Below are 72,089 nucleotides of genomic sequence, written 5' to 3' on the forward strand. Positions count from 1 at the left end.
ACTTAATATCTAATGTAACTAGGATATGTTTTTGAGGGTCAAAGTCCAGATTGTCAAACATTTGAATTGTATGCATTGTGTCTCTGATATAGGATTCTGTTGTGATGCTGATAGGTTTGAGAAAAAAGTCTACAAATTTACATAATGGTTCCAGAATCGAACCACAGCCCGACACAATAGGTCTTCCGGGTGGGTTGGTGGGATTCTTGTGGATCTTGGGCAGTGCGTACAGGGAAGGAGTTCTACCGCCTGTGCTCACGAGAAAGTCGGATTCTTTTTCTGAGATCCAGTCTTTTTCGAGAGCGAAGGACACCATGGAGGCAATTTCATTTGTAAGTTCCTTAGTGGGATCTTTCTTTAGAAGCTTATAGCTTTGCTTATCATTAAGCAAGTCCATTACCATATGATGGTACTGGGCGGAGTTCATTATAACAATCCCCCCGCCCTTGTCGGCAGGTTTGATCACTATCTCGGAGTTACTTGCCAGTTCAGTTAAGGCTTCTCTTTCTGCCCGAGAGATATTCTGTTCTCTGTTAATATACTAATTTTTACTCAAAATTCTGAGATCTCGGAGGACGCATTTTTCAAAAGTTACAAGGTCAGCAGATATTTGGTTTTCAGAGGGAGTAAAGGAGGATTTAGGATGTAGTCCTGTATCATTTGGATCTTCTCTGTCTTCATGAGCATTAAAGCAGGCACGCAGTTTGGTCGTTCGTAAAAATCTGCGTACCTCCATTTCGGTAGTGTACCAATCTGTATTTTCAGATTGCACAAAGGACAAACCTTTGGATAGGATCGAGATTTGTGGCGTAGTGAGTTGGACGTTAGCTAAATTAAAGATTGGGAGAGCCTGGTTGTCCACTACATCTATCTCCTCCGTCGCCTGGGGCGTCTGTATTGCCCTTGGAACCCTGGGTTCTAGGGTGGTGGGCCCCATCCTCCTCCTCCTCGTCCTAAAAAATGTTGCTGGAACGGTGGTGGGGGATAATTATACGGAAATGGTTGGCCAAATTGATTGGATGGTATGGATGGTAATTTGAGTTGGAATTTCCGCTGGATGAGCTACTGCTTGATCCAGAGAAAGATACTCCTCTTCTTTTTGCTTTCTGACTCCCCGGTTGTGTGCCCCCTGACTGGTTGGATTTTTTACAGTAATCTTCTGTCGTGTAGGGGTAGATTAGCTCAGTCTTGAATTCCTGAATGTCCTTCTGTAGTTTATTGTTTTTTTTTCGTCAGAGTGTTAGTTTTAAAAGTGGCAAATTGTTTGTTAATAGCCTCTATTTGGTTTTTGGCGTCAGTTCTAAGTGAGTTGTTAGTAAACTTCCTCTCTTCGTCTTCTAATAGCTTTTGTAAGTCTAAGCTGATTCTCTGTGCTGTAGTGATGGTGAGGACCATCAGGTCCCTACTGCACTTTGTAGCAATGTAGCTAAAATTCGTTGTGTATTCCTTGTCTTCAAGGAACAAACAGGGTTTGTTTCTAACGACTAGCCCTGTGGGGATGATGCTTGCTCGTAAGTATTCCTTCAAGAAATGCCCATGAAGTTCTGTTCGGAATACCTTCTTTTTCAATTTCAGGAGGTCATCTCCTGTGCTCGTCGGTGGTCCCGGTGTGTTGGATCCCGGCGGGTCAAAGAAGGATGGCCCTGCTATTAGATCTGATATCTCTTCCTCTGTGTAGCTCAGAGTGGCACTTTCTGCATTTATACGTGGTTAGCTTGCTGAATGGTCAACCTGTGGAGGATGCCAGCCTTCACTTGAAAAGAGATTCTATGAATAAATAGATAAACTGCAGATGGTGTGCCCAAAAATGTGTGCACTAGCATGGAATGTATCCAGATGCCGTGCTTGAGAGGGTGCTGGCCGGATTGAGTTGATTAGACCGGCCCCCAGACAATCAGTACTCTCATGCAGTCACATAACCGAAGGAAACAACCCAGGTTGTCTAAATAATAATGTGAACAAAAAAGCTTCGGTATGCCCTTCGTGACGCGTAGCAGACTCGGGCAGAAGAGATACATGAACTTTGAAAAGTTAGTACTGCTACTGACCAGGTGTGTCCCCAAATGTTGTCAATAAATGCAACAAATATATCATAATGATGGGAATCCTGGTATTGGTGGTACTCTTGGGAAAACCTCTAAATTACTACTCCATGGGGATGTCCAGAAAGAAAGTAAGGATTAAGCAAAGAAGATCACATACAACCATGATGGTGAATAAATGTGGTTTGTATTAAAATGCAACACATTCAATTAAAATAAAAAACATTCAGACATGGACAGGAAAACATTTCTAAATAATTTGTGTGTGGAAAACTTAAATAATCAAACCATAAATGGATAAAGAAATCACAGTTTAGCTTTCATACAAAAATCAGTGCTAAGTCATTGATCATGTAGCACACTTATGAAGTCATAAAGGCTATGCTTCAGTGCAAAAGGTGGGTGTAGGGTGCTACCCGTACACCGTATTGAACACAACATCTAAATTTTTCGATGTTGTTGCTTGCAGGTGCCGTATTAAACACAATATCTAAATTTTTCGATGATATTACAGGTGCCAACGTGGCAGGGGGACCGTAGTCTTGGTTTCAAATATAGGTCTGGTAATAAATAGTCCATAGACCCAAAAACATCCTTATTGATACGAATGACACCCTTGCGTATGGTACACGTTTCGGCGGCGGAAATGTCCAGCTCCAATTGCATCTGCCGGAACAGTATTACTTTGAATGAACCGCCTTCATCAGGGCAAATAAGAGGCCCCTGTGGTAAAAAATCAAAACACAAAAAAACAGTAATAAATAGGGTGTTCCTGTGTGTGAGCTCCTTAGTTCTTTCTGGACATCACTGGGATTGGTAGTACCCATAATTGAATTAAGTAAAAGTGGGAACCGTGTGGGTGGTTCTATTGGAAACATTAAATGCAAGAATAAAGGGCAAGGGAATTGCAGTAGCAAGGAAATCAACACGTGGTGATAGAGTTGGTAAGTGGTGGTGGGAAAGAAAGAACCTAATGCAAGGAATATCAGCATTTATTTTACTTGCATCAAAGTTGATCAGAAATAGACCGTCAAGTGTACATAAGCATGATAGTGCTACGTAGCTCATGCTTTCTTTAAAGACTGTGTTACCAATGTCCATCATTGCTTTGTCTAGGGTAAGACCTTGTGATTTATGAATGGTGACTGTGTATGCAAGAGTTAGAGAAAATTGTTCTCTGCGTACATACATGTCTTTGAAGAGAAGGAATTGAGCTGTTGAGCGTCCTATCCTTTTTACTTCTGAAAGTTTGTCAAATAGTATATTGACAAACTGAATTTTGTTGTCATGTGGGTATGTTTGAAAGCCAACAACTGCACCCAGTGCTCCATTAATTAGTCCTTGGTCCACGTCAAGGTTACGTTTAAGCATTACTCTGCAATTTAAGGATAATTTTAATATCTTTTCTAAGCCTGCTGTGTTTGAGATTGATTTTTCTAAACTATTTAGGGGCCGATTCATGGATCAAACGTGCGCCGAAAATCCATGCGCAAGCAGGCGCAAGGTAGCGCAAGCGCGAGAAACGCAGCGCACGCACACGTGTGCGATTCAAGGAAGACGCTGCACGTGTTTCCCGCTGTCCGTGCGCCCAATCCAGCCATGGCGCACGCAGGCATACACGGCGTGCGCTACGCGCACAGCAAAAGCGCACATAGCGCGGCACACACAACCAAAGTGGGCGGAACAGTGGGCGTAACACGCGGAATGGGGAATAACGCGTGAAAAAAAAAGGCGTAACTGGGGAAGTACTGCAGGGAACTACACGGAATGCCCACACGCACACGAACAACCCGTATTCATGGATCCGAATACGGGAAACCCGCGCACGGCAAAAGACGCACACAGGCGTCAACGCGTCTGCCACACGAAGGCAGGCGGAAGCGTCCCCGCGCACAGTATAAAAGTGCGCGCAAACAACAAACACATATATACAGCTACGATGAATGCCCCATTTGTCGCAGCACTGATCGTGGGACACCGCAGGAGGAGGAGAATAGCCAGGGCACGCATTTTCGCACCACGGACAAGCCTTTTTGGGATGCCTGACGACCAGGTCTATGGCAGGTATAGGTTTCCACCCCACATCATCCTAGACCTGGTCAGGGAGTGGGAAGATGACCTTACATCCCCCACCCTTTGCTCCCAAGCATTGAGCCCCTTGGAGAAGCTGCTCAATGTCCTGCATTTTTTGGCCACTAGGTCATTTCAGCGGACTACTGCCATAGTGGGGGGGTCTCACAGGCCACGCAGTCACGCTGCCTACACCAGGTACTGGCAATCATGACAGCGCGCCCCTCAGTCCGCAGGCACATATACATGCCCAGAACACCCGCAGAAAGGCAGGCCGTTGTCCTGGATTTTTTCAGGGTGGCACACTTCCCCAAAGTGCTCGGTGCCATAGATTGCGCCCATGTGGCCCTACATCTACCTAAGGCCACTGAGCACATCTACCGAAACCGCAAGCACTGGCATTCCATCAATGTACAGGTGGTATGCGATGCAAAGGGAATCATCACCTCTGTCTATGCAAACTACCCTGGCTCCACCCATGACAGTTTCATATACAGAATGTCCGCCCTGAGCCGGGCCCTGGAAGCTGGGCAGCATGGCGACACATGGCTCCTAGGTGAGTACAAATGCCCTTGCACATGCATGCATGTCACACACACACACACAAATAAACAAACCACAATAATCACAACCATTTACACCTCCCCAGGGGACAGTGCCTACCCTCTGAGCAACCACATGATGACGCCAATCCGGAACCCCACCACACCACCCCAGGTAAGATACAACGCCGCCCATATTGCAACCAGGGCCATAGTGGAGCGCACATTCGGAGTGCTCAAGTCACGTTTCCGCTCCCTTGACCGCTCTGGCGGGCAGCTACTCTATGCACCACCAGTAGTGTGCAGGATCATTGTGGCAACATGTGTCCTGTACAATGTTGCAACACGGCAGGGCGTCCCGGTGGACATGGTGGTGCCCCCACATCCCCAACCACAGGCACAAGCGCTGCCCATGGGAGGGGACAGGGCATGTGGCGAGGAAGCCCGGACCCAGCTTGTGGCCACATTTTTCACCTAAACTCCCACCCCTGCGGAGTGCACACAGGCCTGGCACATACCAGGTGACAATCGATGATGACAAAGAGACAGTCAACTGTCACAACCCTACCACCCTGAGATAGTTGCCATGGAAGTGCCACATCGTCTGCATCCCTAGCTACTTAAACACAAGCTCTCCTGTGTGACCAAAAGGCACACATATGACATGACATGATATGGCCTATACACAAGTATTTCAAGGTGCGATGAGGCAGGGAGGGGGGAACAAGGGAAGACAGACAACGGTACTACTAGGCCAGGTGTCATTGAGATTGTGCAAGTGCAGGGGTAGGGGGAAGGGAAAAGTGCAAGGGGAAGGGGAGGGGGGGGAGTGCAGTACAGGGGAAGTAGACCAAAAAACAAATACATAGGCCAGCTGGTGGCAACTGCAAAGAAGGGGGGGGCTGTAGGGATAGAGAGACAGTACCGCAGTGCAGGGGTTGCCAGGGAGGCAGTGCAAGTGGAGAGTGGCTGGGCCAGGGACCGAGGTCGGTGAGAGTGGCCCAGTTGCAGATCCAGTGCAGTTCCAGTGAAGAATTTTGCAAAGGAGAGGCAGAGAGAAAGCAGAAGTAAAGAGGAAGGTCTTGAGGTGCTTCCCGAACCCGAGATGGTTCCCCTCAAGTTCCAGTGAGGCAGGAAGGCTGTTCCAGAGGGAGGGCCCTGCCGTGGAGAGAGATCTACCCCCAGCTAGTTGCTCTGAGAAGCGGATGACCCTGACATGCAAGGTGTGCATCACACACACCTGCAAAACAGGCCATGGCCATCACTGTTATGTCACTCAAACCCTCCCAAACCACAACATGACATGGCAAGCAATACCCATACACCAACACAGTAACAATAAAGTACACATTGCCATGTCCAAAATGTACAGTGGCATCAGAAAATGATGCCTGACCTGGAATCAGATGAAATGACAGACCAACAACCTCCCACCCAAAATAAGTCATTTCCAAATGCATTACAAGAGTTGTAGACGTAACATAACAATGAATGCCTGTCTACATGCACATTGTGCATTGCAAAATCAACACTGCAGCTTCTGTGTGCTGTGTCCTACTCCTGCAACACACTGCTCAGCGCACAGCACAGTGAACAGCCATTGCGTGTGATGCACACCCTGAGCATCACATCTAAGCGACAGACCACATCAAAAAGCAAATTAGGCATGTACAGGATCCATAATTGGTCACAGAACATGTGCTGCAGGGTCACAGTGGGCACCAGAAGGAAACAGTACACGTAGATATGCAAGGGTGGGAGTACATGTAGTGCATCAGAGTGCAAGTGTGTGGGTCAGCAAGGACATGCACTCAACATATGCATGTGCAATCAAGTGACCATCAGTATTCTCTACACATCACATGTGAACATTCACCATGTGTACACCCCAGCATGTCAAACCATAACTATCCCCTCGCACCTGAAAGGTTAACACAACACATGAACAGGCATTGATTAGCAGAACACAACATGTACATAGGATACCACCATTACAATGTCAGGGTTCCCATCACACTGCAGGGCAAGGCAACTATCAACAACAACCCCCCCCCGCCCTCCCTCACAAATGACCATTGACCCACTGAACAACTGCACCTGGGTCATGGAGCCTTCAACCCTCAATTCCACCTGGCCACAGGATCACCTTTACCCTTCGTCACCATCTCCCACCTTGTGTGTAAAAAGGTGCCTGCACCCTCAGAATCCACACTCATTTCCAAAATCACAAAATCCAAGCCATAAAAACGAACCAGAACACCCTCCAGTAGAAGACTTGACTTAGCAGTACCTCACAAAGGCCAAGTACTACCACAATGATGCAACAACCAAGGTAGCACAGTAAAACAATGTCACAACAGGATGTGAACCATGTGTGGTACATAACATAGGATGATGCACCATGAACGGATGTGTACTGTCACAGGTCCCGTGTACAGGCGCGGGAGTGTCACGAAACAACCACCCCACTGTGTCCCGGGTGCCTGCAAGGTCAAACTCACCCAGGCCCCTGAGACCCTGGTGGGGAAGGAGGTGCAGGGATATGCAGTTGGGACAGGTGTTGGCACACTGGATAACTGGAATGAGTGGCAGGAGAGGGGAGGAGGAATGACACATGAAAGTAGGGAATGCACGAAAATGTACTACCTGCATGAACACATACACAATCCAAACAAACTTGGACATCATTGTCATGGCCTTCTGTAGTCCAGGCTTAGGAGTGGTACGAACCAACCACCCCCTCTAGGGTTTTGGCGCCTGCAAGTTCGGGGCTTACACAGGCATCCGCAACCCCAGCGGGGAAAGAGGGTTAGGGAACGTTGCTTGGATAGGTACGGGAAGCAGGAACACCGGGTAGAGGGTACAGGGTTCAAAATTGCATAGGATTCCGGGTGATTAGGGGGAAAAAAACATACCAAATTGAATCACACATACATCCATGCATTAGTGCACCCCCCAGCAAGCCTATGCAGAGCAGTTTGAAAGAAAAACAACAAGACACTTAGCTCTGGTTTTGAGTGCTGGCCTCCTGCCTGCGCACTCTCAGGTCTGGTTACAGGAGCACTGCAATGCTGCAAAGAGAGCCACAGTCAACAACCTGTACGTGCCAATTACACAAAAACACACAACCAAACATGCCCCATAGCAACAAACTACTCTACAAACAGACAATCTGGTGTAGATGCTTCGTACCCATATATAACATTCCCCTGTGACGGGTCATACACAGTCAATGCAGTAAGTCAGCCGCCGGTGGGTGCGTGGCAAATGGAACACCAATGTGTCACAATTCACACAGCATGCAATGTTCCCTGGGTAAGCAGACAGACCCATATAGCAAGCCATGACTTCAGAGCAAGTTGCGTACCACCATGACCGAAACAAAGTTGGCAGTGCATTCATCATAAAGTACATGGAAATTAAATGCACTGCACCCGAGTATGTCCCTTGCTGTATGTCCCTGTGAGCTGCCCCTTTCCATGTCTCTGAAGGCTACATGGTTGATACAAGTGCCTCGATGGACCTTGGTGTACCGGAGGGTATGTGCCACTGCCCCTGCTGGTGTCCCACACAACCTCACAATCAACAGCCATCAGTCCACCAACACATCTGAGCTGCATTGTGTGCTTGAACACCAATATTCGTCCAAGCTCACCCTCAGTGCTGTGACTAAGCCTGCATGTGCAACTCGCCTGGTGCAAGCTTTGCTGTGCTGTGGCCCCCCCTGTGCTGCTCACCTTGCCTGGAGTTCCTTGGAACACGTCAGCAGTTCTAGGATGTAGGTCTGCAATCCCTGTGCCTCTGCTTGTGCACACATGTGCATGTGGGCACCAACAAACGTGTCCAGAATTCCGTCGTACAATGGGCCATGTCTGCTGGCAAAGGTGCTCTGGAGGCTCATCCCCCTGCAGAAAGGGCATGAAACACATGATTAATGCTTCAAAGTCATCTGTGTGTGTCTCTTCAGGCATCTCATTACTTGACCATGTCAGAGAGTCACATCATAAATCACACCATCAGTCCGTCTTTCACATCCAAAGTGTGGAACACTATCTACAGCATGAATTGCAACAAGCACGTGTACAGTAAAGATAAGAAACATACTACACAATGCATAGCAATTAATGTACACATTAATCATGAAACACCCCATCTAGCAAAAGCTGAACAGTGGACAATAACACCAAAATCATCCCCACTAGGGGTGTAAACACAAGTCACACAGCACCAGACATGCCACAGATATGACAGTCCAAAGCCCTTGTGTAAAAGTTTGTGACACCGAACCATCCTTGCGAGCCCATGGATAAGGGAGGCAGGAGTGGCATATGTGAGTCAAGGACCCCAAGCTGCAAACACATACACAAGACAAGCCTGAAGGGCCCAGCTGGAACAGACAGTGGATGCCTTCAAAAGCCACAAAGCACCGCACTGTCACATGAAAGCACAATAGACAAGCAATTTTAAACTATATTAACTAATTACACTAACTATGGAAAACCTACATTACCTAATTAAACTAACTATCAAACAGAAACTTAACTAACTAAACTAAAAGAAAAATCAAAAATGGCCACATACGACCCGGGGGGGAGGGGAGGCACCCAGGAGGGGGGAGGTACAGTGTGCTGCTCAACATCCACATGCGATGATGCTGAGCCAAAAAAAAAAACCTCCATGGGCTCAACGCCTGCACAGCCCGACCTATGTGGGAGATAGATGGTCGTCCGAGTCTGGCTCATCCAGTAAAGGAGGACGTGGCACAGTAGCCTGGCCACGCCTAGCCGCAGCTTGCCCCTCGTCGGCAGCAAGTCTGCCGGACGGGTGAGCCTGGTTCTGTGTGGCGATGTGACGTAGGTCTGCATACAGAACCTCACGTGATACACGTGCTTCCTCTTGCAAGGTAGCACGTGTAACACGGAGTTCCTCCTGCAAGGCCTGGCTGGACAACCGCTGCACCTCCCGGCAAGCCTGTAGCTCAGCCGAGATGGTACGCTCAAGCTGTGCAAACCTCTCCTCTGCCTGCTGCCTCTGGGACATCATAAGGACACCCAGAGTGGATCTGAGGGAAGCATACTCCTCCCTCAGGGGATCCATGTGCGCCTCTGCGTGAGCAGCAATTGCTTGACGCATAGACGACATTTCAGCCTGGCGTGCCCTGTCTGAGGCCGCCATGCCCAGCCTGAGCGAGCGGGCCATGGACTGTGCCACCTGCTGCTGGAGAAGCACCTGCCTAGCAGGGGGGAGCACAGATCGGGCCACACGCTCCATGCTCTCAGCGATGTTCTCCATTGCTGCCCCCTGCCGTTCTGAATTGGCAGTCATGTCTTACTCCCACTCAGTATACTGTGGTTGCGCGCAGCGACCGCGTTGCTGGGCTTGACCCCTGCGGGACCCAAGGACCGGGGGTCCTTGCTGTGTTGGCACCGCCCGCGGCTGCACGACTACATGACCCCGTCGACGTGATGTCCCAGGCACATCAGTGACTGGTGTGGAGGGTGACCCTGCGTCCCGATCCACCACAGGCGGAGGAGCCAAGACTGTCTGATCCCTCAGTGCAGGGGTCGCAGACAGAGGAGTGTCCACATCAGAATCACTCCCCCCTGACACATGGACTTGATGCTCATCCAACTCAACATGGACGTCAGAGTCGTCATCAAGGCTGGACTCATAGGCAGCCAGAGACAAGATGGACTGTAGCACTTGGGGGTTTTCGTGGCCTACCACCCCACGACCCCCACTAGTGCCGGGTTGATGTAGTGGTAACAAACCTGTGTCTGGCATGACAACACCATCCTCCGCCTCCATTGCATCATCACCTGAAAAATAGAGAGAAAAAAGGTCACTACACATGTCAGAAGCACACAACACACACACACACCGATAGCAAACGCATCAGGCAGACATGTGACACACAACATATAACCTGGCATGCATGCTGGGTCAACTTTGAATTGCTTCTGTGATCAGACCTGTTGAAAGGTGGCAGTTTACATGGAAGTGGGTCTATGCAGTGCAGAAAATGTGTACGCCACTCACTACCTACATGTACAAGGACTCCATGGTGTGTGCCAGGAAATGTGAAGGCAGTGCAATGTCAAATTCAGACATCACGTGCATTGTGCATTCAATGTGTACCATATCTAGAGGCCAAGCACCCCTCCACCCCAGTACCAAAGCAGGGATGCCTAGCATGGTATCAAAAGGCTGACCATACACCTGTGTATTGACAGGCAGTGTTGACTGGCATCAACAGCTTAATGTGATTCAAGTGACAACACTGCAAATGATGCTGGGACAGTAAGCAGGACACATGATGAAAACTCTGGATTCCGCCCATGTGTGAAGAAGACACAACAACAGTTGGACAGAGTCATTGGCCATTGAACAGGCTGAGGCCTGTGAGCCACACAGATTGTCAGACCCTAAACATGTGTGCAACGCAGGACTGAGCCACAGTTGACATGGGAAGGCTGATGAGATGGCAGGCAATGTATGTAACCAAGGACTTGTATTACAGTGATCATCCAGTCAAGGACACATAGGGGCATGCGTGCAAAGCACATGGAGCATGAATGGGCACTCATGTCCCTGCAGGACATCTGACCTATGCACAGTACAAGTGAGATACCCTGCATTAAGTACTAAGGCTGTACCACACGGCATATGTTTGGCAGATTCTACGCTGGAAGTTAGCATCTACACAGGACGCATGAACAAGAAAGTACACATTGGCAAGATTGAAGAACACCAGTGCAAAGGTGGAACTGGGGTGCAGAGTGGCGGAGGAGGGGCAAGGGAGCATGCCTACATGGAGTCCCCGCATGCAGGCAGAGGAGACATGCATGACGGAAGCATTGCATTACTTACACATCAGAACCATGTACACGTCACATGTAGCGGCAATCATGCACAACACATCCCACAAGTGAAACACACACGTCCTCAACAAACACGCATCAACACTCACTGGACTGGGCATCAAAGTCCAGCATCTCTCCCACTCCGACCAATTCAGGTGGTATGAACTCCGCAACGAGTGCCTCATGCGGAGTGAGCTCTTCCTCCTCTGGTGCAGGCCCACCGCCAGTCACCAGAGTCAAGTTGTAATTAGAGGCACGCTTAGTCTTAGTGCTGCGTTTGATGTCATTCCAACGCTTTTTGCACTCTTGCGCCGTGCGCACCTCATGGCCGAATGAACTGACATGTTCCGCAACATGCTTCCAGTGGGTGTCACGTTGGGCAGCCGTAGTATGACTATTGGCACCCACTAGCATGTCACGGCTGTGGCCCCGCACGTAGTCCACGAGGAAGTCCAGTTCCTGCTTACAGAAAGGCTTCTTCCTCGACGTTCAGGAGGTCGTGGCTGTGTATGGGGTCCCAGCCTGTGCTGCAGGTGCAACCTTCCTCCTCTTGGACTGTGGCGCAGACCCTGGCTGGCTAATGCCGCCCTGACCAGTATGGCCAGTGGGTTCGGTGGATTGAGCCAAGGGAGTGGCAGTTGGAGGGATGACCAAAGGCCTGACTTGTGTCAGTGGCAGCTGGGTGCCCACTAATGGACCCTGCGCAGCAACCGCAATGGTCCTGGTTGGCAGACTCACAACCGGGGTGCTGTTGGGTGCATCTGCCCCTGCACTTGCCAACACCCGGCTGTTCGGTGCAGCAGATGACATGACTGCCCCAGGGACACGTGTCTTGGTCTGAGCAGCCCGGCCTGCCCCTATGGTTTACCTCCTGGCCTGTTGGAGATCTACCAAGGGCTCCTCAAGTGCCAACGCAGCCTGCGCTGGCAGACCCCGAGCCTGGGTGGCGGTGTCCACAGCTGCACCTGCAGCTACCACTACCCTTGGGCCCGTGGCAGTCGATGGAACGGACTGCCGGGTCACACGGGCGCCAGTGCCAGATGCAGAAGCTGCATCCCCCGGAACCACAGGGGCTGGTGGCATGAGTGCACCGACACATCGTTTGATGCAGTGTAAAACTGCTTTCATCCGCCGGTAGGCGGAACCGCCGGTGGCCAGCACGAAGGCCACACAAAGGCCTGTTCCTGCGCCTGTTACGCGCATGGGAGCGCGGCGTGGCCACCCCCCCTGCTCAATTTAAACTTCCCCGACCGCCTTCCGCAAAGTCCGAGGCAAGCTATCGGAACCAAGTATCCTAATATCTCCATTCATACAAGGAGAACCTACTGTAAGTACTTTGCCCCTGTCCTTGTTCCAATTACTGACATTGCAATGTTACGACTCCCCCTCAGTCGGCCTATTTCGGTACTCCTTTTACTACGTGGACCGTCATTTCAAGGAGTATAATCACGCATGCCAGTACCGGGGATACTACTGTAGCCATGTACTCTGAGCCACTACTATCTGAACGTGTTTCCGGCCACCCTTGAAACTCTCGAACTATAGCATATCATAAGTATTTTGTGCCTCTTGGTCACTAGTAGACCACCTTATAACTGTATTGTGCCTTAAGGTCTCTTACAGACCATTTCAATTGTGTTGTGCCTTAAGGTCTCTTACAGACCATTTCAATTGTGTTGTGCCTTAAGGTCGCTTACAGACCATTTCAATTGTGTTGTGCCTTAAGGTCTCTTACAGACCACTTCAATTGTGTAGTGCCTTAAGGTCGCTTACAGACCATTTCAATTGTGTTGTGCCTTAAGGTCTCTTACAGACCACTTCAATTGTGTAGTGCCTTAAGGTCTCTTACAGACCATTTCAATTGTGTTGTGCCTTAGGTCTCTTACAGACCATTTCAATTGTGTTGTGCCTTAAGGTCTCTTACAGACCATTTCAATTGTGTTGTGCCTTAAGGTCGCTTACAGACCATTTCAATTGTGTTGTGCCTTAAGGTCTCTTACAGACCACTTCAATTGTGTAGTGCCTTAAGGTCGCTTGCAGACCATTTCAATTGTGTTGTGCCTTAAGGTCTCTTACAGACCACTTCAATTGTGTAGTGCCTTTAGGTCGCTTACAGACCATTTCAATTGTGTTGTGCCTCATGGTCGCCTACAGACCATTTCAATTGTGTAGTGCCTTAAGGTCTCTTACAGACCATTTCAATTGTGTTGTGCCTTAAGGGCGCTTCAAATTATATTGTACCGTGCCTGACTTAGGTCACGTCTAATCTAGGCTTACCACTGTCCTGGCCAACAGCCTGTGATTACACTAATCTAGGGCTGCCCTGACCTTTGCCCTGACCTTTGCATTCCAGCCATTGGGTTATCCCTATCTAGGTGCCCAGGCTTCCAGCCATACCATAGCATCCTCACTCCCTTCCATTATCTCACCAGTCCCACTCAAGGAGACCCTATCCTGTCCCTGTCAACTAGCTCATAGGGAACCCATTCTGGCAGCCAGCACCACCATCATGCACATCAGCGTGCGCCTTCTATTGCACTACCTCCTAACCACACATCTTGCCCTATTCACTCAACCACCCAAGTCAACCACTCCTACCTTTGAGGTTAATAACCTGGCCTGCCCGTACCCACTTGACCCAGCGTCACCCACCATGACTTTGACACCCTCAACGAGTCCTTCAGCAACTACCGTTGACGCTCACCACCCCTGCAACCAGATTAACCAATACCTTAATGACCCAGCTCTCTGGCTCAAACACTTTGCCACAAAACCTACTCCTAACCAACCCTGCCCCCTCACTCTCAGGAACAAGAGACTAGGCACCAGATTCCGCATTCATCCTTCCTGCACCAACACCACTAAGCAAGCCCCACGCACACCACCCAGCCCGCCTTCGCCCACCGCCACTTGCAAAACTAAGACCACAGGGGTTAAATTGCCTGTGTTCAAGGGTGCCCTCATCAATGCTAGATCTCTCACAGCACACGCTCTTGACATAGCCGACCTTATCACCACTGCCGACCTTGACTTCATTGCCATATCTGAAACCTGGCTACATGCCGCCTCTGGCCCTTCTCTATCCTTGGCCTTACCGCCTGACTATGGCATCACACGCTGTGACCGCTCCTCTGCCCATACTAGAGGTGGCGGCGTGGCATTCATCCACAAAAACTCCCTTGACCTAAGAGTGGTATCCGAATCCAAACTTGAATCAGCTGAACTGCTGACAATCAAATTACTACTAACACCTAACCAAACGGCCACCCTTCACCTTATCTACAGGCCACCAGGGCCGGCACCCACCTTTGTCAGTGAAATTTCCACTCTTCTTCTTGACAAAACAAAAAACAACTCCCAAACAATAATCTTAGGTGACTTCAATCTTGGTCGCGGCGACCCTAAGGATCCTGTAGCAACTGATCTGGAGTATGCTCTTACTGACCTTGGCCTCACCTTGTACATACAAGAACCGACCCATATCAAAGGCAGGACCATCGATTGGTTAGCCGGTTCCAACTGCAACATCCAGGTCCTCAATAACTCCCCATGCTTATGGTCTGACCATCACATCATAACATTTAACATTGAAGCTACCCCGCGAGCCCTAACACCCATAGCCCCAGCCCTACCCACCCGCAATAAAAAAAATATAACAAGAGAACAACTCCTCCCACTGTTACTCCCATCTCTTAATGCGGCGACCAACGCCTGCTCTGATCCCACCTCCCTAGCAGACATCTACAACCAAACGATGCTCACGGCTATTGACACCATAGCACCAATTAAAACCAGGAAGGCTAAACCACGAGCACATCTCAACTCATGGTTCACTCCACAGCTAAGAATCCTCCGCAAAGCCAAACGCTGTGCGGAAAACCGTTGGAAAAGCCACCCTTCTGATGAGCATAAAGACGGCTTCCTTCTCGCCTCCCTCACTTATAAAGACGCCATCATCATTGCTAAAAAAGAATCGCTTAATAATCGTATCATGCAAGCCGACTCTAATTCCAAGGAACTCTTCAGAGTCCTAAAAGAGCTCGAAACCCCAGTCTCCCCGCCAGACACCCTGCACGAAAGACAGCAAATGGCGTGCTAACATTCAAGCAGCCCTCCTAAACAAAATCTCTATGCTCCAATCTAAAATAAATGAAAAGCAGGACTGCCTGAGGCGGGACAACCGCTCATTCTCCCCTACTAGGCCCACCTTCTCCAACTCTGCCAACATCAAACCTTTCACCTTCGCACCGCTCGCTGTCACCGAAGTAGAAAACATCATCCTCAGGATGAAACCATCCAACTGCCAAGGTGACCCGTGCCCAGCTCCCATCATTAAGGACTCCGCCCATGACCTAGCCCCATTCATTACAACCTTCATTAACTCATCCTTTGAAACAGGTATTGTCCCGGACAACCTTAAAGACGCCTGGGTGATCCCGCTACTAAAAAAACCTTCCCTTGACCCAAGCATACTCACGAACTTCCGACCTATTACTACAGTACCATTTCTGCTGAAGATACTGGACCGGGCACCTTACCTGCAGATCCAATACTACCTTGAATCAAACAATCTGTTAGGTCTACGACAATCCGGATTTCGGCCCAGACATGGGACCGAAACGGCTCTATTAGACCTAAAAACCCAGATCGAAGTCCTGAAGGACAAGGGCAAATTAGCAATGCTATTACTCCTCGACCTCTCCGCCGCATTTGATTTGGTTAACCACCAGATCCTTTGCAGGCACCTCCACTCTGCTGCCAACTTCTCTCCCTCCGCAGCGGCCTGGATCAAATCCTTCCTGAGCAACAGATCTATGAGGGTCTTTGCACCTTCCGCTGCCGCAGCTCCCTCTCCTATTCATTGCGGTGTTCCTCAGGGTTCTTGCGTGTCACCTACTCTTTACAATATCTTTACGAAACCACTCTTTGATGTGCTTGATTATCTGGGTGTCTCCTACACCAACTATGCGGACGACACCCAGATACTCATTCCCATTTCTGGTGATTATCTTGCTGACACTAAGGCCCTCAATGACGTCTACTTGGTCATCCAAGCCTGGATGGCCCAGCACCAGCTATGTCTGAACGACGATAAGACGGAGCTACTTATCCTGGGTACTTCACAACGCCTGAGCAAACTTGAGCCATCCTATCAGTCATTCATCATAGACGGCAACTCCATACAAGTCTCGAAAGACACCAAAACACTAGGCTTTTACCTAGATTCCACCTTATCCTTGTCAAGACAAACTAATGCAGTCAGGTCCACCTCCGCCTACACGTGCAAACTCATTTCAGCCTGCAGACCATTCCTCACCACCCACAATAGCGTCACACTAGCGAGAACACTTATCATGGCAAAAATAGATTACTGCAGTGCTCTATATTTAGGCACCAGCCAATAAAACCTATCCAAACTCCAAACCACCCAGAACAATGCAATTCGAGCGGCCCTGAACATCCCTCGTAACCACCACATCTCAGAAGCCAGAACTAGCCTTAAGTGGTTACCCGTGAAGCAGAGAATTTCCCTAAAAACGCTTGCCCTCACGCACAAATGCCTAGCCAACAAGGCTCCGATCTATCTCTGCAGTCGGCTTTCGCGCCACTCCACTGCCCGTCCACTAAGAATTGCTCAGACTCACTGCCTTACTATCCCCAGGTTTAAGCTCCAAAAAGCGGGAGGCACTAGCTTCCCTGTCCTAGCCTCCAAACTTTGGAATACCCTCCCCGCTGCCATCAGAGCTGAAGACTCCTTCAACACCTTCAAGAATAAAACCAAATCTTGGCTCTTTGACCAGCAATAGTTGTGTTAGACATCTGTCCTACTTACCCAGCCCGCCTGTTCCCTTACATGATTTCCGGTCTGCTACCCTCCCAACTACCTCAGGGATACTCCCTCTGCGGAGCCTAGGGATACTGTACCCTGTGTAATATTTGTAATTATCAAGATTGTATTATGCTGTATTGGTATACTTTTATTGTAATTTATTTCCCTGTATGTTCTTTTCTTGCAACCTTGTACAAATTGCGCCCTGATGCCCCCGGGCCTGATGGTCTGCGCGTTATAAATAAACAAATACAAATACAAATACAAATACATGGCACAACATTGTGCTCAAGTGGCGCACCCCTGCCTCTTTCCCCTCTGTGGCCGCACTGGACACCCTGGAGTCCCCCTACTCCCTGGTCACCACGGCCACGTCCCCGACCATGCCCGCCACGAGGAGGGAGGAGGATGCCCAGCTGAGGCGCCCCTCACCTTTGGTGGCCTCCCAACCAAGGCACAGATGTAGTAGTGCCGGCACAGATGGAGTGGTGCCAATGGGAGGTGTACACCACAATTGACCTGGGCAATTGGGGTGAAGGGGGTGGGAAGCAAGATGTTAACAGCCCCCCTGCACCTGCAAGGCTGTATGTGACCCCGGTGATGTAGTGACGGGTCACGCAATGCTCAGGCACCCCAAAACTGCAGTAAAACCGTGCACGCAACCCTGCAGCCTACGTGCGTGGATTCAACCTCCCGCAGTACGCGGTGGCACCCAGTAACACGAATAACACGTACGCGTGGGACACGTAGGCTACTATGACATCGAAAATGGGTGCGATACACAGGGGCACCCGCAGTGGGAAAAAGAGCGTGTGCGACTCACCGCGCAAAACAACAGGAAGCAGCAACACACGTCGGTCTCCACGAAAGGCACGTACAGCGAACTGCTGGGCCCACTCACCTTTAACCCGTGCTGAGGGTAACGCACGCGCGCGTCACGTCACTTACGCGCATGGGCCCTTTCCTCGTATTACACGCGGACGTGCAGTTTTTCACGCGCGCTGAAATGCCCATGCACGCCTGTGCGCGTCACGTCACAGGGGCGCTTGCGCTTGAGGGGTCTTCTGTCCAATGAAATTGCGTATGCGTGCAGACGTGCTTACGCGCTAAGGGCCTTTCCTCGAATTACACGCTGACGTGCAGAATTTTCACGTGCCAAATCACTCCGTATCAAGCTGGCCACGCGTAAGCACACGGAAGACCATGCTCCTGCCCAGAAGGCCGAATTACTGCCCCCCAGAGCCCCGAGCACGCTCCCACCTGCCATCTGCTGCTGCCTGACTGCCTGCTGCCCACGTGCCCTGCCATTTGCTGCCTGCACATCAGCCAGGGGTGCTGTTGCTGTGACCACCCCTGCTGGAACCGAAGACTCCCGACTGGGATTCCATCGCTCCACAGCCCAGCCCCAGGACCCAGTTGCCCACCCACTCCTGCCTCTGGGGTTGTCATGTCGGGCACTGCAACATCTGGCACCACTGACAACCCCCGGCCAGAGAGGCAGAGGGGCACCAGCTTCAGTGCCAGGGAAGTTGGTGTCCTGGTGGAGCAAGTCCTGGGGCAGTATGATGCCCTCTTCGGAAGTTCCCGCGCCGACAAGGAAGGACGGACTCGGATCTGGACTGACATCGTGACTGCCATCAACGCAGAGGGGGTGGCAGTCCGCGACTTACAACATGTCAAGAAGCGCTGGGAGGACTTCAGGTCCAGGACCCTGAACAAGGTCCGGCGCCTCTTGAAGGCAGCGGATGCTAAGGGGCGCCGGGGCCACTTGTCAGAAGATCAGATGAGGGTCCTGGAACGCATATCCCCAGCGCTCCACGTCCAGGTCCTTGAGAGGCAGACCCGTCTGGAGTCGAGCGGTAAGTGTACATGCATCATGATTGTGAGCTGTGCGTGTGGTGATGTTTCAGTAGTGTGCAGGTTGCACATCTGTTTGTATGGGGTCGAGTATGGGTGGGGGTGTACAGGGCCGTGAGGCTAACACATGCGAGGGCTGTAATGTGTGAGACATGGATGGTGCTTGTGTGTGTAGGCTTGCATGCCAAATGCAGTTGTGTGGGCACACATGATTGGATGAATGTGTATGTAAGTAGACATGTTCGTGATGTCACGCATGTATGTTGTTTTCAGCTGCATGTATCAGCACTGTGTACATGTGCATTTTTGTGTATTTGACAAGGGTGCAACAGTGATGCAACATGGATGCATGTGACAGCGGGATGTGGAAGCCTGATTGGCAGATGTGACATGGATGCCCATCTGAACACTGCGACACTTGGCAGAGGTGTACACATGCATGCAAGTGTGGTGGTGTGTGTACATGAGTAGTGTACTTCCTGTGTTGCATGTGATGTCTGGCTCAGCTTTGCCTGCTCATGCTGTTGTATGTGTATGGATGGTGCTGGCAGTTGCGATATGGCTGTGGTATGGCTCATGTGTGCGAGTTGAAATGACATGTGTGTTGGGGATTGTGATGGCATGTCTGAGGTTTGCCAATGCCACTCATGTACAACTGTCATGTGTGTATGTGTCCATTGTACAGTGCCCTGATGCCTGTGTTTTATTTCTCCCTGTCTGCAGCGTCAACTGATGAAGAGGGCGGAGAAGGTGCTGTGGAGCACAGCGGCGGGGATCCCACCGCCAGCCGGAGACGCAAGGCTTGGCTCCCCTCCCATGTTGTCATCTCGTCGGGGAGTGAGGAGTCCGGTGCCGCGTCCCAGGCCGCAGCTGCCGGGGGGAGGTCCAAGAGGCAGAGGTTGGAGTTGGACTCCTCGGCAGCAGAAGGGGCAGCTGGGACCCCACAGGGCCCAACGGGGGAAGATGGCACGGAGTCATCCAGGTTGGTGGGGGGTTTGGTGGAGGAGGAGGCCGTGCAAGCAACAGAGACGGGGTCTGGAGGTGGGGATCCCACTGGTTCTAGTGGTGCAGTGCAGGACCAGGGACAGGAGGCAGCACAGGCCGCCACGGAGGTGCCTGTGTGCAATCCTGTCCCTGATCCTGTCCTTGCATCATCTTGCACCAGCAGGGATGCCTACGTCCAGACTCGTTTTCAGGCAGGGGATGAGCTAACGACAACTGGCCTTCCTCTGCCTGCGGACGTGGCTATCCGGGTCCGGGTTGAGCCTGTCCTGACTGGTGTGGCGTTGCGTCAACGGGCCATGCAAGGTGACCTGCAGTCTTTTCATGAGGAGACTGCACGTCATCTCCAATGGCTCGTTGACCGCGTCGGCCTACTGGGACAGGTCACCCAGGCCGGATTCCTCCGTTTGATGGGGCTTGCTACGACCCCCTCCTCAACTGAACCCCCTATGCGCCAGTCATCCTCCGTGCCATCTTCCCACCCATCAGTCACCTGGGTGCCCTGTGGAGCTGCCTCTGACGGTGCGGCCAGGCTGGTGGAGGAGGCATCCCTGCCACAGTCGGGAGTCGGACGTCCAGCAGGGGTGGCCACATCAACGACTGCACCCCAGCCAGCGGAGGATGTGCAGGCAGCAGGAGGCAGTGCACGGGCAGAGGCACAGCAGCAGCAACGTGGTGGGAGCCATGAAGGCTCGGGGCCTTCAACATCGGAGGGGCAGGCATCGGCCGGAGGGCAGGAGGACCCAGGACAGAGAGTGTCTTCCGTGTGGCAGCGGTTGGGCCACGCCATAGATGCGGAGCGGCAGCGGGCGGAAGAGGCACAGCTCACAATGGTCAGGGCGGAGAACTCCATGCAGAGGGCCCTGAGGCGGGCCGAGTGCATCGAGGCAATCCGCAGGGGGTTGGAGGTGGACACGTCAACGGCCCTGCGGACCCTCGGGGCCATGGAGGAGGACCGCCTCCGGGACATTGAGCAGGAGTTTGATGATGCCCTGGCCCGGGACATCCAAAAGTGAGCCGTCAGACAAGCCCGCTGCCCTTGTACATAGTTATGTAGTTAGTGTTAGATTTCCTTTGTTTTTGAATTTATTTTGGACCTTTTGGACAATGGGCCACATTTTTGTATATAGTTTTTTTTTATTAGTTAGTGTTGTTAGATAGGTTTCATTTCTTTTGTTGGGATCATGGACCCTGGCTTGTTCGTCTGTACATAGTTCACTGTTGGATTTTCTTTTCCTTTCACAATTTACCCATGGAGCAATGGCTTTCAATTATAATTTTCCATTGGATTTTCTTTTGTGGACTGTGACTTTGGACACCATTCCTTTGGATTATGATTTTTGGTTTTGCTTTTTTTAACGGACATGCATCTTTTCATTTTTGTACATTCCCATTTCGGTTTCTTTATTTTTGATTCAATTTATGTTTCCTTACTACATATTTTTTGATCGAACTTCAATGTGTAGTATCATCTCATTGGTTTAATGCGTTATCATGATATGGGTTTTGAGATTCACTGACAACCATTGGGTGTATGTGAGGGACATGTGTTTGTTTCCAAACTTGCAATTGGTGTTCTGTCATGTTATTGCCATTTCTGAGTGGGTGGATGCAATACTCGGGTGGGTGTTTTGCATTTGGAGGCTGACCATAGGGACCAGGGATCTAGATTGTGATGACATGTTAGCTGAGGAACATGAGTTGGACATGGGTGGGGGCCTGCTGGCAGGTGCCCCACAGTGCTGGGGGGTGGGGGTGCAGGGGAACATGAGTTGGACATGGGTGGGGGCCTGCTGGCAGGTGCCCCACAGTGCTGGGGGGTGGGGGTGCAGGGGAACATGAGTTGGACATGGGTGGGGGCCTGCTGGCAGGTGCCCCACAGTGCTGGGGGGTGGGGGTGCAGGGGAACATGAGTTGGACATGGGTGGGGGCCTGCTGGCAGGTGCCCCACAGTGCTGGGGGGTGGGGGTGCAGGGGAACATGAGTTGGACATGGGTGGGGGCCTGCTGGCAGGTGCCCCACAGTGCTGGGGGTGGGGGTGCAGGGGAACATGAGTCGGACATGGGTGGGGGCCTGCTGGCAGGTGCACCACAGTGCTGGGGGGTGGGGGTGCAGGGGAACATGAGTTGGACATGGGTGGGGGCCTGCTGGCAGGTGCCCCACAGTGCTGGGGGGTGGGGGTGCAGGGGAACATGAGTTGGACATGGGTGGGGGCCTGCTGGCAGGTGCACCACAGTGCTGGGGGGTGGGGGTGATAGGGGACATGAGTGGGGGTCTGGTGGAGGCTGCCCCTGCACTGCTGGGGGGTGGGGGTGCAGGGGAACATGAGTTGGACATGGGTGGGGGCCTGCTGGCAGGTGCCCCACAGTGCTGGGGGTGGGGGTGCAGGGGAACATGAGTTGGACATGCGTGGGGGCCTGCTGGCAGGTGCCCCACAGTGCTGGGGGGTGGGGTGCAGGAGAACATGAGTTGGACATGGGTGGGGGCCTGCTGGCAGGTGCCCCACAGTGCGGGGGGGTGGGGGTGCAGGGGAACATGAGTTGGACATGGGTGGGGGCCTGCTGGCAGGTGCCCTACAGTGCTGGGGGGTGGGGGTGCAGGGGAACATGAGTTGGACATGGGTGGGGGCCTGCTGGCAGGTGCCCCACAGTGCTGGGGGGTGGGGGTGCCGGGGAACATGAGTTTGACATGGGTGGGGGCCTGCTGGCAGGTGCCCCACAGTGCTGGGGAGTGGGGGTGCAGGGGAACATGAGTTGGACATGGGTGGGGGCCTGCTGGCAGGTGCCCCACAGTGCTGGGGGGTGGGGGTGCAGGGGAACATGAGTTGGACATGGGTGGGGGCCTGCTGGCAGGTGCCCCACAGTGCTGGGGGGTGGGGGTGCAGGGGAACATGAGTTGGACATGGGTGGGGGCCTGCTGGCAGGTGCCCCACAGTGCTGGGGGTGGGGGTGATAGGGGACAGGAGTGGGAGCCTGCTGGCAGGTGCCCCACAGTGCTGGGGGGTGGGGGTGACAGGGGACAGGAGTGGGGGCCTGGTGGAGGCTGCCCCTGCACTGCTGGGGGGTGGGGGTGCAGGGGAACATGAGTTGGACATGGGTGGGGGCCTGCTGGCAGGTGCCCCACAGTGCTGGGGGGTGGGGGTGCAGGGGAACATGAGTTGGACATGGGTGGGGGCCTGCTGGCAGGTGCCCCACAGTGCTGGGGGGTGGGGGTGCAGGGGAACATGAGTTGGACATGGGTGGGGGCCTGCTGGCAGGTGCCCCACAGTGCTGGGGGGTGGGGGTGCAGGGGAACATGAGTTGGACATGGGTGGGGGCCTGCTGGCATGTGCCCCACAGTGCTGGGGGGTGGGGGTGATAGGGGACAGGAGTGGGGGCCTGCTGGCAGGTTCCCCACAGTGCTGGGGGGTGGGGGTGATCGGGGACATGAGTGGGGGCCTGGTGGAGGCTGCCTCTGCACTGCTGGGGGGTGGGGGTGCAGGGGAACATGAGTTGGACATGGGTGGGGGCCTGCTGGCAGGTGCCCCACAGTGCTGGGGGGTGGGGGTGCAGGGGAACATGAGTTGGACATGGGTGGGGGCCTGCTGGCAGGTGCCCCACAGTGCTGGGGGGTGGGGGTGCAGGGGAACATGAGTTGGACATGGGTGGGGGCCTGCTGGCAGGTGCACCACAGTGCTGGGGGGTGGGGGTGCAGGGGAACATGAGTTGGACATGGGTGGGGGCCTGCTGGCAGGTGCCCCACAGTGCTGGGGGGTGGGGGTGCAGGGGAACATGAGTTGGACATGGGTGGGGCCTGCTGGCAGGTGCCCCACAGTGCTGGGGGGTGGGGGCGATAGGGGACAGGAGTGGGGGCCTGGTGGAGGCTGCCCCTGCACTGCTGGGGGGTGGGGGTGCAGGGGAACATGAGTTGGACATGGGTGGGGGCCTGGTGGAGCCTGCCCCTGGTGGCTGGGGGTGCAGGGGGACATGCGTTGGTGGACAGTAGTGCAAGTTGACATGTGGGTTGGCTGGGGGGCATGGCCATGGTGGATGGGGTGCCTGCAGGACATGTGCAGGGCAGGCCCCTGTGGTGTGGGCCACCTGCAGGGGCCGTGGAGGGTGTAGAGGGAACACCTGGGAGGACCCACACGTGCAATTCACGTGTGGTGCTCCCCGCGCACCCCTGTAATACACGTACCCTGCTGATATCGCGTGTGGAACTTCCAGCGCACCCCTGGAATACAAGTACCCTGCTGATATCGCGTGTGGAACTTCCAGCGCACCCCTGGAATACACGTACCCTGCTGATATCGCGTGTGGAACTTCCCGCGCACCTCCGAAATACACGTAGCCAGGACATTCGCGTGTGGAACTTCCCGCGCACCCCTATTATACACGTACCCTGCTGAATTCACGTGTGAAAATTCCCGCGCACCCCTGATGTACACGTACCCTGATGGAATCGCGTGTGGAACTTCCCGCGCACCCCTGATATACATGTACCCTGCTGATTTTGTGTGTGAAACTTCCCGCGCACCCCAAGATACACGTACCCAAGACATTCGCGTGTGAAACTTCCCACGCACCTCGAAATACACGTAGCCAGGACATTCGCGTGTGGAACTTCCCGCGCACCCCTGATATACATGTACCCTGCTGATATTGCGTGTGAAACTTCCCGCGCACCCCAAGATACACGTAGCCAGGACATTCGTGTGTGGAACTTCCAGCGCAGCCCTGGAATACACGTACCCTGCTGATATCGCGTGTGAAACTTCCCGTGCACCCCGAAATACACGCAGCCAGGACATTTGCGTGTGGAACTTCCCGCGCACCCTGATATACACGTACCCTGCTGAAATCACGTGTGAAAATTCCCGCGCACCCCTGATGTACACGTACCCTGATGGAATCGCGTGTGGAACTTGCCCGCTTGCCGTGCTGGTACAGGGTTAGCGCAGCCCTTTGCGCTGGATTGGGGATTTTGATGGCTTTTCCCTGCGCGAGAGGCGTTCTTGGGGGCGTAACTGGCGCTGCTGCAGGGTCGCTGCGCCACTGTGCGCCACGGCTGGTTTTGGTAGCTGGAATCCATGAATACGCTGTGCGCGGAAATGGGTTTTGGCGCACGCGGCTGGCGCAGGGATTTGCACGCGCACACTGTGCGCCAGCCGCGTGCGCCACTTGTGCGCTAAATTCTATGAATTACCCCCTTAGTCTTGTTGTGGCTTGGCCACACATAGGTAGTGTCATACCATGTATATCTAGTTTGTCTGTGGCGCTAATTTCCATTATTGGTTGCATTTCTTTACTTAACATTATTTCATTGAATTTGAAACAGCTTGCAAGAGTTGGCATTAAGACCATACAATTGACATTTCTGTGGGCTAATTGTTCCATAACATCTGTAGCAGATGCATTATTGCCATAAAGTGCATTAATTTGCCGGTTTTTCAATATTGCTTCTGCTTCTTTAGAGAGTATACCAACTCTGATACTTTTTAAAGTGAGATCTGCAGATTGCTGCATGTTTTCTGTTAATTCTCTGTATTGGAAATGGTGCCAAAGGGTGACATTTCCAATGCTGCCAACAGTTTTACGGCAGAGTTTGTTTCCTAATGTTTTAAAAATGGGCTCACCTTTTACTGGTGTCAATTGAAGAAGATTTCCAAAAACAATAATGTGTTTTCCTGCAAAGAGCTCTTCATAGTTTGTTTTCAGTACTTCTTGTAATCTGAGGTGAATCAAAGCCAACATTAGGTTGGAGACCATGCTCACTTCATCTATTAGTAGCATTTTCATTTGTTTCAATACTCTGCGTAGTTCCATTGCAGCTTCTGCAGAAAGTTTGTAATAGTCTTATTTGTTCTGGTGTTCTACTGGTAATAGTAGTAATCGGTGTAAAGTGACACCACATATGTTGTAGGCAGCTAAACCTGTGGGGGCAGTGACAACAGCTGACAGTTTGTTGTTTGTCAATTGTTGAAGGAACTTACTGATGATTTTGATTAAGAATGTTTTGCCAGAACCAGCTTCACTACTGACGTACAGTAGTATAGGCTTATAATTATGGCAGGAACATTCTTTATTTTCATGTTGTACACCATGTGCAATTTGTTTTGTTAATTCTTCAAAAATGCTACGTTGTTTAGTTTTGATTGTAGTATAGTTAAGTCTTCTTTATCTTTATACTGACACATGGTGTTTTCTACTTCTATCATAGCTAATTCTGCCTCATTTATTATTAGTGGTTCTCCCAGTGGTTCTTGGCTTCCTGTTATAGAAGGTTGACTACTGTCAGGAGTGTCTTTATCTAGTTGGGCTTGGAGTTCTTCTTCCTGTTGCTGTTTATTGTGCAACATTGTTTTGTATTGTGTTAAGTTTACATCAGTTAGAGTGCTTTCATTTGCTTTGAAAGCATCTTCATATGAGTCATAGTTTTCTAGTATTTCTTCTTCTTTTCTCCATGGTTTTAAGAGTTGTAGCAGGTACATGTAATATAATTCTTTATGTTGAGGAGTCTTCGATGACAATTTGACATGATTAATTAAATTTGGTTTAGTGAGTTTAACTAAGCTGCCTTCACAGTTTGTCACTCTGTATTTACCTTTTTTTCATCAGGTTTTATATTATTTTTGAATGTGTAGTTTTGGGCTATGTGGTATAGACACATGGTTTCCAAAGTATTACTTCTGTTTGGGTAGTATGTGTCCAATAAATAGTTTTTTAAAATGTCTTGGCTGTTGGGATCATGTTTGGCTATTGTTTCTATATCTTTGTATGTTTTTAGAACTCTTTTTCTAGATTTAGCTGGACCACGACTTAGCCATACTATATTTTCAGATTTACCATACAATGCAGTACCAGTTAAACGATCAGCTGCTTCATATGATCCACATTCTCTATGGGAGAACATTTTTATGCCCAAGCTGTATAATTTCTGAAACACTGTTTTATCTGATGACAGGTCATTCCAGAGGTCTTGGAGCTCTGTTTTTCCTGCTTTGGTTAAGTATGCTGTGACATATCGTGCAACTGCAGTAGAATTGTCTGCAATGTACTGCACATCTATGTTTGCATTCCATAAGTGGGCAATGATTGCATTATAATCATTGATATATTTTTCTTCTTCTTTTCTTTTTATGTAATATGTATTTTTAGGTGACTTACCTTTAACTCTATGTCTAACTGAAGACATGAGGTTGTTCACTTGACCTGTATTTGTAACTGGTTTAGGGAAACCAAATCGGCATTTGGTGTAGTATTTCCCATTGTTTTTGTATTTGCGACGACAATATTTGCCACATTTATGTCTTTGAAATTGTAAAATTTGTGCTTGAAGATCACTATTTGTGGCTTCTGATGGAATTTCACAAGTGACATATTTTTCAATAAACTGTAAAACAGTGGCATCACTGTCTTGACCAAATTTAGGAGCATCTTTAATCCATAAAAGCATGTGGATATGTGGTGCTCCTCTGGCTTCGTATTCATTTCTCCAAAAGAAGTGTTGCACTTCTCCAAGGGGAGGAACAGTTTTATTACAAATAAAATGTAGCATAGCAATGAAGCAATGCTGAAAATATCTTGAAACATTAACATGATCCAAAGAACAAAGTTCTCCTGGTGTTAGTATATCTATGTCTGTTTTGTTTTTATTTGATATGCCTAGGAAATCATGTAAATCTTGCCATGCATATTCTGCACAACTTAATGTAACAAACCAAGTGGGTGGGCCAAGATTTCTGATCATACAACGTACATCTCCATGACGTCGAAACCAGTACTCTTTAGTACCATGCATATTTGCTAATAGATTTGTAATATTTGATTGCAAAACCTCATCCTTTTGTTGCACTTTTTGTAATAATTGTGTAGTTGTCATATTTTGAAAGTGTGATCCTGATTTTAATATGTGTGCAACTCCGTAACATAAAGTTGCTAGTTCACTTTCAAAGAGTAGGTGGAATATGTATTCCACATTTTGTCTAAATCTGGGATCTTCAGAATACATCCGTAATGAGCGGTATTCTGAAGCTGATATTTGAATAGGTCTATCATCAGTAGGAAAGAGTAGAGGAAAAGCACGTGCTTCTATACTTTTTTCCCATATGCTGATTGGTGATCCTTTTGTTTGATGCATTTGGTATATTTCCAGTGCATCTTCTATGGTGTCATTAGAGTGCAAAGGATGAATTGTATAATGGTCTAAAGTATTTGATATTGTAGCAGGATCTAGTAGCTCAAATTGACCAGCTTCTTGTGTTTCTTGAATTATTTCAGTTGTATCTTTCGAGTTTTCTTCAATATTAATTTCTTTGTAATATTCATTATTCTCTCTAAGATATTGTAAGGCTTGTCTAACTTTACGTAAATCTACCAGCTGTTGCCATATTTTCTTGTCTTTTGTAGGTACTCCATTTACTAAAATAATTAAAGATTGCTGCATTGGACGTTGCACTCCTAGAGTATGCACATTTTCTTTTAGATCTAATGGTAAATAAACTACTTTTCCACTAATACCTTTTACCAATTCAGAGAGAGGTAATTTTGCTGTTTTTCGTTGAAGGCATATTATTGCTTGAAATGGGTTTACTGTTTGAATTATGATGCTCTCATATAAATTAAGTTGTTGTAGGGGTTTTGGTAGTGGGTATAATTCCAAATTATTTGTGATAGCACGTGAAGGAGTTTGGTTGTTGTCAAGTTTTGTAGTGCAGTAACTGCAAAGTATTAAGGGGTCACTTATTTCGTATTTGTTTTCTGCTACAAGGTAGAGAGCTAATTCAAACCATTTAGAATCTTCATTTTCTTCTATTTTATATGATAGTATTTCTTTTTTGTATGTGTTTAGCAAAAGGTTGCCATGTGTAGAATTGTTTCTTATTTGGTTTAAAGCTATTTCATTCTGTAAATGGCTTTAACTTCAAAAATATTTTTTCTGGATATAGTCAATTTCTTGAAGTAGGTCTTTCTATGTGGAAGAATGTTATTTAAATTTGCTAGTGCTACAGCAGGACTTTTAGCATAGTACAGTTTATAGACTAGATTTCTAATAGTTGAATGATGTGTTGATATTATTTTGATATCATGGAAGGTGGTTTTACAAGTAGGTCCTGTAATGCAGGCCAATGAATGTCCTTGTAGTCCTGTGTATTTGCGCACTGGACAGGTATCCATATTTTGCCGTAGTTTAATTTTGATTTTGTCTTTGCTTTTTACATATTGATTTTTACGTGCATGGCCATTTGTACACTAGACGTTCTGATTCAGTTGAATGAAGGGTTAATTCAGGGCATATTTTTGTAAGGAGTACTTCTTGTTCCATTATGGTATTATTAACGTTTTCATAACCTCGACCACTGCTATGTATGGCATTTGTATTTGTTTGGTTTTGTTTGTACGCTTCTTCATTAAAGTATGGTTCTGTGCTCGTAGTGTGATTCCATTGACCTCCGCAGATACTTAAGAAGTTCTTTCTGTTGACATTTTGTTTATTGAGAAGTATTTTTTGTAATTTAGTTATTAGTTTTGTTAGTGGTTTCATTTTTTTTAACACTAAAATAAATAACTTTCTTTTGAGAAGAATTGCACTATCTATCAATGCTTCTAAAATTAATTTCCTAAGATAGGTTTTAAGCATTGAACCTGATTTCTCTCCTGTTTTTATAAGATTGGCTAAAATACTTTTCTTGGTATGCTTACTTTGCACTATATTAAAATTTAAAGAAGCAGTTTTATCTGTAGTGATAGCTGATTTTCTGTTGTTTTTTGATTTGTTTTACATTTTGATATAGGAGGCAAAGTTTTTGTAGTTGAAACTTCTTGTGTTTCACTAAATGACTGTATTAGCTGTTTTGTGTCAACTTTCTTTTTACAAATACTGCTAGAGATGGATTCTTATGTTGGACACTTTTATTTTCGTTTGTTCTACTTCTGCGTTGCTTTCTACAGACTTGACTTTTGATAGGCATTCTTTAGGGTCTGTTGAAAAAAATAAAGAAGGTATGGGTTGGGGTGTTCTGCAATGTATGTGTCTGTGTGCATGAGGGTTTGAGTAAGATGATGTTTGAAATGGTGTCTGATTGTGCATTGGGAACTACAACTAGTAGGGATGTGTATTCTTCAATTAATATGTTACTAAACTCAGGTTCAGATGACAGAAAAAAATAAGCTAGTGGTGTGGAGAAGTACAAATAGTAAATCTAATGTATACAATTAAAACAGTTGTTTGTTCTATAATATGAAAATTCTAGCGGTTGAGTTGGGTAACTTGTGTGTCCAAAAGTAGGAATTTGTGCGCCATTCTGGCTGTAAATCGCTGTTTAAGACATGGGGATTTTTGGACAGAATGGTGCACAATCTCTATTTTTAGGCACAGAAATAGCATGAATTGACTTTACAGTATGTTTGAGTAATAATACAAATATTATGGTGATATTCTACTTATTTTTTTTCTAAAATGAACAGGTTAATTCTTAGTTCTTCTTTGTTCTTCAAATTCGGCTGCTTCTTTTCAGGAGAATGGTCTTCACTGCAATTGTAAAAGAAACAAATTAGTAATTTTGTTTGTATATAGCATTGTTTTTAATTTAGATATTGATTTTTTAAATTGAAATCCTTAGCGCCTTCCTCAAAACCATTAAAACTATCTTATTCACATAAGATACGTCGCACCAGTTCAATACATATGATATTTTCTTAATGAACAAATTGTATTGCAATGAGTAACTGTAACAAACAAAATATCTTTAGTATGTCTTGTGAAATTCATAATGTACCACTGACTATTTCTGTAACTAAGCTGTTCTAGGTAATAGTGCCTTAATGTCATGCTTAAATTAAAGTAATCAAATAAATAAATAAATAAATAAATAAAAATATGTAATTGTATAAGTATTATTTTTTGAGATTTGAACATAGAGTGTGCATGCATGCAATTTTGTTTGAATATATGTAGTCTATAAATTTAATTTAAAAAATGTTAGTTTAACATGATTTGATAGTGTGTGTATAAAGAAAGTAAATAGTATAAAGGTTTATAAGTGATAGTTGATTTTAGGAAATTGGAAAAAAGACAGCAGATTCATTTTACAGATTACACAAGCTAAAAGTCATTTTGAAAATGTGTTAATGTACTGTACAGAAAATATGCATACCTGTAGTTTGTGTTCATGCATATGGATATGCATGGAGCTGCAAGTAGAAATCTTGGAGACTTGTACAGTATTTCTTGTAGATGGTGCTTGCCAATGATATGACACTTGTACTCAGAGAGATTCACAGTACATTTTCAGTGCTGATCTATGATGATGCAGTTAGATGTAGAGGTCTTGAATGTGACTGGTGCATGGTCATGTGATTTCTTAGCTACATCCAATGAGGGAATGGCACAGAGAGTGAAGTGGAAATGGTAGAAGGGCTGTTCATGTTACAATATGTCCGCGGACATGGCGGTAGTTCGCGGACATCGGGAGTTACATCCGGGGATTTTTGGGTTCAGAAGTCATGCAAATGAGAATGAGCACTGAAAGGGATTGGCCAGGAAAGTTTAGTGGGTGTGCTGGGCCAGGAGAGAGTTTCTCAGATACTCTTTTTGCTGAGAGAACAACAGATAGCTATGGCTGTGTGTTTCAGAAAACAGATTGTTTGGATTTTGGGAGATTCGTGGATACATTGGTTGAAGGTGCATGCAGAAAGCTGTGGAGTAGCTGTAGATCTTGGATTTCCACACGTGGAAGTACACTGGCATGGAGTACGTGGAATGAAGTGGTTAGACTTGCTACCTCTCTGTGCTACTTTGGAAACAGAGCAACATCCAGACATAATTGTAATTCATTGTGGAGGGAACAGTTTAGGACATGTGTCTGGAATTTCTTTGCAATTTGCTATGAAAGAAGGACTTGGGGAAAGTCATGGACATGTTTCCTAATTCTCAAGTAATATTTTCACGGATTGCGCAGAGACAAATGTGGTTTTGTTCTTCTTCATTTGGTCGACAAATGGAAAAAGCAAGGTACAATGTTAATAAGGCTGTTTGTGCATTTCTAAGAGATTTTGGCATGTCCTCTTTTCACAATGAAAATATTATGTTTCGTAGTACGTACATTTTTCGCAGAGATGGAGTCCATCTTACTTATGTTGGCAATCTGATTTTTCTGAGAAATGTACAAAATTCATTGCAACCTTTTTTAGAAATACAGCATCCCTTTTGAAGTAGGTGTTAGGTATTTATAATTTTTGACATACAAACACCTCCAAAGGCTCTTTTCAGAGCCACCACTTCCTCCCAGAGAAAAATGCAATGGTTACAATAGGATAGCACCCCAATTATTTTGATGTTCGCGAACTGTCCGCTGAATTTTAAGAAATACAAAGGGCCCTGCTTTATTTATCTTCACTTCTATTTTTTAACTTTGAAAGGCAGCTCTGAAAAGAGCCTTATTTTTTTTTTATTTTTGTTCTTTTGTATTTGTTTTGGTTTTTCATACACGACACACTAGGAGAGGAGGGGAAAGGAGGGTAAAGGGGGGACACCAACCACAGGGATAAGAAAGGGCGAGCTGAGAGAGGAAGATGTAGAGTGGGTTTTACTTGGGTAGTGAGCAGGTCTTCTCGTGCTCTGAGACGATAGTCTCAAAAGCACTCCGAAGTCACTCCCCCCTGCAGAGTACTGTGTCACAGTACATACATACAACTGTGACCCTCGAAAGGTAAGGGTCATCAGAATTCTGTATGGCCTGTGAGGCAGCTTGAGGAAGACGCTGTCCCACAGAGGTGGTCCTTGTGGTTACAGGATCAGAAACGGAGGATGAAGTAAAGGAAATCAACCTACTACGTTCTTCGCAAGGTACAACCTTGCGAATAGCCCCAGAGTGAAATGAACTCAGGTGTCGCTTCATGGTCGTGGTTCCAAAGCTGTACGAACCGCGCTTCCCGCGACTGAGTGTCTTCCCCTATTTATATGTTTCATATGATGTGACTGGACTCTAAGGGAATTACTGTAAGAACCTACTTGAAGGATACGTCTACAAATAAAATAAACATTTTTGTTTCTGACTGTTACTGAAGAAAACCATGTGGCCTAGATATGTCAGCAAAAGAAAAAAGAGTGAGCCAGACATGTGATGTCATCAGTGATGTCATCAATGACATTTGTGATGTCATCTTTGATGTCGTGGCTGTTAGTCTTAGCAGTGCACAGTGGTGGCGCGAGTTATGGTTGCTTAGCTTACCATAACTGGCGAATTTCAAGGGTTTTCGGTTTTACTTGGAACCATAACGTCCCTTTAACAAAGTTTTTTCACTTAATTTCATAGGTTTTTAGTAGCGCAACTTAACCATAATGTCCCTTTAACAAAGTTTTTTTACTGAATATATATATGCAGAGGGCGCTAGAGACCCGACCAAGATGGCCGCTTCCTTGTAAGCTCCCGCGCGGCCTATTAAAATCCTTATTAATCCTGTTTATTCCGGCAGCATAACCCCCTAAAACAACCACCAACGCTTCAGCCAGTGTACAGGGAAGAGAATCAGCCGTGCAGAAGCCGAATCCAGAGACCCTGACCGCCTAGATCCTGCTTCGCGGCATCCCCGGATGGCTGGGGCGTCTTGAGGGCCGCGAGAGAGCTTCGGCAGCCGCAGCACGGCCCAGCCGAGGCCGCGCTGAAAGCGGGAGAAAGGAGTGGCCCGTCGCCCGAGACACCGGCGCTACAGGTGCCCCCCTCGGCCCTATCCCCACAGCAACGGCGTAAGCCGGGTCCGCCAGGCCCCCCGCCCAGCATAAAAAGTACTGCCGACCTCCGGCGATCGGGCGGGACCCCGAGGGGGCTCAGGCAGCCCCGCACCTCCCCGGCAGCTGAGAAGCAGCATCCCGGCAGAACCTCGCGGCTCCACAGACCCCCGCCAACGATCTACGCAGTTGCTTCCTGACGAAGCTGCGGTGGCCGGGAGACGGGGCCAAATCGAATGAGCAGAACACGGGCGAGGCCTCACCAGGTACGGCGCACGCTGGAGGGGAGGCAGCGCAGCTGTGCCCAACAACCCACTCAGCACTATCTAGCAAGAGGCCCCACTCTGGCAGCACAGTGACGCACCGCAGGGGCCATAGAACTCCGAACTGAACCAACTGTCCTGGGACCCGACTGGCTCGGTCAGCCAATAATCCACTGTCCCCCGCACCAACTAGAACGCATATGGCGGGCTTCAGCCACAGGCCAACCCTGCAGTGGAGCAAAACATCTCGCAAAACCCCTCATAGGGGCACAGGAAACCCCCGCCTCGGCCGCCACACGAACTCTACGGCCAGGCAACCAACGGCGCTGCCCATCCCTACCCGCAATGGGGAAAACCGACAAACAACAGCGCAAACTGAACTTCGAAGATGGAACCTCGGCAAAAACCCCAAGACACAGCAACGAATCAGAGTCCCCGCCACACATACTAAACCAAGAGAACGACGATACCCAGTCCCTCAACATCAGAGCACTGCTCCTGGAACTGAAATCCGGTATCAGTAACCTAGATAGTAAGCTGGACGGCCTTTCGTCCAAAGTTGATCAAGTCCAACACCGGCTAGACACCCACAATGAACGGTTGGATGAGGCAGAGCAACGGATATCTACTTTGGACGATGGGGTATCATCTTTGAATACCAGGGTGTCGTCTCTCGAGGCCCAAATGAAAATAATCAAGGGCAAAAATGAAGATCTCGAAGGGCGCTCCAGAAGGAACAACATCCGGATAGTGGAAGTAAGAGAGAAACAACTACAAGGCAAAATGGAAGACCACGTTGAAGAAATGTGCAAATCGCTCTTCGGTCCGGAAACTCTCTCGCCCCTGTTCGTCATCGAAAGAGCCCACAGAATACCGATGCTAAGACCCCCTCCCGGAGCCCCTTCTCGTCCAATAAGTGCAAAATTACTCAATTATAAGAACAGAGATTCGATACTTCGAATGGCCAGAGAGAAAGGCGAGCTACAGCACGATGGTGATACCGTCCACTTTTATCCGGACTTCTCCCCAGCCGTCCAGGCACAAAGGAGGTCTTTCACAAACATTAAACAGAGACTACGCACAAACCAGATACCATACTCGATGCTGTTCCAAGCCCGACTGAGAATACAACACCAGGGAAGAACCCAGTTTTTCCAAACACCCGAAGAGGCAAATATGTACCTGGACTGGCGGGCTGTCGACCACCAGAGAATAACCAGGCACGAGCTCAAAAAGAAAGGCCCCAGAGGAATCCACCATAGATGGACTGAAGCAAAAGAACGCGACACACAGCAACAGTCAGCGCTGCCGGAACGCAAAATAGACGGTAAAACAACCTCAAGGCCGCGCGACTTGGGAAGATCCAAGCACCCCTAGCACAGCAATGTTCAAGTTTTCAAAATACAAGTTAAAAAAAGGGGGATCCACGGCGAGCCAGTTGGGGGTTGCTCTCGAGAAATGGGAGGGAGAATCACACAAGTTGGGGGTTAACAAGTTGTACAGCACCCAGGACACCCCATATGCTCCACTCAGGAGAAGACCACTCCACAAACAAAACCGACCCAACAGGGCCCACCACCCACACCTGTTAGTAGCTAAATGCCACGATCCGCACATGCATAGAATTGAAAACACAGCGCCTTCACCGTAGCTACATGGAACATTAAAGGTGGGAATCAACCAGCGAAAGTGGGGAAGATGACTCAATACCTACGCCGGCACAAAATCGACATAGCGTTCATCCAAGAAACACATCTATGTCCAACGTCCGAACACCCCTGGGCCAAAGACTGGGGATGTCACCGCTACTTTGCCTCTTTTTCATCCCATGCCAGAGGAGTGGCCATAATAATCAATAAGGCAATCAATTTAAAACTAATCGCTCAAAAAAAGGACACAGAAGGCAGGTCACTCATGGTACAAGGAACGATTGATGGAGAAGAAATCACCTTAGTGAATTCATATGGCCCGAACACCGACGGTCCCAATAACTTCGACTGGGTAATGACCCAACTGAGCACGGTCAGTCGGTCCACGATCATATGGGGTGGCGACCTCAACACAACCCTGAACCCAGCTAAAGATAAATCGCATAACTAAATAGCGACCCCATCCAAGGCGTCCCTACAAATTACTGAAATTTGTAAAGCCTACGACCTCATTGACATCTGGAGACACCAGAACCCAAACACCAGCGACTTCACATTCCACTCCTGGGTACACAGAACCAGTTCGAGAATAGACTATCTCCTTGTGTCCTGCCAGAGCCGCCTACAATGGGACGACTGCCGCATCCTACCGAGAACCCTGTCAGACCACTCCATGGTGTCTTTAACCTGCAACACCACACAAACAACCAAACCTCGACCTCATTGGAGATTCAAGCCACGAGCGCTGCAAGACACAGTCTTTGCGGAAGAACTCCGAAGTGAACTAGAACATTTCCTCGACTCCAACCTAGGTACAGTGCCCTCAGCCGGGACTCTGTGGGAGATTCTAAAATGTTTCACCAGAGGGGTCTGCATGAAGAAGGAATGCGGAATATTAAAACTATTGCAAAGGGAGTTGAACACCAGCGAAACAAAACTCAAAGACCTTGAAGGCGCGCTCCTGATAAACAACACTCCACAATCGCTAGCAGCAATCAAGAAAGAATTAGAAGTGTTCCGCGACGCAGCTGAAAGGGAAATAAAATTTCTGGGCAGACACCGCAAAATTCGGCAGTACGGTGAAGGGCAGCAACCCGGAGCTCTCCTCGCGAGGCTCATAGCTGCCGATAGAAAACCCACAGCGATTGATTCAGTGAGAGACCCAACAGGCAACACCGTCCACTCAACAATCGACATTGTTGAAAATGTTCGCGGATTCTACCAGGACCTGTACGACTCAAGCCACTCCGCCGACCAAACAGAGCTGACACGATACCTAGATGAAATAGAACTTTACAGGGTCGACCCAGAGCTCAGAGAACCATTAAACGCCCCCATTAACATTGAGGAGATCCTCAAAGTCATCATAGAATTACCCAATTCTAAAGCACCAGGTCCAGATGGCCTGTCCGGCGAATTCTATAAACACTTCGCAGACCTCCTTGCCCCGCTACTCCTCCAGGGCTATGACGAAGCCCTGACCAATGACCAGCTACCACCAACATAATCCTCTTGCACAAGCTCGACAAAGATCCTATCGAATGTGGCTCATACAGGCCTATCTCGCTAACAAATTTGGACAACAAAATCTTTGCAAAAGTCCTAACCAGGATGCCCCTCATGCCCGCCATGGTGCTGGCTGACCAGGCGGGCTTCATCCCTGGGAGGAACACTTCATACGGGATAAAGAGGATGTTCGGAGCAATAGAGGCCTTAGAACCGGACTGTCAGGCCGTGGCAGTACTATTGGACGCCGAGAAGGCTTTCGACTCAGTCGAATGGCCCTTTCTGTTCACAGTTCTGGAAAGGATGGGGCTGGGCAAGCGTTTTTTGCAAATGATCTCCCTACTCTACAAAAAACCAATCTCCAACATATACGCTAGGCGGCCACTACTCTGGCGATATCCACTTGAGAAGAGGGACAAGACAAGGATGTCCACTCTCTGCACTTTTGTTCGCTTTAGAAATGGAGCCCCTAGCTTCTGACATGCGTATGCGACACCTTCACAGAGGCCTCTCTTTCGGCCCACACAAGATGGTCATCTTGCTTTACGCAGATGACATAGCCCTGTTTCTACAGAATGCAGATGAAAACCTAAACCCAGCAATGAGAGCAGTAATACAGTTTGGTCGCTTCTCTGGGCTGAAAATCAATAACAACAAATCAGTCCTATTCCCGCTCACCGCCACCACTGAATTTACTGACGACTTTGGCTTCCAGTGGCAATATACACATGTAAGGTATCTCGGCATCTACATGTCCCGTCTGAGAGAGGAGATCATTCATGATAACTATGAAACCACTATAGACATCCTCCAAGCCAAGATCGAGAGATGGAAGTCCCTACCACTCAACCTCTGGGGCAGGGTATCAATTGTAAAGATGATCATCTTACCAAAACTGTTGTACCTCTTCTCAAACATCCCTCTACTCCTCACACAGAAACTTATTCAACGCATAAAGAGTATGGTCCTAGATCTCATCTGGGCTGGCAGGGTAGCAAAGGTCGCCTACTCCACACTAACCCTACCGGTACGGCAAAGTGGATTGGCCCTTCCAGACCTAGAACATTACTATTGGGCAGCCCAGGCCCAATACCTCAGCCAATGGTACGCAACGCATTTCATACGACCACATGTCCAGATAGAGAGAGCATTGGCGACACTGCACCTCCTTCGATCCATAATCTTTGGGCAGTTCCCAGTGACTCAGTCCGGAATGAATCCTGTCGCCAGCACATATTCAATCTGGAAGAAAATTGCCAAGGTAAACGACATCTCGGCCAGATACTCCCCTCTCCTTGCAGTAAAGCACATTCCTGGTATCCCCATCACAACCGAAAAAGTCTTCCTGCTCTGGACAGAAAAACTACAGGTGCGCTCCATGGACGACCTCTTTCCTGGCAGGGACTTTCATGACGGCACAACAAGCCCGTGAAAGAGGAGGCAACAACGCCCTCGACACGTTCATATACTACAGACTACGACACTCGCTTCAGGCAGTAATCCTGAGTTTTCCTCAACAACCACCAATCTGGCCACTACTCCACTACACAATCCAAGCGCAGGGATTGGGGCACCTGGTAACTAACATCTACAAAGGCCTATTCGATGAAGCGATCCCACCCGGAGCAAGAGCCAAAAGGAGATGGGAAAAGACACTAAACAGTGCGATTTCAGATGAAGAATGGGCCTACATCCTAAAACTCACCCATAGAGTAGCGATCAATGCGAGATTCAAACTGATCCACTTCAACTTTCTCCACTAAACATACCACACACCGGCGAAACTGCATTCCCAAAGGGACTCCATTTCAGCAGAATGCAACCGATGTGGGGCACCCACAGCCGACTTCCTTCACTTGGCGTGGTCCTGTCCCCCAGTAGCCTCCTTCTGGAGTGCAGTACTCGAAAACATTTCAGCAATAATCAAAACAGAGCTTGTCCCCGAGCCAAAAACAGCGCTACTAGGCCTGACTCAATCACTACCGAGCTCAGTTAGAAGGCTGACAGATCTACTGCTGGTCCTGGCGCGAAGGAGACTCGCTTACACATGGGGTAGAGGAACCCCTCCAAACGTACAGCACTGGCTGAAAGGCATAACTTTTTGTCAAGATGTTGAAACAGACTTTATCAAGACTATGCCATTACACGCACGCCCTCTGGACATATGGGGGCCGTACATCATATACCTACTTTCAACGACCGACGCTGCTGACTCACAACAATCGGAACCACCGCAGGACTCAAATACCAGTCCGACACACAACGCCGAAGCCCCAGAAGTGGCGCCACCTAGATGATAACCTCTAGCACAATGACTCTTTTCAACACGATGGACAGGGGGGGAGTAGGGGAGGAGTGTTGGGAAGGTACGACTGACGTTCGGTCTCATGGTTTGTTTGTTTTGTTGGAAAAAGCCAATAAAGAAAGTTAAAAAAAAAATATATATATATACATATATATATATATATATATATATAAACAAACACACACATCATCCAGGTTGTAGCACTACAAAAAAAACTTTCAGAATGTATGTAAACAAAAACCCAAGCACACACGACCTTGCTACCTTTAAAACAGTATTTCTTTAATCCACAAATGTACAGCACACAACAAAATTAGTGAACATGTCTAACAAGCTCACACATGGCAACCAGGTCATTAAAAACACTCACCCATCCGGGCCGAGAGAGCCACGCGTTCTGCCTGTTCACACAGGTTTCCTCAGACTAGTAATATCCATTTTTGCCATCTACTCTAATGAGTATTAGATAGCAGGAGGAGCGGTCCGCTCCTCCCCCGATCCTGTGTTTCTCAATCATGTGATCAGCTAGCATTGTACTAAAACATTAAATAAAATAGCCTCCATATTGGAATGGCTATTTACCTACACAATCCCGGATACAATACCACGTATAATATGCTAATGCATAAACATGATGTGCCCGAGACAAAACGGGATGAGCGAGCCACTCGATTCCACTTCCAAATAAGAGTACAATTACAAAATCCATTAGGTGTTTTAAAATCACAAATGCGTAAATGTACTTATTCTGACCATGAATGGTTTATAAATAACAACTCATGATCATACGCCCCAAAGGGGAGTAGCTTTTGAAGCTGTTAGGCGAGCAGAAGCATCCTAAACAAAAGATTGTATACTATACTGATCTCATCTGGTCTAGTACCATAATGCATCATTCTTATGTTCTTAAGCCCTACCAGTGCAGAATTTTAAAGTGACTTTCTTTGCATTATAGCAGCATTTTCTTCCATCTCCATAACATATTCTGTCAGTGCAGAATTTTAAAGTGACTTTCTTAGCGTTATATCAGCATTTTCTTCCATCTCCATAGCATATTGTTAATATCGATAGCCAAAATAATAATAACAATCAACTTGATATTTCGAAATGCTCGGTGCACATGCTGATATGTAAACAATAGTACCCCATCTAGAAAAAAGTGCAAGTGCATAATTGTCACTGTTTCAATTTAAGGTGACAACCTGTGTCTGCAATGATGAAAAGTAATATATTATATCGGTATGTCCTCACTTCTACATCTGTAAATATAGAGGCAGAAATGAAAACGAACAAAGTGCTTAGTGCAATATCAAAGTATAGACATAAGTACTGTACTCATGTCCAAAGTGCAATATCAAAGTATAGACATAAGTACTGTACTCATGTCTCAATGTGCAAGTGCATCATTACACACAGCAGTTCTAATACATGATTGCAACAAAATATAGATATAATCAAACTTACACAGAAACAAATAACATGAGTCCATATGTATATCTTATGCTTTGATACCAGCTGAGTGTTGGATAGAAGTATATAATGAGACTACATCTAGGGATACTAGAAGATACTCAGGTTCCCAATTGATGTTGTTTAGTTTGTTTAATACATCTGATGTATCTCGTATGTGTGAGCTCAAGCTAGAAACAAAAGGTTGAAAGAAATAATCCAACTATTTAGATGTGTTCACTAGAAGACTCCCCATGGAAGATACTATAGGTTGACCAGGGGGATCAATCAAACTTTTATGAATTTTGGGATTGAAATAAATTAAAGGTGTGACCGGATGTGGAGTTTTCAGAAAAAAAGATTCATCCTTATCTATTAATTCTGAATCACTCCAGCTCCGCAGCATAGTATGGTAAAGTAGGTTGGTTTCTGTCGATCTTTTTTTCTCAATTATCATATAGTTGTTAACATTATTTAGTTGTCTCTTAGTTTCTGCTTCATATTTCTCACTATCCATCATGACTATTCCACCACCTTTGTCTGAGGGATGTAAAACTGTTGAATGATCATTTTTCAGAGTTCCTAAAGCTTAGAAATTATGAGAAATTCCAATTTCTTTGGGAAGATAGTATGTTACCAGATAGCTTCTTTAAATCTTTCATGACCAAATTGTCAAAGATATCTACTGGACAACAGGCAATGTTTGGACAAAAAATAGATTTTGGTTTAAATTGTGTAGGACAGTTTGTATCTGTTAGTATTCCAAATTGTTCTTTCAACATTGTGTTGTCTAGTCTAATCTTTCATTGTCATCCGAAGTGGGCTCAGAAGTTTGCTCCATATTCACCAGACACATCAGACTGGTTAAATCTTTCTCGGTATGTGGAGAAACTTCAGTGCCAATTTCCTTCTGTTTCAAAGGTCCATCATCAACCGTGGTGGCATAAAATTTGGTCAACTTCATTCCTCGTGAATTTAAATAAATCCACTCTGGTAGATGTATAGTCATACTTATATGTCGGACTAAACAACAAGCCTAGGGAGAGTACTGACAATTCATTAGCTGTCAATGTTCTTTTTCAAAATATTGAAAATATTTAGCTGGAGGTTTTCTTCCCTCTAGGTCTCCCCCTCGGGTTGCTCCGATTTCGTGTTGTCATGTTGGACTGGGTGCTTGTGTTTGCTGCTCCACCTCGTTTTGACTTGCCGCCTTTTGATGCCATGCCTCTTCCTTCTCCTGCGTATTGACCTTGCCCCTTCCTGTCCATCCTGCTGTCTAAATGGAGCCGTTCGAATTCTTCTAAAAGATTTAGCTTGATTGGTCCATCTGTTTCTGATAAGTCCACTTCTGAACTACTCAAATCTTCCACAGCTGAAGCTGGGTTTTGTATATGGTTGGTTGCAATTTTTTCCAATCTCGTTTTGATGGGGGCATCAAATCTTTTAGCAAAGGTATATATTCTCCCTTGTTCGTAGTCTTGGCGATCCCATTTGAAATTTAGTTGTTTCCTTGTTCTAATTTCAGCTTCATGTCTTTCTAAATTTTCCTCCATTCGGGACATTCTTCTTTTACATTCATCTCCATCCTCCGAAGTAAAGAGTTGATCCTCCATTTCTTCAATATCTTTGAGGAGTTTAGCCCTATTGAGTTTAGCAAACTTGACAAGGCTTTCTATCATTTTGAAAGAACATGTATTTGTGTGATCAGTCCATTCCTCTATGATTTAGGGTCTATATCCTCAAAGGTGGGGATCGTAAGGATTCTCAATCCTCTTAGAATTCTCTGGACTTCTAGATATGTCATGGCCTCCCACCATTTAGATATTTCCTTTTTCTTTATTCTTTCAAGTTTATCTATCTTTTTTTTTTAAACATGTTTTTATTTAGTTTCTGTTAACATAAGAACATATCGAAAAATAATTAGCAAGAAACGAAACCTCCCCCCCACCCCCCGAGCTTCATATCTCAGTCTGTATTCATTGTTCAACGGAAGATCATTTCTCATTCACGTAAATAAGTCCAATATCCTTATATTGTGAGGGCACCATTGTTCTTTATATTCCTTTTGAAGACATTCCAGTACCTTTCCCCAGTCTTCTCTGAATTTCCCGTGATCCCCTTGGATGTTATAAGTTATTAGCTCAAGTGCCAGATGTGACCACACCCTTCGTGACCAATCTATCGCCAATGGTGGGGAATCGTGCTTCCGGTTTTTTGCGATTTCCAGCCATGCTCCTATTAGGAGGCCCATAAAATTTCTTTTTTGGGGGGTGTTTAACGTTTTGTCTTGCGGATCCCAGAAGCCCCCTAGCCATATTTCCTCTCCCAGATGCTCTGTTCCCGGGAACATTCCAGTCATTTGAGTTTTAATCTCCCCCCAGTATGGGCATAATTTAGGGCAATCCCACCAGATATGTTTCCAATCACCCCGCCCACCACATTTCCTCCAACAGATGTTCGGGGAGGCCGCAAACATTGTGTTCAGTCTCTCCGGTGTGTAGTGCCATTGCACCATCATCTTCACCCACATTTCTCTCATTTGGATGGCTCTTGTCAGTTTTGGTATCATGCCCCATAGGTGTTCTCACCTCTCTTTGGAGAGTGCGTAGCCTAAAGTTTTCTCCCATTTTTTCATGTATTGCCAGGTGGTAGGTTCCTTTTGGGTATTAATAAATTTGTACGTGGTGGAAACAAATTTTTTAGATCCGGAATGCGTCATGATGTATTTCTCGAAGGGGGTTAAGTCCCTGGTCATCGCTTCTTTCATGCGTGGAGTGCTGAGCCAGTGGTGTATCTGTTCATACTTATATCGATCTTTCGGAGTTAAGTTCAGAAGTGTTTTGCAGTCTTCGAATGATCTAATCTGCTGGTCCTGTTGCATATCCCCCACCATCTTGCACCCCCCTTCCTCCCATTTGCTGAACGCACCCTTGTCCAATCCTGGGGGGAATTCGGGATTTCCAAACATTGGCATGAATGGGGCGGGGTCCTTCGTTAATGTTTCGTTTGTCGTGGCTGCGTCCCATATCTCCAATGCCGACTTCATTATTGCGCTAATGTTGGTGTTTGGATGTCGGAATCGTTTATTGAGCCATAACATGTGCCTGGTGGATGTAGTCGCCACCGCCCTGTCCTGTTTTTCCCAAATTTTCTCCCCCTGTTCCGATATCCAATCCGTCATGACCCAGAGTTGGGCGGCTTCGTAGTATTTTTTGAAATGTGGCATGGCGCATCTGCCCGCCGTTCTCTGAGCTGTTAATACCACATTTGAAATTCTTGGAGCCTTGTTTTGCCAGACGTACTTGGAGACCGCCTTCCTTAGTGCTTTGAAGAAGACCTGGGGGGGGTCTTATCAGGAGCGCCTGGAATAGGTACATTAACTTGGGGAGAATTGTCATTTTCACTGCCGTTATTCTGCCCCACCAGGAGATCGTTAGAGGGTTCCATTTTAACAGGTCCTTCCTGACTCTTTCTAGAGTTTGTGGGAGTATAATTTATTTACATGGTCTGTGAGGGTAATTCCTAAATATCTGATGCCCGCGGAGGCAATTTTCAATTGACAGTCTGTAGCCACTGAGCCGATTCTTTCTCCATTCCCGGCCAGTATCAGCACCTCTGATTTTTGCCTATTTATTTTTAATCCTGAAATCTCTCCGAATCGTTCAATTATTCCCATTAGATGTGGGAGGGACTTCTCTGGGTCTCCTAACGCTACTAACATGTCGTCAGCATATGCCATCGCCTTATGGGCCTGCCCCGCCATCTCTATTCCCTGCACCGCTGGCGAGTCCCTTATTCCTGCTAAAAGAGGTTCCAGGTATATGGCGTATAGAAGGGGGGAAAGTGGGCACCCTTGCTTCGTCCCTCTCCGTAGGTGCACTACCTCCGATATCCCGCCGTTCACCGCTATTCTCATAGACGGGGAGTTATAATTGGCTCTAACCTTATCTAGAAAACTTTTGCCCATCCCCATCTTCTGGAGAACCCGGAATAGAAAAGACCACTCAACTCTGTCGAATGCCTTTTCGGCGTCTAGAGCTACCAGTGCTGCGGGGGTTTGTTTGATGCCTATCTTTTCAACGAGATGTGGTACTCTTCTAATATTATCGTGAGTCTGGCGGTTTGGTACGAATCCTGACTGGTCTTGGTGGATTATTCTGGGAAGTACTGGGCCCAATCTAGTCGCCAAGATCTTAGTGTACAATTTGGCGTCCAGATTGATTAAGGCAATCGGGCGATATGAGGCGGGGAGTTGCTCATCCTTTCCCTTTTTATGGAAGACCAGGAGTTTGGCCTTGTTCTTTGCTGCACCGTAAGACTGGTTGGCAAGCTGCTTTCCACCATAGCTTCTGCAGCTGCTATGTCTTGATTAAAAAGAATAGATGCCTCTGCTCACCTCTTGGCTTCGACCTTTTTCTCTCTTTTTCTTCTCTTTTTCTCTCCTGGCTCCCCCGCTATATAATGGCCACTGGAGATACAGGAGATACATTGATTGAGTAGGGGACCCAGCGTCCAGGAATTTCTCCTAAAGTAGATTTGTATTACCTGAGGGGAACGATACTTAGAGGCTCTTCCTGCACTTTACCAATTATGTTTATCACTAATGCCGTCGAGACTGAGGGCCCGATTTTAGGAAGGAATGATACGTTTGAGCGCATGCGATTTTCTCATGGTTCTCTTTTATAACCCTTTCCTACTTTATTTCTTGCTCATCTTTTTCCCTCTTTTCTATGCAGGATCTGGTCTGCACAAGATTACCAGTTGATGGGATTCTCTCTCCCCATCTAGCCTGAACTACTGTGCACCCGGACAAGACTCTAGGGGTGTATCACCAAGAGAAATAAAATTTCTTTCTCTACTTTGATGGTCATTTTTCGAATACACTCAATAGGAATTTTCTCCCTTCGAAGGTATGGAAATGCTACTTATCTATGTATTGTACTGCCGGGAAGCCTCTCACTCTGCATTTTAGCTTTATTGCCACCGGGATGGTAGTGGATTCTCATATTGACTCTGGTTTCCCTCTCCCTATTCTGCCATGTTGGATTACATAATCTCGTTAGTATATTCACGGCTCTGATATAGGGACTACATGCCCCCTTGTCACTTTCCCATTAATTTAATTGGGATTCCCCTTGTCTGATTTACGAACAGATTATGGGGCTTATCCTGGATTATTACTAAGGAACCCAGGATCTTTAACTGCGTGGAGGATGCTACACGTGGGGTTGCTAGATCGGTTCAAGGAATGTTTTTAATCATGTAATTTTTTATGCATGTTTTTGATTTATGTGTTGCCTTATATTTGTTTTTTTCTTTCTTCTTCTCCTTTTTTGGTCTTTTATATATCCCTCTTCGATGTATCCCTTATTTCCGAACATTACTAAAATGGAATATATTGAATATCTGGGTGAATTAAGGAAGAACTATTTGAAGAAGATTGGATACATGGAATAATTTCAAAGACACTGTTTGTACTATGTGGCCCTAGATGGCTCTTGAATATTTAAATGTAGAGAATTTGTATGTTTAGATTTTAGAATTTATCATCTAATCTGCCCTGTCCTGAGGAAGACGATTGTCAAGCTTTCTCTCTCCTGCTACGGTGAGAGACAGACAGCTTAGACACTGTTATTTTATCGTCAAAACTACCTGCGTTCAGGTACCAGTACAGCCCACGATACGTTTGGGAGCTGTACTAGGTACCGGTTGTTGACTACTTTGGTCAGATTGGAGACAAGCACAGGTTTTGTTGTTTGTTTTCTATAAAGAAATGGTGGGCTGGATTAAGGCATAACCTTTTCCATCCCGCAGAAAATATTGATTATTGTTGACCTGCGTGGCTTTGGTGCCTTATATAACTCCTCAAGCCTCATTAATTAATTCTTACATATATATAAATTGGTTACAAAATATCCCCTTGTTTGAATACAGATTGGGGACCAATTGAGGATTTTTGCTGTCTACGGAAGTTATGTACTTTTGAATTAAGTTATGCACAATGCACTTATGCTTACATCGTAGGATGTTTAGTAAAATAATATGCACTTTAACTGGATATGCTCAGCATTAATTATGTCTTCTCAGAAACACTGCAGCAGATGCAGCTGCTAAACTTACAGCATATCCACCCATACGTGAGATAGCTGAGTATCCAGGAGTTGCAAGTATGCAAGTGCAGTTGTCGCCACCATATACGTCCTTACCACCCATTGATATTAATTGAGTTACAGAAGAGAAATTGTTGTGGCAAAAGCGAGGATGTGCTCAATCCCCCAATGACTTTGAATGTGGAGGCAAAGTATTACAGGAAAGGTGGTTATGCCACATGAGTTGATGGTCATTGCATTTGAGAAACTAGAATATCATTTTCATGTATCCAAACAACATATTGCTGCAGATATTCAGGAAGGCTGGTTTGTCCCCAACCTGAAAGACATGCTGAATGTGTTTATTTTTAACTGCAGTGTATGGCAGCGTTATAATACTGGGCAAACACTCTGGATAATACGAGGCACTCTGCCCCGCCCTACTGGGCCATTCTGGGGGCACCATATCAACTATGCTGACATGGGAGAGCGGTGCGACACATATTGGTATCTTATCGTGGTGGTATGCCCTTTCTCCCATCGGGTCGAGGTTGGTCCTTGTACAGATCCAGATGCCAAACCATCCTCGAAGTTCTTGCTGACAGAGATATTTTCTTGATTGGGTGTGTGATATTTTAAAATCTGATTATGGCACACACTTCCTTAATGAGTTGTCTAAGGAGATAACAGAACTATTGGCATAAAGCATACGATGTGTTCAATTTACCACCCCCAGGCCAACAGCATACATGAACAGATCAAGGGTCTCTTAAAAGCAAAACTTTCCAAATTGTGTGTTACCGTTAGGAAAAACTGGGTCCATTGTTTGCGCTTGGCCTTGCTTGGAATGAGAACACAGCCCTGTAAGCATCACCACCTGTCGCCCCACGAACTAGCGATGGGCCGGCATATGCACATGCCTATATCACCTATCAGAAGTGCCTCTGATACTCACATTACTGCGTCAATCCTGGGGGATGAGTTTAAACAGTACTTATCAGTTTTGATGCGCTCAATCAAAATTATCTCTCAACAGATAGCACCACGATGGGTGGAAGAAGAAACCAGCGCTGGACCAGAACACGCAAGCTTGCTACCTCTTCAGCTGTCACCTGGACATTCTTTTTACATTAGGAACTTTGTACACAGGTGGAGCAAGCCCAGATATAACGATTCCTTTACGGTCGTGTATGAGACTCCATTTGCCGTCAGGGTAAAGCAGCTTCACTATTGGATGTACATATCGGATGTCCGACGTGCCCCATACTGCTCTCTCCTCTTCTAATGGGCAACCAACACCTGTTGACAATTAGTGCTGTTGTTTTCATTAATTTTGCGTACACTGCTGTTTATAGTTCAACACTCTGGTACAACCAAAAACAACTGAAAAAAAGGCTATCTGCATTTATATGCTTTCTTTTTCTAGCAAAACAAATATACCTCATTAACCCCACAAACGTTCAGTGCACTCCAGTGCCCACAATCATTAGTATTACTACTACACGTATTTCTTTTTCCACACTGTTGCAGATGTACGGCACTTTAAAAAAGTAATTATGCAGTGTCACTCCCATTACAATTGTGTGATGTATTTAACAGTGATGATAAGTTTAGGTTTTTTCTTTGCATTAACAGTTTATATAAGTAGTACCAATTTTAAATGGTGGAGGCATATAACGGTGGATATGTGATAGCTGGGAACGCTCACATGCAGGTGTAGATGTAGAAGGGAAGTTAACAACTGACATATATTCTGAATCAGTACTCAATTTGCAATTAAGTAGTACTGTTATAGGGTTACATAGAAGTAGAAGAGAAATGGACACGAGAAGGAAATATAACGAATACAGAGGGCTTGGTTTAGATATGATGGTGGACCTGTACCATCCTGAATTTAGTAATATGTGGTTCAACGGCATGCGCTCAGTAGGGAAAGAGAGGGCAAATGGGAGCTGCTATGTGTGCTCCCTGATCCCCCAAGCATCGTGGGCACCCAAAATGTTAGTGCCCCAAGAAACATTGTCATTAGACGAGCAGTGCTTAGTCCATCTAGTGTTATGTCCAGTGCGAAGCTTGTTCCAGACGCATGGGATAAGACTCATATTAATGGAGAAAGACAGTGAAAAGTGTGCAGAGAACAGTAAAGATGCGCAGTGCATGTTGCGACCGCTCATAAAGATGGATGGCGTACTGTTTGTATCCAACCGATGGGAAGGAGCAGTGTTTAGCTGCACAGCTGGAAGCCTGGTGGGGTTTGACGAAGCAGTCATATGGGAAGTAAACAACATGTGTCAAGAGATATGGACAGCACCATTTCCAAACTAACATGGATTGAAGCAAAAGAAGCTCCAGTGAAGGTGCAAGCACACAAAGAGTACCAGGTGTGCTTCCAAGGAGGTGGGACTGTTCCTGTAGGGAACAACAAATGTTACAGGACTTTGCAGATTCCAGATCTCAAAAAGGATACCGCAGCACTCATGGATATGTGCTGGGTGTGCAGTCAGCAGGCGTACTTTCACCTCCCTCCATCATGGAAAGGCACATGCTTGTTGGCCACAATGCAGTCAGCGATCATTGTGGTTCCAGAGGTGCATCTTAGAATAGCATCAAACACTGGGGCACAGCAACCCGGATACCCCACGCCATGGCCCCCATAACTAAAAAGAAATAAACGCTCACTCAGATGACAGAATAGGCATTCAAACTACTTTCTGAGGACTCTTCCAAGTTACTAAAAGAAATCCTTGACAAATATCGGCTATACAACAAGTGTTCTTAGCATCAGTGCTGCTACCAGGAGTGCGAGCAGCCACAAATGCAAAATGGCTGCAAATAGTGAGGTGGGAAGTGATCCAGTTGGCTAACGATACAGAGCAAAGACCAAACATGATCAAGAGTGAAATGAGGGCGATTAGGTTGATGACACTCCAAAACCGCTATGTCCTCGACCTGCTCACTGCCATGGAGCGGGGGGTCTGTAGGAAAAGCAAACTATCTTGCTGTACTTATATACCCCCAAATGACGCTTAAAATGGCTACATGGCAACTTTATAGGGGTCCTACATGAACTGAAGGTGAACATGCAAACAGAAGGTGGAATTGACGCAGATGATCGGTTTGATGACATGTTCTCATGGGCACTATCCTGGATGAGAGCACTGGTGAAGATACTGGTCCCTATAGTAGTGATCCAGTTGATGATGTTCCTCATGTGCCAATGCTGCGTAATGACACTCCCGAATAGCGCATTGATGATGGTTACAAATGAAGTAAATAGCGCTCCTTGTGGTACAAAACATGGGCAGTTCCAAGCAGATGATACCACCAAACGAGGGTTTGTGAGAGTTGAGAGGTCCACGGATCCCCCGGGAACGGTAACCACACCCCCTCCAGATCCCGAGAACTATACTGATCATTGGGTAGACCTATCCAGGGATGGAGGATGTATCTATCTAATGTGTACTCCTGAACAATATGCCCACGCTGGGGAAAGTTTGAGAGATGTCTGTAGGGTTTGGGCACCAAAGGAAGGAACCTAGCGATACGAGGAAGCACAGAGAATGACAGCAGAGTTAGGTAATGTAGGATTGACTAAAGGGGAAATGTTGGGATGCATGGCCAGCTCCCATGTCCCCCAAAGTGTTTTAGACTAAGAGCAATACGCTAAGGGTGCACGCACCTAATGACTCAAGGAGGTAGGGGAGAAGGGGGTGATTTATAGAAGGAATAATAGAGCTTACAGGAAATGTAGAGTTTGTAGATATTAGGTTTTCATAAGTGGCGAAGGCACACTGAACCAATGTCATTTTGGAAGTTAGGCCCAGTACGGCCAAGACTCAGCACTAAGGAATAATAACTGTAGGCCTCAGAAAGAATACCCATCCCACTCCTGCTCCCACCCCAGTGATTGCATAAAAGGTTATTCTATCAATTAAGAACAGAGCCCTTTCTTGCCTGTAGGCTCATGTAATCTGAAAGTAATGTGCCCAACTAAGCACGGGCAGGGTTGTGCCTGGTTTTGAAGGACGATCTCACGAGAAGCAGGGCAGAGGTCTGAAGCTGCTAATACATAGGTCACAAGTTTAGAGCACTCACATCCCCAACCCCAGCCTTTCTGTTTGAACTACCAGAGGCCCACTATCCAAACTCCTAAATCCCTCAACTGTTGATTGATTAGTGTGTCTGCTACAGGCAACCCAGGGAGAGGGCAGATGCCAAGGGGGGAGCCTAAATAAAATGTCCTGTGATTTGTACTGCGAGGTGCGCGGGGTGAGGATTACAAATTTAGGCCAATGATGGCGAGGCATGGTGGGGCCACCACAGCATCTGGGATCGAGCAAAGCTTCTTTCATTTCTGAGGGATGTCTTGACCTCAAGAGTATCCACTGAGCTCATGTCTAAATTACCAGGTGCACATCACATGGTCAAAACGTGAAGAGAAGGTCTATTCGCCCAATGAACCAATGGTGTGGCTAGGGCGTAAACTTATCAAGGCCTAGGTCCACGTGGAAGAAGATCGACACAAGCAACGACAGCCAATCATCTGATGGTCAATAAAGGGCCGAATGTATGTACATAGAGGCCCCACCAATAATAACAATGAGATGATACTGTATACTGTTTTCCTCACTAGTGACGTTGTTGTGTGTTAAAATGCCTTGTCTGATTTGAACTAATCAGTGCGCTCCGTGGCAGTAGGGTTTGAATGCCCCTGCAGACATGTATTTTTCCTTTTGGAAGTAAAAGTTTGTTATCCTTGCAAATGGTGTGCCAAGTTTTCTTCCCTACATGGTTGCATTTATTCCGTTCTGGTTGTCAGGAGGTCTGCCACACACCTGCTAATCCTTCGAAGCACTCCCTTTGTCTTTAACGGTTTGGAGCTTCAAGTCGCGCTTTTTAGTTCTACAAATGAGAGCTGATCCGTTCATTGTCTCTTACCAACAGGCTAATAGAAGATGAATATGTCAACTTAAAGAAAATAGCCAAAACTTCATAAGAAAGGCAACTGAAAAAAGGAATGCAGATTCCTTATAAATGAAGTGCCAGTGCCATCCCCACCTTTGTTTTTTTGCTCCCGCTGCGAGGAGCAGGGTTGCCTGAAAAGGAAACCAGCCTATAGCACAAATGGGGTTACAAACTAGCCCAAATGTAGCCCAAACCCATACTTCTAAATGTGCCTAAATAATCTGTCCATTATATGATTTGCATGCATGAAACACCACTTGTTTAGGATTGTATACTAAAAACTGCAACTCAGAGGTACAAAGACAATTGAAACAAAGATTTCACTGCAAGAGAACATCACTGACTGCATGCATTGTGTTCTGCCCAGCCGTCGAGCAACAGAGGTGAGGAAATCATCTATTTCTATAAAAGTGAAATTGTGTGGGTTTTTGCCTGGGTTTATAGCATGGTGAAGCTACTTATACAATTCCACACTGTTTCACCAATCTGCACCAAATGTTGCATAGTTACCTCATAGGACCCTGCGGACATTACTTGCTACGTGATATTTGGACACCCCACCCCTTTGCTTGAATTTCAGCAAAACTCTACATTTGTTTGTGGCTTTGTGAATAGTTGTTCCTTATACAATTCCACACCGTTTCACCAATATGCACCAAATTCTGCATAGTTACCTGTTAGGGCCCTCCGGACATTACTGGCTACATGACATGTGAACACCCAACCCTTTTCCCTGGATTTCAGCACAAATCAAAATGTGTTTGTTGGTTTGTAGTTTCGCAAAGCGTTGTTCCTCATACAATTCCACACTTTTTCACCAATCTGCACCAAATTGTGCATAGTTACCTGCTAGGACTCTCTGGACATTACTGGCTACATGACATTTGGGCACTCCACCCCTTTCCCAGGATTCCAGCACTTTCACACACAAGATTGTTGTCTGAAATCGGCAAAACAGCAATGTTGTCATAGAAGAACTGGTCCTCAACCCTTGAATGCACGGTTTCTGGGACATTTGCACCACAATGCACCACACCGAACTGCACCATGACATGGTTTGGCAACACGTGGGAGGAGAGCACAGTAGGTCCCATTTTGCAGCAGCACACCACCTTTTGCCTCCCTCCAACGCCTGCTGCAGGGTATGTCAGCCAGCCACACATGCCCATTCTCAGTGCAGATTAGTATAGAATGTAAAGCACATCAAGCAATAAGTGAATCAGAACAGCGACATACAGGATCATTGATTTTCAACAATTGATGAGAGTGTAGTCATGTCTGTCCATAGAACCCGTTCACAGAACGGGTACTTTTTGCTAGTATAATATAAGGGCCTAAATGTCAACATGCCCCATTGCATTCAGGAGATATTTGCGCATTCTTGTTTTTAACTTTGCTTTACTAGACGCATAGGCCCTCATCATGACCCTGGCGGAAATCAACTGACATGACCGCCATAGCGTAAATAGCGTTTCCGCCACTGCACGATGGAGGAAAGTGCGGCTAATTCTGACCCATCGGGCACGAGCATTACGCCATGGCGGAAGTGCAAAGTCCGCGATGGCGGAAATGACCCCAAAACGCCCCTTACCGCCGTCGTACGTCGCCCTAGGTGCAATTCCGCCACCCATATTAGCGGTCACCGTAATGAGCGGCCAGCGCAAAATACGGTGACCGTAAATATACGGAAACGGAAGTAAAAACATGGGGCCGGAACGGGAAACAGCACTCCGTACACCTATAAAATCAGAATCCCAGCACAACCATTAAAAATCCGACCCTGAGACACATCCCAACCCGTTAGCCACCCCAGTTAAAAAAATAAATATGGGAAAAGTTGCTAAAAAAGCGTGCGACCGCAAGCGGCAGGTCCACTTCTCCCACGAGGAACTCACCGTGCTCACAGAGACCCTCCAGGAGAACGCTGCCGGCGTCTTCTCGACGCAAATGACCAGGACGGCACTTGCGAACAAGAAGGCCATATGGTCGCTGGTGGCACAGCGGGTAAGTGCGGTGGGGACCGCACCCCGCAACCCACAGCAATGCAGAAAGCGATGGGACGACCTACGGATATGCGTCCGGAGCATACTCTCTGCCAACCGGAACATTGCCACAGCTACCGGGGGAGGATCGGAATCACCCATCAAGTTGACCCCCTGGGAAGAAATCTGTGCCTCCACCATTGGAATGGAGAGCATAGAGGGAGTCGGAGGGATGGAGAAAGGAGTGCAGACATCAGAAGAATCAGGTGGCCCAAATAAAACTATGCCAAATCCACAATTACCAACCATGTGAAGTACCATGTGTCCCCATAGTGCACTAGAAACACATGTCCAGGAGAACGACCACATACATTGCCATGACAGCGCCCCTTAAAAGTCAGATTAAATAAATAAATATTTAAAAATCCCAAAAACACACTCTACATGTGCAGCATGCACACCCTAACTGCAGACTGCAAAACAACTGCATCCCCAATGCACACAAAAATGAGACCACCTCCAAGGCCCTGACCCAAATCACCCCCAGGTACCACCCCAATGCATGTGATACAATTGCCATTACAATTACCACTGACCCATGAATAACGCTCGCCCTCCTTTACTCCACCACAGGGTCAGATTCCAACGACGAGCTTCAGGACACCCCTGCCTGCACACCTGCAAAGAGGGCCAAGACCAACGGCCAAAGACCCTCCACCTCATCTGCACGGAGCAAGACACGGCAGCAGCACAAACTGAGTGGCAGCACACTGGAGGGGACATCAACAGGCACCCCAGCAGCCAGCATGTCCACATCAGCAGCACCACAGGTCCCCCCAATGGATGCCACAGAAGGCACTGCTTCTGGTGGCAGCAGCACCATAGGTGACACTGCTTTCATGCCAGCATGCAACGACACAGAAAACGGTGCTGTAGATGTAGGATCCATCCATGACCTGTCCCAATCCCCCTGTATGTTTCATCCCATACACCATGAGGACACCACGCAGGGGCACCCACAAGACGACGACTGGCCAACCCCCACAAGGCCTGTTGCAAGGCAACATGAGGCGTCCAGCCCCTCTGTGACACCACCGCAAATGGGCATGGCCCAGCAGAGGCAACAGTCCCTCGAACAGATGATAGTGCAACAGCAGCAAATGGCCACGCTCCTCAAGGAGCATGCTGATGAATGTGGGGGTTCTAAGGCAGCCATTGAAACATCTACTGAGACACTTAGGGCAGAAATGGAGCGTAGTACAGAGACACTAAGGGCACAAATGGAGAGAAGCACCGAGAGCCTGAGGGGACAAATGGAGAGAAGCACCGAGAGCCTGAGGGGGGAACTGCATGCGACGTCCAAAGACGTATGTGGTGAACTTGCCGCTGTGCGCCGTGTGCTCACTGAGCTCTCACAAACCCTTAGGGACATGCATGGACGTGAGCAGGCAGAGACATCATCCGTTGCAAGTTCCGTCCAGGGCAGCCCCCAACGTAGATCTGGGAGGACCCGGCGCTCCACAGGCAGGGGTGCCCCTGACACCCGGAGAGGGGGCTTGCAATAGCGTCTGCCCACTGACGATGAGCGTCTACGGACACTGGTGTTCGGGGGGGAGGTGGAAGGGTGTAGGGGGTGTGTTGGGCTTCATTGGGTGGCGGGTCGATTGGGTGTGTAATGTCATTTCACATATGCAATACAACTCTTCACAATCATCCAATGAGATGTGTGGACATTGATCATTGTGCACGAGGCCTATCTTTGCGTACAGTCCACATTGTGCATGTTCCAGACACACACAGTGCCACAAGTCCCGTGTCCATGTAACAGCCACCAGGCGTGAGTGCTAGAAGCATGCATCTATGAGATTCTGACGTAATTCACGGGCCTCCTATGCCTCGCGGACCCCTTGAGGTGCTGCCACATCCCCACCCTCATCATGACCATCTTCAGGTGCTAGCAGTTCTGCGTCGGGGGGCATGGCCACATTCCTACATACGCACATGTTGTGTAGCATTACACATGCCATGACCATCTTTGCCACCTTCTCATGGCGGTACAGGAGTGCCCCGCCAGACCTGCTGAGGCAGCGGAAACGAGCCTTCAGTAGGCCGAATGCCTGTTCTATGACCACACGGGTACGTGAGTGGGCATGGTTGTAGTCCTCCTCATGCTGGTCCTGTGGGTTCCGGATTGGTGTGAGGAGCCATCTCTTCAGTGGATACCCGCAATCACCTGTATGTGGACAAGAAAGGATGTTTGTGGAATGTCATTGCTACGTACGCACCCCCCCCCCCCTTCCTGCCAGGTCATTCACGCATCACCTACCCCACATACTCATGCATTAAATGAGACTCACCGAGTAGCCAGGATCGGCGCCCTGCGTGTCGCTCCATGTAGCGTGGTATTCTAGAGTTCCGCAAGACCATAGAATCATGTGTTGATCCTGGAAATCGGGCAGAACAATGTGTAAAGATCCTGTTGGAGTCACACACCATTTGTACATTGATAGAATGATATTGTTTCCGGTTGCGGTACTGGGCCTCCATGGCATGTGGGACAACCAATTCCACATGGGTGCAGTCGATGGCACCAATGCAACCCGGTATGCCGCCAAGTGCATGGAATCCCACTTTTGTGTTTGTAAGCTCCTGCTCCGAGCGTGGTAAAGTGATGTAGTCGTCTGAGTGCTTCAGGAGGGCATCAAGCACTTGGAATAGTGTCCGTGAGAATAGGGGCTGTGAAATGCCATGCAACTGTCCGACTGTGTGCTGGTAGGTGCCTGTGGCCAGGAAGTGGAGTACAGACACCACCTTCAGTAGGGGTGGGATGGCGGTTGGGCTATCTATCATGCTGACAAGGTCAGCGTGTGTCATGTCGACAATGGCGGTTATGGTGTCCCGGTCCAAACGGTAGAGGGTGTGGATCTGCTCAGCTGTGAGGTTGAACGGATTAGCTCGGAGGCGTGGGATTGCGGGCTGCCTGCGTGGTGGTAGTGGCTGTGCTGGTGGGGCTTGCTGGCCATGCCTTGCCCTCCTCCTCCTCCTCCTGCGTCTCCTCTGTGCGGCCGGTTGTTGTAGTAGTTGGCGTTCGTCTTCTTCTTGAAGTTGGAGTACTTGCAGTGCAATCAGGTCCCCCAGGCCCAACATCGCTAGTCCTGCCGGTAGCATTCTGGAGTGGGTGTGGTTGTGGGAGGGGTTTGGGTATGCAATTTATGTGTTTTCAGGCTGTATACCCTTCACCTGTGGTGATTCATTCCACCTGTGTCAGCTGCAATGCCTTTCGTGCGAGCACGTCCCGCACACGACGCTGCAATTCGACGCATGGCATCTTGCATTTGCATTCATGTTCTTAATCCCGAAGGCTGTGGAATATTGGTTTATATGTTGATTCTGCTATGGTCCCATTGTTGCACATACGATATTTGCATTCGCGAGCAGACTTGTGAAGGGTCAGTGGAATGTAGTGCTCGATCAACGGTGGACCCTCATGCAGCACTGTACCGAGGTTCACCGACGGCGGGGAGTCCCATCAGTGATTGAGGCCAGTTACCATTTTCACACACAGCCGCACTGCATAGATGTATTTGTGAATACAAGCGTTCACAGATGCCTTTTCAACGTGATGTTGCAAATTAGGAATTCGAAGGACAGCGCTTTCGGTTTTCAACTAGCGGCGTGGAGACGCCCACAGGTCTGACTGGAAATGTAACGTTCTATTGTTGAATGTCCTTGGGACAGGGCCCATGACGGGAATGCAATGATTGATATGATTTGAATGGGATGCGCTATAGCGTAGTGGACGATAAGGCAGGACGTTCCCAAATACATGTGACTTCACTACACAAGGAATCCGGGCAGGAGCACAGTGGATTTTGAAGGCTGCATTACGCACAGACTCAATGGAAATTTCGAATGTTATGTGAGTGATTATTCAGGCGTTTTCATTACGGGATGAGGGAATGATGAATGGATGCATGGGAAGATGTTTTAATTGGGAGTCGGCCATGTACATGGCTATTTGGAATGTATCCCCTTCCCCTGCGCTATGTGATGCAAGGCTGCCATAGTGGGACCATCGTCTGTCTGCCCTTGTTGAACCCTCCCTGTCTCGACGCGCCTTCAATCACTTGTGTCTATGCACGTTGATGATCCCATCTGATGGATCCTGTTCTGACAGGCGCATGCACACAGACACTCGTTTGAAATAGTGTATTCACCTCGATTTGTGTCGTAATGATTCGCAAGTGAATTTTGGGTGCAATTGATCCTTATGAGTGGGCTAACATGCATATGGTTGTAGGTTTGGTGTGTTGCATGTAGTGAGTTATACATATGGAGTTCGGATGCCCATACTATCTTTTTTTTCATTTGGGTGACAGGTATCTCCTCCCCTTCTGCCGCTGCCATCTGTACGCCACTCCTGCAGATGGCTTCTACAGTCGACACCTGCAGCTTCGAGTTAATCAGTGGAGCACCATTACGATCTTATGGGACGATCGCCAATGGCCCACATGCCCTTACGCAGTACTAGTGGCTAGGTGCAGCATACCTAGCTTCCAGCTGGACTAGTGCCTACTTCATGGGACGGGCCTGCGGTCCTAGGCGCTTCCATGTTGCCTTTTTGGACGTGGATGTAGCCCCTGTGTGCCATGGAGGTACAGGGCGTCACACATGGGGAAGCTGGTCATTTATTGCGGATGCAGCCCACAGCAATGCTGATCATTTGTGAGTTTATGCTCAAATGGCTGTATGGGCTTGGTGATTTTGATGTGCATTAAATTTATATTCAGATATTAACCGTGTAGCGTTATTCTTTGCTAGTAATGTGGCATATTCCGATTTGTGGCGCGATGTATTGTGAGGTGTTCTGCATTGGGTTCCGGCTTCTGGGTACAGTTGTGTGGTACGTGCTTATGCTGATGGTTGGTTTGACTACTGGCATGTGTCCAGGGCTGGTGCAGTCTCCCTCAGGTTACTGCTTTGACTGTTGGTTTACACTGGTGGCAAGCGATGGGGGACTGTTGTTGTTTTGTGTCATGGAATTTTCAGTTCATTTTGATGTACTTGCACCTTCAGATGCCTGTGCTGCATCAGTACGGCAATGGTGTGTTGCCAATTGGGGATGGCCACTCACAGGGCACTTGGGGCCCCTGCATGCATTTGTTCGTTGGCATGCATGGGTGACTTGTACATTTCACTGGTTGCATGGTGTGACTGCATTGCGCCTACGAGGAGTTGTGCAATGTGTCCAGGGAGTGGAGTACAGGCACTCAGTAGGGCCATTACGGTTGGTTCGCGATGCCGTAGTTCTCGCCATGGCGGAATGGTACTTTCCGCCATGCTTGATGGCGTTAGGTGAATGTCCGCTGGGGTCAGCATTCGCGTACCGTTGCGCCATGGCGGATATTGCGGTTTTGCACGGCGCGCGTGCGCATACTTGGTGCAGTTAGCGTTGGCGTTCATTGCGGTGTCGCTAATCGCATCGTACTTTACGGTGACGGGTCATAATCGCAACGGGCGGTATTCGATGGCGGTATTACATTTCCGCCATCGTTTTTCGTATTCCGCCAGGGTCGTAATGAGGGCCATAGTCCTGAGTTTATAATGGGGAACCCTGCGACTACAAGTTTCAGAAGGCAAAGTTAAATCCAGGACTATGCAAGTAGCTCCTGAATGGAACCGGGCATGTTCACGTGTACGTTAGAGGTCTATGAACAGTAAGCTCTTATTATGTGATTTTCTCACTGCTGTGTTATGACAGTGGCAGGGTCAGAGGCAGACAATCTTTTAGGGGTACCTGGAAAAGTGACTCGATTGCAAGCACAGAACATTACTTCTCCATTTATTCTTTTCTCAAATCTGCCCGCCACCCTCACTTCCTTGCATTCCTCCAAAACCCGTCCTTGATTTGGCTCAATTCTTAATATCAAGTATGGCTATAGAAGCCAAGACACTACAACCGTCCCATGTCTTGCATATGTAGTCAGTTATCCTACTTCCGCAATCCATTGAGTGGGTTGCTTACCTATTCACAAAGATCTTATTTTTAACTGGATGTAGTCAGTGCTTAATTTGCAAAAAAATAAGTGCCAGGTCCCAAATATTTCCTAGCATGCCTGTGACACATTGGGACAGGCTGCTCTGCGTCATTGTTGCCAGGGCCCACAGCTACCCCCCCACATTATCATCATGTTGGCGTTAAAGCTGCAAGTCACACCAGCACATTGGTGATGCAATCACTATGACAGATATGTGATTTACAAATACAAATCAGCAAAAACTATCACATGATATGATATATGATATGATATGATGATGCTATATGATATGACATTTATAACGCGCCTATACACAAGCGTTTCAAGGCGCAACGAGGTAAGGGAGGGGGAACAGAGGGAAGACAGAGACAACGATCTTACTAGGCCAGATGTCATTCAGATCGCGCAAATGCATGGGAAGGGGGAAAGGGAGAAGTGCGAGAAGTAAAGGGGGTGGGACAGTGCAGTACATGGGATACATAGAAATAAATAAAACTAATAAAAAATACGGCCAGCTGGTGGCAAGTGCAAAGGTAAGTGCAGGCATCAGGTGTCAAGTGTTGGTAGGGAGACTGTAGTGATACAGAAACAGTCCACAAGTGCGGGGGTTGCCAGGGAGGCAGTGCTGGTGTGCAATTGGCCGGGGAGGTGACCTGGGCCTGAGATCAGAAGGTGGCCAGGTGACCAGTGCAGTTTCAGTTTCAGCCAGGAATTCAGCAGGGGAGAGGAGGAGAGAAAGCAGAAGCAAAGAGGAAGGTTTTGAGGTGCTTCCAGAAACCGGAGATGGTTCTCCTCAAGTTTCAGGGAGGCAGGGACGCTGTTCCAGAGGAAGGCCCCAGCCGAAGAAAGAGATCTATCACCAACTCGTTGTTTGGAGAAGCGACTGACCCTGAGGGAGTTAGAGGCGGAGGAGGGAAGAGCTTGAGAAGGAAGATACTTAGGAAGAGAGAGTTGAAGGTATTGAGGTCCCGGGCCCCAGAAGGAGCCACTGGGAGCCAGTGCAGAGATTTCAGTCCTGGAGACATACGATCCCTGGGCTTGAGGCCAAGGACAAGTCTCGCAGTCCTGTTCTGGATGAGTTGCAGAGGGCGGAGAGTAGAAGCAGGCAGATTTAGAAAGATGCTGTTGCAATAGTCCAGCCTAGAGAGAACCAGGGCTCTGGAGACAGAGAGCTTCTGGGGGAATGAGAGGAAAGGAAGAATACCTCTGAGGAGGTGCAGCTGGTAGTGTGACTTCTTAGAGACGTCACAGATGTGAGGAGAGAAGGAGAATGTGGAGTCGAAGATGGCCACAAGGTTTTTAGCCTCGTAGGTGGGAGCAGGAAGAGGGCCAAGGTCGGCTGGCCAGAGAATGGCAGGAAAGGAGGGAGCAGGTGTGCCGATGAGGAGAATCTCAGTTTTACTGGCATTAAGGCAGAGATCAGTGGCAGCACACCACTCCTGGATAGCAGACAGCCAGAGACGAGTGAAGGAGAAGAGGTAGCTGAGGAGAGTCTGAAAATGAGCTGAGTGTCATCTGCATAGCACTGGAAGTTGTGACAGAGAGCGGCAATGCGGTGGGCAAGAAGTGCCAGGTGTTTGTTGAACAGCCAGGGAGAGAGGTTAGACCCCTGGGGAACACCACAGGTAGAGATAGAGATAGAGGAGACGAAGGTCCCAAGTTGGACCTGGGAGGGTTGATCAGAGAGGAAAGAAGTCAGCCACGTCAGGGCCTGACCGGTGATGCCAAAGTTAGCATGGAGACGGTTGAGCAGGATGGCATGGTTGACCATGTCAAAGGCAGAAGAAAGGTCAAGTCAGATGAGGACACAGGGGCTGTTGGAATCAAGGTTGGAGAGCAGGTCTTCACGGACGGTCAGAAGAGCAGTTTCTGTGCTTCTGGCAGCTCTGAAACTAGACTGATGATCATGAAGACAACTAACAGATTCAGTGTGGAGATTGAGCTCAGAAATGGCCAGCCTTTCCAAGGATTTGCCCAGGAAAGGAGGGATGGTGATTGGGCGATAGTTAGCCAGGCAGGATGGGTTGGCAGATGTTTTTTTAAGAAAAGGGTGCACAAGTGAGTGCTTCAGGGGGGATGGGAAGATTCCAGTGGCAAAGGAGTGGTTGCAGAAGTCGGCCAGAGCAGGAGGCAGGGAGTCAATGTGGTCCTTGATGATTTTGGAGAAACAGGGATGAACCTGTTTTGACAAAACGTTCATAGATCGGGCTTGTCTAGAAACCTCGTCTGGGGAGAACAGGGGAAAGGCAGAGAAGGAGGGAGGAAGGGTGGCTGAAGAAGGGCCAGAGGAAGAGCAGGGAGTAGAGGGAGGAGGGGGGAAAGGAAGAGAGAGAGGACAGGATGTCCTGAGTTTTAGAGATGAAATGAGAAGCCAGAGCCGTGCAGAGGGCCTGGGAAGGGATAGAAGAGGTAGAGACTGCAGCAGGATTGGCCAGTTCCTTGCAGATTTTAAAGAGTTTGGCCAAGTTGTTAGATGCCGCAGAGACACGGGCTTGGATGTGAGCTCTCTTCTTGGTGTGGACAGAGAGCCGGTATTGCCTTTGGAGCTGGCGGCAGCCCAGTTTGTCAGAGGATGTACCCGAAGCAAGTCATTTCCTCTCAGCCACCCTGCACTTGCGTTTGAGGGTGATGAGGTCTGAGTCGTACCAGAAGTTGCACTTGGCTTTGGGCTTCAAGCGGATCCTCATGACAGGGGAAAGGACATCGAGAGTATCAGATATAGCACAGTGGAGCATGGAAAGGGCTGTGTCAGGGTGTGAGTCGGCCAAAGGGGGAGTGAAAAAGTGGCGGCGAAAGCCTCAACTGACACGCGCTTCATGGGTCGGATGACCGAGAAGGTGGGTGGCAGTGCTGGAGTTGCCTTGGCCTGAGGGGTGGAGAGGGTGAGCTGGGAGGAAAGGAGAAAGTGATCACTCCAGCAGAGAGGAGTGGTCAGAGGGATAGAAAGTGGAAGGTCTGAGGAGATCAGAACATCCAGAGTGTGCCCTGCAGAGTGAGTCAGGCCAGAGGGGAGAATAGAGAGTGAGAGAGAGTCGCAGAGGTCACAAAAGAGTCCAGAGGAAGGACAAGAAGCATCCAGGTGGATGCTAAAGTCTCTAAGAAGGAGGAGTTGAGTGGTCGAGATCAGGAGGGAAGAGGAGAGGTCCGCCCATTCAGAGAGGAAGGAGGAGATCTGACCAGGTGGCCGATAGATAGTAGCCACAGTAAGTGAATGGCTAGGAGAGAGAGAGAGCCTGCAGACGAGGCATTCGAAAGAGGAGTATGCCATGCTAGTTATGACTTGAAATGAGACACATGATTAAATGCTTCTTTAAACACATTATCATGGTTAACATCTTGCAATGATTCTTTAGGTGGCAAAAGGAACATGTATTGACTGTCTAGCCACAGAAAACAGCAAACATGCTTTCCTCCTTTGGTTAATTGATGTACCAATGCAGGTAACCCTTCAAACTAACTCTTCTGTAAAACACTGCAGCAAGGTCTTCTTGTGTATGTTGGCACCAAGGACAGGCACTCCTCCTCGGCAATGGCCTTTTCCTGTACTGCTGGCTTTCCTGTTGTTGTCAACCCAGCATTATAGTAGTCGGGTTGCATCAATGTTATGCAGGCTGACTCATGAGTGCATGGCATTGTCACTTTCCACCTCATTGTTAGTCTTGAAAAATAATAACTATCGCTGCCGCTCCAGTGCACGTCATCACTTTCATGAGTTACAATGAGCCGGCTCAGGATGCAGGGACATGTGACCAGGGCAAACTGTTGTTGCTTGTTTTGTGACTACTACTGATTGACAGTTAAAGTAATAAAGTTGTTAAAACAGTGTTAAAACATCACATCATTACTAAACTGAGCCTGGGAAAATAAGTGCCGGTGCTCAAAAACAAGTGCCAGGGCTGAGCCCTGGAAAACAACCCCATAAATGAAGCACTGGATGTAGTTCTCTCAAATACTGTCTCATGGTCTGGCTGATATTCGTCATCAGAGGGTTTGCTGTCACCTGAATATCCTTCACTTCTGTTTTCATGTTGAAATGCTGTTGTGTCCTTAGGTATCTTCTTAAAGCATGATGAGTTTTGTGCGACTTCTTCTGTCTCATCCCTTGCTTTTACTCTGGATCCCTTTGTCTGTGTCACAGTGAGAATGTCTGGGTTGAAAGCACGCAAGGTCTTAACTCTTGTTTGCTGTCTGACGAGTACAGTGCCGCCTACTTTGATGGAGTAGTATTTAGCATGCCTTTCTTGTCTTCATATTGCTTCATGTTCTCTTTGGCTTTGGTATTCTTGTCCCTGAGCATGCCATCATGTTTGTATGTGTCTGATTGTGTTATTGCTTGTGGTAATCAAGTGCATATTGGTCTCCCAAACATTATTTCTGTTGGAGAGGCTCCTGTGGTGCTGTGTGGTATATTACGATGGCCACAACGTAATTGCGATAAGGCTTGCTCTACTGGTTGGTTTGTGACCTATGCTATTTGCACTGCTTTTTTGATGTTTCCCGTGAAACGTTCCACTATTCTATTGGCTTGTGGCCATAGTGGTGTTATGCAACATGAGTGAAAGCTGTGTATTCTGCAAAAAACAAAAGTCCTGTCGTGTGAAAGTGGGACCATTGTCCAACTTCACTATCCTTGGTACACAATATATTGTAAATATTGTGTCTAAAGCTGGAATCACATGAAAAAAAGCAGTTGAGATAATTAGTTGGATTTCCGGCTATCTCAAATATTCCTCCATTGTTACTATGATATATGTGTTTGATCGGATTGATCCCAAAAAGTAAATTGCCACTTCTTCCCATACCGTTTGAGGTAGTGGTGACATCGGCTGAGGTTCAGGGAATTTGTGTGGATTAATCGATTGTCATGTGTTGCAGTGTTGCAACTTGTCTTCAGCCATAGAATCGATTATTGTGAAGATTTTGGTGCAATAATCTCTTAGTGGACACAATACGTTTGAGTTCTTCATGGGTTAGGTCTATGGTTCGTTGGCACAATTATTCTGCTATGGCAAACTTGTTTCCTTTTTTTAATCAAATGTGCGAGTCATGAACGAATAACTAATCTTCAACAATTAATAGGTTTTTGAGGTCATGGGTGTCTTTTATGTGTGTTTCTTTGCCATATCTTTGGCATGCTTCAGTTTCCATGATTGGAGGCACTCTTGAATGATGTCTAAGGTTTTATCACATAGAGAACTTGTTTGAATGTCTTCCATGGACAGAAGGGTTGGTTTTGCATGATGAACAATGATGTAGTTGATATATCGATCTGCTATTGAATTACCTGAAGCTGAAGATTTGTTGGGGTGTTGTGACAGGAAATCAGATGGATTGGAAGCCTTACCAAGTTTGCGTCTGGTGCTAAATTTATAGACCTGCAGGTGCAGTTCCCATCCTGCAACTCGAGGTGGCATGCATGCGTTGGGGTAGCTATATATGGTGAAGAGGGCCTTGTGTTCTGTAATTATTGTGAAATCCCTGCCATACAGAAATAAGTGAAAGTTATTACAGGCCTACACTATCGCCAGGCTTTCCTTTTTCATTTGGGAGTAAATATCTGCTGGCATACGAAATGATGCAGTGGAAACTGTCACCTTGGAGATTATATTCAGATAAGATTGTGCCCAAAACCACTGACTAGCACCTACCGTCAGTTCCGTGAGTTTTTCTGAGTCATAGGAGGATGTACATATTGAGACAGCAATGCTCTGACAAATGGTTTCAAACGCTTTTTGACATTCTTTTTTTTAAAAATAATACTTTTTATTGGTTTCAAGTAACAAATACAATAAATTGAACAACAACAAGACCTACATTAGTACGTGGCCAGTTTTGATTACTGACACAAGGATCCTTAATACATACATATTCACGTGTTACCCAGTTGCATCCCATTGTACGGTAGGAGCATTACATTTTATGTTCCTCCCACCTCCCCCACACCTTGGAAGCCTTGCCAGGGCAACCTCTTGCAATGTAAATCCTACTTTCCACCATAGCACCTGTGTCCATATCCACAGCCCACTGATCAAACGTCGGAGAGTCCGGGGCTCCCCATTTCTGTGCAATATTTCGTTTCATGAGTCCCGCTGCCGTGGATAGGAGCAGTCCTTCCCATTAATTTGTGACGTTCTCGTCGGGTATCCTCAGTAGCAGTACTTTCGGGTCTAGCGGTATATTACGGGCCAGAACCCTAGACAGTTCACTGCAACATTTGCTACAGAAATCCCGGATCCGGGGGGCATTCCCATAGGATATGTATAAAGGTCCCCCCCCCACACCGGAGGTACCTTGGGCTCGAGGCCCGCTGCCAACCATACAGCACAGTTCTAGGGTAATATATACGGTGTAGGATTTTTAATTGCACCAGACAGGGCCTGGAGGAGATAGCAATCTCCCGGGGGTGCATTAGGACCTGGACCCAATCCTCTGGTTCTATGAGGCCCACGTCCTTCTCCCATTTAGATTTAAGATGGAGGAGTTCAGGAGTAGCAAAGGAGGACATGGCATTATACAGTATGGAAATACACTTGGTAGGAATGTGTGCTGGAAGCATGTTCTGCTCTATGGGTGAGTTCACAGGTACAGTAGAATCTGTCGGGATGTGTAAGCGCACAATAGTGGTAATGTTCGGTTACTGGGAGTTGGAATCGCCCTCGGTGGGTCTCAAAGGTGGCCACTTTCCCTTCTGCCAGGATATCCCTGATTTTCGTGATCCCGGCTTCTATCCATTTAGGCCAGGGCCCGAACGCCTCTATTGCTTACCATTGTGCCACAGGGGTTGTACAGTGGTTATTTCATCCTTCCATCCTACAAAGGCATGTGCTTGCCTCCACACCGCAACCACATGTGCAGCAATTGTCTGTGATGAAAACCAACATGGGGCTTGATAGAGCAAGCGTAGTGGGTCTATACCGTGGATGGCGGCAAATTCGGCCCTTATATGCGGAAGTACCCGGTCTCCATGAAGGAGGTCATTGACCACTGCCAGTTGAGATGCCCGGTAGTAGGCCCGGAGACAGGGGACTCCCATACCTCCCTCCCAAACCTATCTCTGCAAAGTGGTCAATGCAATTCGGGGTTGTCCACCTCCCCATATGAGCTCTCTAAGAAGACTGTCAAGCTGATCAAATTCGGAGTTCGGGATCTCGAGCTCTCGAGCGGGGCATTTTGTAAAACATATAAGAATCTTGGCAGGGACATCATTTTGAACAGGGCGGCCCTACCCATAATTGTTTGGGGCAGGAGTTTCCAGTGACGAACATCGTTCGCGAACCGGTCTATAATAGGCTGGAGATTATGGTTGTGTAGCGTGATAAATCCCCAGGTGCCCAAATCCCCAAGTATCAGAAGCCATGCCATTCAATTTTATATGGGCAGTGTTGGGGAATGGTGCGTTTCTCCCTTAACTGGAAAAAGGATGGCTTTCCCCCAATTAATAGTGAGCCCGCTGAACTCACCGAAACCGGTGAGCATCTGTGTCACTATGGGGCAGGTCTGGGTTGGATCCCCCAGGTATACCAAGAGATCGTCAGCATACAAGGATACCCTATCCTCATGTCCTTCCGGCGACCTGAATCCCATCCAGTCCTCGCTCTGACGGAGCCATAAAGCAAGTGTCTCAATTGCAAGAGCAAAGAGGAGGGGGGAGATAAGGCATACCTGCCTTGTTCCCTTACCAAGGGGGAAGGGCCTAGAGGGCCACCCATTCAGCTTTACCTCCGCCTGTGGGTTTGTGTAGAACAGTTGTACCCAGCCCAAAAAGGCGTCCTCAAACCCCATCCGTCCCATAGTCTCCCAGAGGCTATGCCAGCAGACCCAATCAAATGCCTTCTCGAAGTCGATCGCCAACAGGGCGAGGGGTGAGTCTATGATGGGAGCCCGCTCCAGCAACAGGTGGAGACGTCGTATATTCATACGTGTCGATTTATGCAGCATAAATCTGCATTGGTATGTATAGAAAAAAGGGGTGCCTGGTCAACCTTTGTCCTCCAGGCTACTAACAATACCAAAATCACAAAAAGTGGACCAGTAGGTGTATGGAACGGAATACATTATTACATTTATCTTTTTAACAAATACTAATAAATGTCACTCATTAGATTCAAATTCATTTTATTATCCTCAGCATATAAAAAATAACAATTTAATAAAAAAAACACATATCACAAAAATTTTATTACACCAAATCTATACACCAAGACTATATATTTGGTGTATCTGTGTAAAACACAGAAAGGTCCATCTGCCACTGAAGTGGAGGACTTTTACATATAGAAATAGGCGATCTGTTGACCAAGGGGTTAACAAATGTAGATGTGATTTAGATGATTTTAAAATTGTAGAAAGAATGAATGTTAGGTATGACTGAGAGTGAGTTGATTTGGTGTAATAAACATTTTGTGATACGTGGTTTTTTATTAAATTGTTTTTTTTATATGCTGAGGATAATAAAATGAATTTGAATCTAATCAGTGACATTCATTAGTATTTGTTAAAAAGATAAATGTAATAATTTATTCTGTTCCCTACACCTACTGGTCCACTTTGTTGATTTTGGTTGATCTGCATTGGTCCGGGTGGACCAGAGAAGAAATGACCGATTGCAGCCGGTTGGCTAGGAGTTTGGCAAGGACCTTGGCTTCGCTGTTGATCAACGAAATAGGTTTATAGGAGGCACATTGCTCCGGTGGCTTGTCCGGCTTGGGAATAACAACTATTGTAGCCTTGCATAAATCTGTCGGGAGGCTGCCTTGTTCTCGGGCCCTAAGGAACATTTTATGGAGGGGGGATGCCAACTTTTCAGCACCCAGTTTTTTCCAGATTTCGACCGGGAACCTGATGGGGCCCGGCGTTTTCCCAGATTGTAATTGCACCATTGCCTCTGCGATTTCGGATTCGGTAAAATCAGAGTCCAGTTTTGTTCTCTGCTGTTCGGATAGGCGTGGCAAGATGATATCGTCTAAGAGGGAGGGGATCATTGAGGACAACGGGGTGCAGTACAGCGCGGCATAAAAGTCTGCAAAGGCTTCTGCAATACCTTGGTCCGACTGGCACTTCTCATTCTGTGGGGTCATGATCTCCCTAACGTGGCGTTGACCCTTGTCTCTTTTCTCAAGCCAGGTGAGCATTTTGCCCGCTTTGTCCCCATATTCATAGATCCGCGCCCTGGTGTCCCAGTGGGTGCGTTTAGCGTTGTCCAACTCAATGTTCCGAAGCCGTTCTCCAGTGCTCTTAAGAGATCTAAGGAATCCAGGGCTTGGGTCAAGAATATATCTGGCTTCCCATTCGTTCAGCTTCATTTCGACATCTGATATTTTCTGGACCCTCTCTTTCTTTTGGTTCGCCGTCCAGGAGATTATTTCTCCCCTCATCACTATTTCATAGGCTTCCCACCACGTGACTGGACTATCGACTGTGGCGTCATTGATCTCACAGTATTAATTCGTGGCCTCAGTGAGGCGTTCAGTAAACTCAGGAAAGCCCAAATAATAACTGTTTAATCTCCATGGTTTGGGGGGAGCCACGCCTCGTACCCGCAGCACCAGCATTACCAGGGAGTGATCCGAGATACCTCGGGGAAGCATCTCCGCAGCCATCACCCTGTTCATTTCAGTGCCCGGTAGGAAAAGATAGTCCAGTCTAGAGAGGGAGCCGTGGGCACCGGAATGGAACGAGTAACCTTTAACTCCAGGGTGGAGGTCTCTCCATGCATCCCTGAGACCGAGGGCTGATACAAAGTTGGCTAATTTTGTAGAGGCATTGGGGTTGCGGTGTCTGGCATGTGTGCGGTCCATAGCGGTGCACATAACATTGTTGAAGTTGCCTCCCAGAAGCCAGACATCAAGGTGATGCCTGGCCATGGGGCGGTCAGTTCCTCTAGTAGTTCCTCCCCCAAGGACTATCACGTAGCGGCCCCTAGGGTCATGCTCTACTATTGATGGCACAAATGGTATATGTTTATGTATCAGGATCAGTGTCCCTCTGGACCCCATTGTCTATCCAGAGTGTAAAGTGTATCAATAGTTAGTTCTACGGAAGAAGGTGCAGTTGTTCCCCACCAAGTGTGTCTCAGTTAACAGGGCAATATCCAGGGAGTGCCTATTCAAAAACTGCATAACCAGACGGTGCTTGATCCCGGAGACCATCCCATTCACGTTCCAAGTGATTAGTTGGAGGGATTTAGGACGTTCACCAATCAGTGGTTGGGTTAGTGTGGGCGCTGTTCATAGTATATAGTATCAGGTGTACAAATGCTGTAGGGACCGGAGAGAAGAGCGACGCAAAGGCAATGGTTGCAGTGGGGGTATATTACCAATAGGAGATGATATGGGACAGTATGTGGCCGGCAGTATGATTGTGCAGCCGTGTAGGTACGTTTGTCATGACCTTGTCCCCCTCAAAGGGGCACGGGCCCTGGCGAACCCTATTGGGACCTCCTCGGATGCCCTGGAGCCAGTCCTGGCGCTGCTGGCATAGGAGACGCTCACTGGGAAGGGCTTCCTATGGCCGATGGGTAAGCATGGCCACCCCCATGTGGAATACTAGAGAACTGTATGCTGCGGTCTAGCTTTCAGGGTGGGGCCGCCCCAGGGGCACCTGGGACACTACCTAGCTATTTAAACCACGCCCGATCAAGAGCACACGCTTTGCGTTATTCTGCTTTGCAGAGTGATGCTCATCCTGCTCAGCTTATCCATCATCTTCGGAGCCTACCCAGGCCTGGCCATCGCCATACTCACCACCTCTGCAGCATCCTCCGACCTCGGAGCACCAAGGCAAGCTCATCGCCATACTCACCAGTTCTGCAGCATCCTCCGACCTCGGAGCACCAAGGCAAGTCCATCGCCATACTCACCAGTTCTGCAGCCTCCTCCGACCTCGGAGCAGCCAAGGCAAGTCCATCGCCACACTCACCAGTTCTGCAGCATCCACCAATCTCGGAGCAACCAAGGCAAGTCCATCGCCATACTCACCAGTTCTGCAGCATCCTCCGACCTCGGAGCAGCCAAGGCAAGTCCATCGCCATACTCACCAGTTCTGCAGCATCCACCGATCTCGGAGCAACCAAGGCAAGTCCATCACCTCTAGTCGCCGAGGTCTGCAAGACAAGTTGGCAGTTTAGTCATTTGCTAGGACGCTTTCAGCGCCGCAAGGCGACTCTGCTTACCTGCTCGAACAGTCTTCAGCTTTCTTCGCGACCTCCACACCTGCGACTAATACAAGAATTAACTCATGCCAAAGACTGATTCTCATCAATAAAGACTTTACATTAAGACTTACCTGGAGAAGGATTTGCAGCCGGTCTGAACTCCGGCCCTCGCAAGTGAAGTAACTCGGTGGTACGGGCCCAAATCGACGCACCCCTGCCCCGAGTGGCAGGACGGAGAGTGCATCGTTAATATGAAAAAGGTGAGAACCGTCCTTAGGGGACCTGCACGGGAACGCGGGAGGCGGGCGACCTAGTAGGAAATTATCTAAGCTGCCCCTCCTGTCTTCTAGAGCCGAATCCGCTTATCCAGAGGTTCCGGACGAGAGAGGAATACGGAAGAGTCCTCAGGAGTGTGTCTGGAGACGCCCCCGTGGGAAAGAACAGGTGAGTGTTACAGAACGCGAAGCCCTAACACATAAACCCACCTGGGCGTCTATTATGGAAACGTCGGAAACTGATCAGCTGGCCCAATTGTTGGGGCAATTACGTGCGGAAGTCCATTCCGCACTGCAGAAGACTAATGCATTGTGAAGAGAAGTGATTGTCGCCAAAGAAAGGACCGATGACCTTGGAAGACAACTCCTCCAGTCACAGGCTGGACAAGCCCAGTTACCCAGAGTAAGCCCCTCCACTTCGACTACCACGAACAGTCCTGTTCAGATTAACCTTCCATGGACTGTTCCACTGGCTCCACTGGAGCGGTTTGCGGGGGACCCCC

Source organism: Ambystoma mexicanum, chromosome 6p (genome assembly GCF_040938575.1).
Source record: "Ambystoma mexicanum isolate Mex_15411 chromosome 6p, UKY_AmexF1_1, whole genome shotgun sequence".
Classification (NCBI taxonomy): Eukaryota; Metazoa; Chordata; class Amphibia; order Caudata; family Ambystomatidae; genus Ambystoma; species Ambystoma mexicanum.